Source organism: Accipiter gentilis, chromosome 23 (assembly GCF_929443795.1).
Source record: "Accipiter gentilis chromosome 23, bAccGen1.1, whole genome shotgun sequence".
Classification (NCBI taxonomy): domain Eukaryota; kingdom Metazoa; phylum Chordata; class Aves; order Accipitriformes; family Accipitridae; genus Astur; species Astur gentilis.
In genome coordinates this window covers 20,213,543-20,284,769 of record NC_064902.1, presented here as the reverse complement: position 1 = coordinate 20,284,769, position 71,227 = coordinate 20,213,543, and positions in this window count along the sequence as shown.

Sequence of the window (71,227 nt, the reverse complement as noted above, 5' to 3'; positions counted from 1 at the left end):
AAATTTCACCAGCCAGCGCCAGAGATCTGGAAACCTTTGTGCCATCCCCTCTGCCCGAGCTCTCCCATCCCCTCCGTGCAGCAGCTCCGGGTCTGATCCTGCGCGTGTGGAAACCCTGGCACTGACTTGTTCTCTGGAGCTTTGCAAGGGAGGATTTTTCTCGCACAGTGCTGTGCACCGGGGCAGTTTATTCTCTTGGCACCTGGGTTTTACCCTGCCCTGGCTGCTCACAGAGGGTTTCAGAGAACAACGGGCTAGTTTCAGATCTCACCATTACAACCTCGCGTTCAAGAATTACTACTACTATTATTTCCAAGGAAACAGGGACTCACGCTCGTATCTTTTATGTGATTTCTCACATCCGGAGGTTTTCACGTGACTTTGCTGCCTATTTTTAGCTCCTCAAACATCTCTGCCAGGATGAAGGCTTTAAAGAAACCCACCCTCGAAACAGATGAAATGGGCATTTGCTTTAATGGTAAATTTGTGACTGCGACCCCCGAATCTGTACGTTTCAGCAGCCTGGGGAAAGCAAGCACAAACCCAAGGCTGCAGTTAACCGTTTCCTTGTTTGCTGTTACACCCGCCTTCTTCAAACAGCAAAGACTTGTTGTAAAACAGAACTGTTTCTAGAACCAGATCCACCTACAAGTCATTTAAAAGCCTCCTACCTCAATTTTGCAGGTAAAATGTTAGTCTAGCAGGAATTGAGAGAAGGGATTTTCCCCTCCATCTGCTCCTTGGCTGGTTTGTGGGAGGAAAAAACCCACCCCGGCTGTTTTCCCTCCCACCACGCACCTCGGGGTGCGATGGGTTGGGGATGGGACCCATCCCGTCCTCGTGGTGGCTGTGGGCACTGGCTTGGTCCTGCCCTGCCTGGTCCGTGCCAGCACGTGGGATGCAAAACGTGGGACCTCCGCTGGCTGCCTCGCAGAAAGAGGGCTCAGCCTCAGCTTCACACCCCTCGCAACCCGCCCAGCCACGGGCTTTTGGCAAAACAGAGACAGTTCCTCCCCGGCACTGCCAAGCCAAGGCCGTGGCAGCCGGTGGGCTCTCATGGTGTGTCGAGCTGCCCAACTTCCACCTTTCCAAACCACCTGCACCAAACACTGTGCATCAAAAGCTTAACTGTTACACAATTCCCCAAAACCCTACGGGCAATGCCCACGCCACGTGCGCGCTTCCACGGTGAATCGCGCGGAGTGGGAAGGACGCGTCTCCTTTTTGCGGGGCAGGGAGGCAGGGGCGAGGGGTGGGGAAGGGCAGCACATTGCCCTCTCTTTGCCTTCACTTGTGTCCTCTGCATTTGGCTTTTAGAGTGAACCACAAAGGCCGTGAGACGGGACTAACCCAAACGACTTACCGATGCTGGAATAAACTGGACTCGCAGGGTTTGTGCAGCTCCAGTTGTGAATTGGTAGAGGCAACCGCTGCCGGGCGGGAATGGCCGCGCTCAGAGATCTCGTATTAAACCATCGCAAAACAAACGCTGCTCACAGCAGGCAAGGGGAGATGGGGAAGGAAAACTCGGCTGCGAGAACAAAGGTACAAAGCCAGCCCGGAGCCTGGGAAGCCGCAAGGTGCGAGAGCCCCAGCACAGTTGGGAAAAGCCGGACCTGCCCGCTCAGGACTAACTCTGCACCTCCCCGGTGAGCGGGGCTGGTCAGAGGTGGACGAGACGAGGCTCAGCTCCGGGAAGGACCCTGCTGTCATACCGGCAGCTCCAGAGCTGACCCTTGCTGGGATGATGGGGAGACGCCGCCGCCGAAACCCCCGCGGGACCTGGGGGTGGGCAGGGACGTGTCCCGCGGAGGGTCACCCCATGGGAGCTTTGTGCCGGGGCTGCGGGTCTGGCAAGTTTTGTGCAGTGTTCCCCTACCCTGGATTTGCTTAAATAAGACAAGTAGCAAACCAGCGATGGTGCTGACAGAGCTCACTCCTAACCCGGGCTCCTTCCCACCTTCGATGCCCGAGGACTGAAGGGTGCGTGTGTGCGGAGCGAGCATCCTCCTCCCTCTGCCAGCCCTGCTGCCAAGGGGATGGCTGAGCCAAAACTGCCCGGAGGGAAAGGCCACGGAGGAAGAAAAGAGCTTTTACCTGTTACCAGCTAGCAGAGAGTATGAGGGTTTCGCGCTTGTGTGCCTATTGGTTTGTCCGTCTGTAAAAGCAACGGGCTGTCACCCAGAAAACTGAATTCTCCCCAAATTAGTGATGGGGTGGTGGTGTCCTGGTTGAAGGTGGCATCCAATCTGGGGTTATATAAAAATCGTCCTCCTCTTGTGTAAGAGGGGAAATCGAGGCAAAGAAGTGAAACGGGAAAAGGTTACATCTGTACTTCAGGAATTTTGCTATACAGCTCAGATGAAGTTTCCCTGAATGGCTCTTTTTACCTATCTCCTTCCAGTATTTTTGGGTGTTATCATAACAAGAAGCAAGCAGATAAGGAGTACACCACAGAGCAACCATCGAGGGCCCAGTGAGGAGACCCAGCGGTGCGTTTTGTTGCAGCCCTGCTGCTGTGGCAGAGGGGAAAGCCAAGCTGGAGTATTCCTGTTTGTTCCTCTCTCTGCAGAGCACATAAGTCCGAGTGGAAATTCATTTCTTCCTCAGCATCTGTATTTGAAAAAACAGCCACAAATAGCACATAGTTGTGTCCAACTATTAGAGCGAGAGGAAAAACTATTTGCATTTTCACAAACCTTCATTTCCATTTTTGTCTAAATTGCAGCTTTGTTAACACCTGCTGACCTGTCTTATCAATTATAGCTATTTCTAGCACGGGCATTTCAGTAATTGGCATCAAAATGTCAGGACAGCTAGTGGGAACTTTGTGGGTGCAGAAACCTTAGCAATTTTTCTCACTGATTACGAGCTATAGTAATTAGCGATCAGCCTAGTCCCACCCTCACAGCCACACTTGCAAACCCCCGTGGGTATGAATTTGGAAGCAGGCGATGGGTGAAGCCCCAGCTCGGGTGCTCCCTCCCGGGAGACGATGGGCTCCTGAGCGCAGATTGGCACAGCGCTCAAACCCTCCCCGTTAACGCCGAGCTAGAGAGAGCTGCCCCCCCCCCCCGCCCCCGACAAACCCCGCTCTGAAGATGGCAAATTTATCTCGGATGACTCAGGGCTAATTTTATTCTTTTTCCCCGAGCTCGCATTGCAGCGTGCAGCCCGTGGCTTTCCTCTGGCTCTGCTTGCCCATTTTCGGTCCCTGGCTTTAGGGTCAGAGCCGTGGGGCTGTCTGAGCTGTCGGGGTGATGGTAGGAGCCCGTTCCCGGTGATGGAGAGGGAGGTACGGAGGGGTTCAGCAGTATGAGAGGCGGGTAGGTTGGGGTTGCTGGGCTGCAGGAGGGATGAGAGCTGGAAGAGGCGGCTGCTGCTGGACGAGCAATTGGGGCTGCTCCAGCAGTGGGAGGTGGAGAATTTATAGGTCCTCTTGGTATTTGCTTTTCTTTTAAATGCTGGTCTCCAGGGCAGAGGCTCTTTTGTGAGGCGGCTCTGCAGAAAGCACTAAAATCTGTGGCGGAGCGAGGTTTAGACCCGCCTGCCTTCAGCATCTCATTAACAGGGCTGCAGTTAAGGGCTGTCGTTAGACATGGTTCAGGCAGGTCTCTGCCAAGTGTCGCCTCTGTCGGATCGCCTTTCTATTCGGGTAGTTGGGATGAGGAGAGGCCTCTGCCTTCATTTTAGGGTCCTTGTGGCACCCACCGCTCCATGTCCCTGGTCTAGGGCCAGTCTCTTGCAGGGAAGGGGCAGCTCTAAACACCGTTGGGTGCTGCAGGTGTATTTGCCTTTCCGTGCTAAAGCTACAAAGCTGTGGAGATGCTGTGGCCCCTTGTCACACGTTCTCCCGCCAAAGGTACAGAACTAATTGAGACGTGACAGCCCACGAAAGCAAACTGCTCCTCAGCACCCGTCGGAGAAAGCGAAGCTGATAAACAGATGCAAAACCTGTGGCTTTGAGAAGCTCCTGGAGGAGCGTCACGACGAGGGAGCGAAGGTTCATCCCAGCCGTGGCTGCGCTGGGCTGGGTGCTCTTGTGTGCAAAGAGGGAATTGGGGCAAATGCCTGACAAAGCCCCGGACTTTTTGGTGGCTGGGTGCTGGGAGAAGCCTCTGTTGGGCACCGAAGGGCTGCAGTGGCACGGGCTGAAGCGGGCAGACAATCTGGGACAACTGTCAGGCAGTTTGGGGCGGGAAAGATGAGTGGGTGATGGGAGAGCAATCCTGAGCGCCAAGAGAAATGGTGAACTCCTCGTGCCTGGGGTAAATTAAAACTGAACAAGAAGAGGTGCCTGGCTGAGCTGGATGAAGTGCGTACCCCTTAACAGGGCTGACCAGAGCCTGTTTCTCCCTTCAGGAGCATAAAAGCATAACAAAAATAAACTAACAGACAACTCCCAACATTTTGAAATGAGGTAAGGTTATAATTCTCCAAAAGCCATCCGATCCACAGGGAACTGTGCAGAAGGACCCAGTGCCAGCTACCCTTTCCCATCGGGTACCAGCAGTCAGCGAGCGCAGCAGCTACCCAGCGCCTGCCGATGCCACGCCAGCAGCACGCTACCGGGGTGACATCCCGAAGATAAACGAGTCCTATTATTGCCTTCGTTCTCAGACAGTCCCGCGAGGCCCCCCCGAAGCTCCGGCAGCTGCTGCGGGCCCGGCAGCGCGGTGGCCGAGGTGCACGGGGCTTCTCGCAGCGCTCCTGCGTGGCTCTGCCGGTGCATGCAGGTGGTGCTTGCAAGGGCTCTTAACCTGATCTTGGCTCTTAAAATCCCTACCTATGCTTCGGGGGAGAGTGCTGAGACTAGTGCACAGCATCCCTACAAGAACAAGCCTGATGCCCTCATCTCCCGGGTTGGGAGATGGCATCTTCTGTGGCTGGACCTTCTGGAGGTGTTTTGTGTGGCATCTGCTTTGTGCTTGATGGGCTAATCCTCTACTTAAATTTTACAGCTGGGAGAGCAGAGATAGGCAGCGAAATGCCATAGCATGCTGCGGTGCTGTGTACTGCGGCCGTGAGAAACATATCTGATGCTCTGTTTTAATCTTTCCCCCTATTATTTGCCTCCAGCCTCCACCTCATCTTTCCTTTTGCAGGGGAGGGGAGAGCTGTGCCCCACAAGCACCTTTCTCACCCGCTGGAATAAAAGAGCAGGTAAAACTGGCTCCTGGCACTGTGCTCTCTGCAAGGGGCAGATGAACAGAAGATCTGCTGTGGCCTGCCTTGCCTCAGGTGGGCCCAGGGGAGTGCTGCCCGCTTGCCCGCTGCCTGCCGGGGGCTTGCCCCTCTGTGCTGTGCATCAGGGTCAGGCTCCCGGCTGCACCCTCCCCGCGGCAGCCAGCTCTCCTTTACACTGTCCGGCACTGGCTGCTGCGTTTTCCTCATCGCTGGGCACCCAAAGACGGGTCACCGAATGTGAAAACCTGTGCACAGCCCCCAAACTGCCTCATCTGCAAGGCAAAAGGCACGGCAGAGTTTGGGCTCGTTACCATCAGCGTGGGTGCAACGCTGCTTTGGGGTTAGATCATCCTCGCAAGGATCGGGTTCTGTAAATATCTAGTTATGCCTAGAACTAATGTGAATTAATTTGTGCAAGATAAATCCTTTATGGAGGTAGGTGCCGCCTTGGCTTCCTAGAAAGAGAGACGCTTTCTGCACAAACGTAGGTGTGGAAATCCCGACCTTCAGATCCCACCCCAGCCCCGAGAGACCTTGCGACAGGTTTGTACGCCTTCCTGCTATTTAATTTAAACGGATGGGAACGTATAGGCGAGCTGGGGTTGGTCTCTCTGCCAGACAACACTGTCCCTGAGCTGCCACTCGCGCGTGGCTGCGATGCCAACCCCTGCCAGTCTCAGTGGGCAGCAAAAGCTGCTCCCACGGGAGTTCGGGGGGTGACACGAGCAGCCGGGGCTCAGAGCCAGCACCCGATTCAGTTGCCAGCCGGGGGCGCGGAGCTCGGCTCCCCACCCGGGGGGGCCAGCCCCCACATCTGGGGGGATGCTGAGAGCTCAGAGATGTACCAAGTGATCTGAGCCGTTTAATTGTATTGCTCACAGGCTCTGAATACTGCTTTAGACACCCTTGACCTTCTGCTGCAGAACAGATCAAAGCAAATCTCTCTGTAGCGATACACTTTATCTGATTCAAAGGGGAAGCATCCAATGAAGTGCTTGTTTTGAAAACATTATTTTACGTTGTGCCCTATTAAATTGTTGACATGTTGCCCTTTGGCTATTTGGCATTAGTTATTCTCAAACGCTATCTACGGCGTTAATCTAATTTCGCCTTTCCTCATCTTTATTCCTTGATCTTCATATTACGCTGTTTAACAAATCTGTTCAAGGCCGAAATTGTTTCAAGATGGAGTTTGATAAGCTGGTGGAGAGGACCGCAGAGCTGCGCAAGAGCAGTGTCTCGGGTCCCAAGTGCTGGAATTCAGAGTGTCCTGGAGTGACCTGGTTTATCTGAACTTTGCTCCTTCCCTAAAGATTCAGGATTCTCCTGGTCATGAGCTGTGTCAGGAGGGGCTTGGGGGTTTGTACCGTTGATGGATATTTGAATTTTGGGCTTGGTTTTCATGCCCCCTCCCTTTGAGGAGCTGCAGAAGGGGTGCAGCGAGGGTGGGTGCTTGGCAGCCGGGGCACGGAGCCCTGCAGGTGCGGTGGGACAGGCAGGGACAGCCCCGTCCCCATGGGCGGCATTGCTCCGTGGATGGTTGTTTTGTTTGCTCTTCTCCACAGGACCACAGTCCTGGCTGGATGACCTGCACGTTTCAACAACTCCCCTGATGCTTCAGGGTTCAGGGGTGTTGGTGGTGCTCCTCCCCCCCGCCGAGTCCTATGCTTTGATGATATTTTGCTGGGCTGCTTCTGAAGGAGTCATTTCTTCAGCAGGACTGGACCCCAACTGCTATCTTGTTCGGTGTAAATCCTTTAAGCCATCAACAGGGAGAAAGAGGTTTTGGTGCCTTCCAGCCACCAAACCACCAGTCTGGAGGGAAGGCTTTTTGCTACCACTCCTCCAAGCTGCTCTGTGCCTTGGAGGGTTTATGTCGTGGATCGAGTCATATTTATTCTGTGCTCCTTTGTGATAAGCCACAGGATTTGGTAGGGAATTGGGAAAAAGCGAGCCTTGCTGTGCTGGAAGCGCGCTCTCGCCTGCTCCCTCGCTGGATGCTCTCCCTCTTTGTTTGCGTTGCAACAGTGTCTAGATTGGAACCAGGTGAAAAAATGTGCTCACAAAGCTCCCAGTGAAAAAAGAAGTTTGATTTAAAAAGTGTTTCATTTTGAAAAGGGGAAGAAAGCCTAAACAATCGGTGTTGTTAAAATTTTCCATCACTATCTTTTTTATGCAATATCAATTTTTTCCCGTGCTTACCAAAGCCCCAGCTTTCAGCAGCAATACGTGGCTCCTGGGAAACAGTTTTCATTAGAAGAGTGTGGAAAAGCTCCACAGAAGTGGACCAGAGGTTTACAAAATGGAAACACGACTTTTCATGAAATCTTTTTCCAAATTTGTAGTCCTTTCTGGTGGGATTATAGTGGATCCCCTTTGTGCTGGTCCCTACATGAGCAGAACTTGCAGCAACCAAATCATCATCCCCGAAGAGCCGCAACCGATAGCATCTGCACATAGAATTCTCCAAATGACAACCTGCCAACCCTGTCAGTCCCTTTGAGAGCTTTAGACAGGGATCCTAGCAATTTTCCTAAGAGTGAAATATATACTTTCTGTTGCTAGTAAACTGTCTGGTGAATAAAAAAAACAATAGCCCCTGACAAGATAAGAAGACTCAAGCTCTTGAAAAATCTTTCAGTGATATGAAGAGCTGAATGAAACCCCAACAAGCTGGACATGTTTAGCACCAGCTCGTTTCTTTCTGACATGCAAGCAGTTGAAAATATAGATACAATTAAAAGGATTTGCAAAGCAGCCTTACGCTACAGAGACTATTTTACATGATTTTTATAATGAACTTCAGTATTTATACTATTGCACCAAGAATCCAAATAAATGTTTGTGGTTTATCTTTTTTCTGCCTCCAATACATTGACTTTGGCTAAACAGCTATATTTATCAATGCAATGCTAGCTATAAAAATGAAAGAAACAAACTATAAAGTGTACAATGAAGCCGAATATTCCTTTAGGTAAGCGGGTACATACACAGTTAGTAATTCTGGGGGTGGTATCCACCTTTATTGCACATAAACAATATCATCTACAGTCACGGTCCAGATTTACAAAGGTTTATAAGACTCGAAAGCAATAGATTAGCATTTATTAAGATTTACACAAAAGCCTAAGTGAGATTCTCAGCTCCTCTTGACTTTCAATAGTAGTTAGGTACCTTTTCTAAGTCTCATTAAATTTATACCTGCACTTCTAGAAGTCTAAACATCTTTTGAAAACCTAACAAACCCTCCCTGCCCTGTTATCATGTAAGCCAAGACTTGATAGCCTGAAGGATGGGAGAGATGTTTTCTAAGTGGGTAATTAGATCCCTGCCATTAAGGTCACAATTCTGCAAATATTTTTAATGTAAGCATATAAGAAAATTCATTTTCTTGTATACCAAAAGCAAAGTGTATCCTGTAAGTGGGTGAAGCTGCAGGACATCTGCAGTTGAGCAGGTGTTTGAATCTCTGTCGACAGACTCCTACGTCTATCCTCTAACCAAAAAAACCAGCCTGCAAATCAACATACAAGCCCAGCACCGAAGCTGCTTGGGAAGCTTTGGGAAGCCTGCTCCTCCCTGTCTGGAGAGGACAAACATCAGGAGGTAAGTTTAAACAGATTCCTGGGTGACCCTGATGGGAAAGAACAGCATTAGGCTGACTGTAACTCTGCTTTTTTAAAGAGAAAATTCTTCATCTGATGTAAAGGGCAAAATGATGCTGCAGAGACAAGAATGAAGATCAGATCCAAAACTAACAAACAAGCAAAAAGACCCCAGAAGAACGAGTAAGGAGATAGATCCCAAAAGGGCTATTAAACGTGATGGTTTAGACAGTCTCCAACTCCACAGGTCTATCTACACAGTAGAGTGCCAGAAAGCGAAAAAGGTAAGTGGTAAGGATCATTCTTCACTCCTTATACTCTGCCTAGTTCTGTAATGGTCCACGGTGAGAGGTCCAATGCTCTGCTCTTGAAGTGCTGGTACTGGTCGGGGTTGAACTTCGTTTGCTCTCGTCCGGCAGTTCCTATACCTGCAAACTTGGAGGGTCCCTGTTACGGGCTTTGCTGGAGCCCATCCACATACCAGGGAGCAGAGCAGAGTTCAGGCTCTTATAGGGCTGTGCAAGCAGCCAAATATGTGCTTTTTCTGAAAGAAAAAAAAAAAATAAAATTGTGGTAGAGTGCCTGGTTGATTTAAAAGTAGATCTTAGGAAGCAAGAGCAGAGTGCAGCTCCTTACATCTAGGTTTAAAACTAATTGATCATTTTCCCCGAGCACACAGACCTGTCTTTATATTGAGCCCGTAAAGAAAAGTTCCCTGAAAGTCACTGGAGACAAATAATCCTTCAGGAGTCACTGCTGACATGGAATTATATTTTCAGTCATTTTTCAGTTGTGTGCGTCTCCATCCTGTCACATTAGTTTGCTAACACTTCCAATGCAACAATGAGACAAACAGAGCATTGTGCTGGTCCAAGCCAAACATTCATCTCTGCTTGGCACCGGTTCAACAGGCCTGTCAAAACTCCTTGCGAGCTGGCCAAAGCTCATTAACAGTGGTTGGATGCATATTTAGCATGGAAAAGAGCTTTACCGAGGGCTTTGAGTAATGCGGGGACCAAGCAGGCAGGAAAGAGGAGGGATGGTAGGAAGCAGAGAGGGGGACGGATTCCTTGCAAAGTGTTCGCACCTAACATCGGAATAAAAGGAAAATGTGAGTATCTGTTGAGGGAACGTATTTCAAGGCAGTACTTTGTACAGAATAGAAGTGAATTGCAAAATCCCCTGGGCCCCGCGCCAACCTTAAATCTGTCTCAGAAGAGGCATCGATGTTATCGCTCCTCGATGTGCACGAACTTATGAGGTTGGTCTCCCTGGAATGGGAGCAGATCTGCTGACTCGAGCTTTCCTTCCCAGCCAGTGCTCGGTGGGTTTGGAAAGGTTTGGCCGGAGGCTTCTCTCACTCGCACGTTGACTTCACTGAAGTCAGTGGAAGGAGCTGATTTTGGGGAGTCTAGCACAAGCCCGTGTAAAGCACCCTGAGGTGCTGGCACGAGGCTAGCTCAGCCCTCGGCAATCCGACATACCTGTTATAGCTGGTAAGCCATTTCATCAAGAGGAGGGAGAGCGATTTAATTGCAGAGCCTGAATGTTTGTGTTGCCTCCTGATGCCGAGCTGATGTCAAGGAAAGAATGATCAGGGTACGAGTGACATTTGCCGACTTCTCCATGGTATTCCCATGCCCTTGCTTCCTGGACTGCCCAGTTTCAGTACATCTTTGCAGCAGTCTCCTCCACCTGCAGGAATGCTGTTGATTTGCAAAGGCAAATGGTCAAATATTAATGAAATTTACCTCCAAACAGGTATAGGTGAGATAGAAGAAATCTTTTCCTATGTCATGTATCCACGCTTACATACCAGTGTCCCAGTAAGCCTGAGAGGATCTACTCCTAAATTCATATCTAAAACCCCAGCACTGTTCCAGCAATTATTCACTCTTGGACAAGGAACATTGAAAGACAAAAAAACCCTACATGCTGCAGAAGAAAAGGAGAAAAAGAAAAAAACCTATTGCTACTTAAGAAAGCTTTTAGTCTGTCTACACTGAGATGATTCAATATGAAGGCAAATAATTAAGATGCTGGAATTGAGAAAACCTTTTAAAAAGACGATGAAAGAAGTCATTCATGGACTAATTAACAGATTGCTTGAAGCAAATGTTAACAATTAACTGATTGAGTATTTCAAGGTGTGGTTCATTTTAAACCTAGCACCTCTGATTGCTTGCTTACTTTAACACTTGCATGCTTGCAAACAATAGCTCTCTTCATTCAGCTTGTCTTCCCCCCCCACCCCCCCCGACCTCTATTTGCTTTAACCATGAGCTCCTAGAGGACCTTAGAGACAGTTCTTAAACTCATGGTGTTGCCCATCCTGATCTGCGCAAGCAATTCAGGATCATCCAGCAACGTGGTCTCTGTGGCAGGATCTGCCTTTGCCGAGGTGAGTATTCACCGAGATCTCTTTGGAAGATGCTGAGGGGTTATTGCTGCTGGGTTGATTGTCATGACTGTCAATCAATTATCAACTGTTGAGCTTCGGTGTCTGTGATTTTAAAATGGAAATTACTTATGCTTAAAAGTGTACAGAACTATCAGAACTGATTTGAAGTCTGTGAAAACTGGAGGAGTTCAATCTTCTTATCTATCTATGTAAAGAGCTTTATGAGCACATCTGGGGGCTTCGTGAGCTTTTGGATAAATGTGATGACTTCTGATGGGTGGGAGGTGAAGCTGGGCTTGGTTGAAAGAGAAGACAAGGCGATCGTTTCACCCTGGATGCTAGCAATCGTTCCTGTGGCTGATCCACCCAGGGACATGGTGGGTAGTCTGTCGGTCGAGCTCATTGCTTCAAGTCTGGCTGGGAATGGGTATATGGCTGCAGGCGAGCACAGTCAGGTGAAGATGTGATTTATTTTTTTTTTATTATTATTATTTTTCTCCCATGGAATTGCACCAGAACGGAGTGTGGAGGAGATCTCCTGGAGGTCATCTAGTCCAGGGCAAAACTACAAACTTGGATCAGGTAGCTCTAGTCTTGTAATCTGCCTCTTGTAAAGTCCCTTTTCTGCTGAGGGATAAGATCCCGTCTTGTTCCAGGCATTGGGGAGTTAACAGGCTGTAATGTTTTATTTCCACAAACTGGACACATGAGAGTTGAGAAGCTATCCAGAGCAGGATTTGCCTTATCTCTCTGGCCTTTGGGTGACTTATTTTCTCACTATGAGTGAGCATTGTTTTCTTTGCATGTAGTTACCTGACACACTTACCTGACACTTAATCACTGCTGGCCCGTGGTTGCTGTTTTGCTGGGTGTGCTCAACAAAAAGTGCCTTGGGGGTAGCAGTACTTGGCAAGGGTAAAAACCCTGCTGAGCTCGGGTTTATGAAATGCTTTCTTGCCCCCGCTTCTCAAGGGCTTATTATCGAAGGACTCCGGGCTCAATTAGACTGTAAAAGCTGCCTGACACTGTGATTTATGAGATCTTAAAAGCGAGTACTGCTTATCGGCGGCCGAGCGTAGGAAGGGCCCCGCGTCTCAGCGCCGTGCCCGCAGGATGGAGCGCGGTTCTGCAGCCAGGGCAGCTTGGGAATTTGGCTGTGGGGATGGTGCGGGCACCCGAGGGGCTGCACCGCGCAGACAGAGCGAGGATGCGGCCACCGATGGATGGCACGTGGCGCTACTGCTGCCCGCGCGTCCGTAAGGGAAGGATTTGCAGAGGTGCCCAGCTCCCGCGCGCTGTGTTTCAGAGCTAAGGACTTGCTCCTCAGGAGTATTTCCCTTTGATGCATTTGGGACTTTCTTCGTTTCTAAAGTCTCTGTGTTGTCTGGAGTGACTCGGAAAGCACGGCCCCAACACAATATCATAATTCTGGTTTGTTTTCCTTTTTCTCCAGCTGACAGAATGGCTCAAACAGGTTCCTTCTCAAACCTGGCTGTTGAGATTAAAATCTGCTTGGAAACTGGTTTGATTAAATTTTTTTATTTTTTTTTCCTCAGCATCCTCAGACCAATTATTTCTCTGAAATCACAGTCATCTCGATTGCTCCTTTCCAGCATTTGCAGAAGCTGCAACCGGTGCTCGGTTGCAACCGGCATACTGGGATACGCAAGTCGCAGCTGGTTGAGAGCTGTGCCTGTATTCCTGCCTGTCCCTGCTCTGGGGCTCGCTCCTCCGGACAACCCTCTGGCTGCATGGTCAGAGGTGATGTTATTGCCGTGACTTACAGCATTTCCACTCCAGCTTCCCCAGTCGGGACTGGGTTTCTCAGCCTGTGGGGAGGCAGGGAGGTGTTTGACAGCTCTGTTAGTTAGATGCTTTTGTGACAAGCATGTTCTTAACAGCTCCAGGTTCAAGGTTGCTTTTAAATGTATTATAAATGAAATTCTTTTTTTTTTTTTTTTTTTTTCCTTGGGGTTCAAGCATCTTGGTGTGCTATGAAAGAAATGTCTGGCGATTAAATACTGTTCTTCCACAGTCAGATGCCATAGCGTGGAGCTGCTGGCTCCAGGACAACATCTGTTAAGAATCTAGTGATTATAGCTAACAGGATTTTTCACCTTAAATGAGGTTTCTGTAAACTAATCTACATCTGCATAGTTTTGTTTGTGGTCCTCCAGGTGATGAGGGAAAAAGTAACTGCAAGGCTTTGATCTCCAATGCACCCTTATCCCAAAACGCTGTTGAGAAGCCTAATTGTAAAAGATGCAAAATAAAACCTCTGTTGAAGTAGCACTTAGATTTTTAAGTAGACTTAGATTTGCAGTTAAAATAACAAAATAGAAAGGATGTCAAAAAGTAAGGTTCCAACACTGTTCGCTTGATTGTGTTGCATATCCTGTGTATTTTTTTTATGATGTGACCCTTAATACCCACATTTTACCCCAAACCCCTGCATTTAATATTGGGTTGCTTGTAAAAATGCATTCCATAAAATGGGAGCAACACGCAACCTGGCTAGCAGGGCAGCGGGGGGGGCACCGGGCTGGCGGCTGCGGCCCCGAGCTGAGCCGAGCATCCCTGGCCCCGCACAGCCACGTGTGGTGGACCCGACCCTTTCCCACCCCCTGTGAGATGGGGCTCCAGCACCTCGTTTTAGGAAGCCCCTGGCACCCACCGAGCTGAGATTCTCCCTCCTTCCAGCATGCAGATTCACTTCTGCAGGTATCTGTGGGTAGATGCTATCTTGCTCCGACGCCTTCTTTCCATCCCTCCGCCCGCCTACAAAAATGCATCAGAATTGGCTTGGTTTGGTATTCCAACCTCTTGGCTTCACCATTTTGCAGTTCTAAAGCACTAAAACCGTATCATGTAACACCGTGGTATGGGACATAAAGCCCTTGCCCCAAAGAATTTTAAATGTCTCCAAACCAGAGCGTTTAATCCAGTAGTTTATAATCAAAGCACAGAGTTATTTTTCTATATATGTACATTTGGGGTTTTTTTTTGATGGAAAGTAGGATAAAGGGAACCCCAGGTGGTAACTGAAGTTAGAGGATACTTGAGGAGCAGAAAGATGTGGCTGGAGACAGATGCAAGGGGAAGGGAGAGCTGGCAGGCGACAAAGGGAGAAAAAGTAGGTGATACTGGGGACAGTCTGATCGCAGGGACCGTAGTGGACAGTTACAGAATAAAACAATGAGATGTAAAATGGCACAAGAGTAAAACTTTGTCTCTGGCAGTAAGATTTGTACTGGGGAAAGGGAACAGCAATAAAGATTTTTTTTTAAGAGTTACTATGAAACTTAAGAGTTTCTTAAAATATATTACCTCGTCCTTCAAAGAGACTGACATAATTTTATTTTTATTTTTTTAATAATGCAATAATCAATAATAGATTAAATCTCCATTCCATTACAAATCCTTTTGCACAGTAACAACAGAGCAAAAATCTCTGGTGGTACATTAGAAAATGTAATTTGAACTCAAACCTGGATGAAGTGTGCTTTATTCCAGAGCTAGCAAGACTATCCGCCCAGACCTTTCCCTTTTACAGGCTGTGCATTTGATGACGCCCTGTCTGAAAAGCTATAGCCTGTGAATGTTATCCAGCCCCCTCGTTTGATTTAGCCCTACAATAAGCGCTAAGAAACTTCAGTGCCCATAAATTAATTTTCAAAGCCTCCCCAGCCTCTGAAGCCATCTGAAATGGGCTTTGCTGCCAGCGGCCACAGCTTGCCCAGTTCCTTACTGGGTGCCAAGGGGTTGCAGGTGCCTTGCAGGAGAGGGGGGGGGTCAGACTGTTAATTTGGCATGGCCAGAAAGCACCGCTGCAAGGTCCAGCTCAAAGGGGCCAGGGAGCCCTGCACGTCTTTAAAATCCAACGTATTACTTTTTCACTGCCTTCTTGCCTCTCCCTGCCCTCCTCCCTGCCAGCGGGGAACTGGACCTGCTTCCCGGGGGGAACTGGACCCGCTTCCATGCACTGGAGCTGCTCTGGCCGCTGCCCCGGGCGTCCTGTAAAACCTGAACTTGAGATTTCTGCCCATGCAGGGATTGCTCAGAGAGAGCGGGGATGGTGAAAGAGAGTTACCTCCTCCCTCAGCATGGGCTTAGTGGGACAGGGAGGGAAAAAAGTGCTCGCTGCTCTGCAGGCTGTCTGCAGGAGGCTTTTCTGCGGCAATTATCACAGGGGCATCGAGCGAGCATGCCTGCTGGGGTGGAACGCGCCATCTCCTCTGGAAGTAGAAAATTTCACTCTCCCGTGCTGTCTGACTTGCATCTCTCTGGAGTATTAAGATTAGCTTAAAAAGAAGCGTTTGTGAAGGAAAATTTAAGTGCAAAACTGCTTACTTGGTTAAATTGCATAAAAAGCGCGGGGGAAGGAGGAAGCGTATTTGTGGACCTTGAGCTTCTGACATAGGATGATGCTAAAGCACATGTGTGTGATGTTTCTTCCACTGACATATTAAAAATGCCAAGTCAGCACGGGCCAGGATGCAGATAAGCGTGGGGCTGATGAATGCTCGCACAGGGGAAGCGTAGCTGGAAACCATATGGTCAATAAAAAAGCGCAGGCAGATAGCTTTGCAAGCAGGTACTTCCCCAGCAAAGTCCCCGTTAACTTGGGGTTTTGCTGCTCAGCCCTGGGCACGGAGGTGGTCCCAGGGCTGGTGACGGGCACCGTCCAGCCGTGCCAGCCCGGACCGAGCCGTCTCTCTTCTGTAACCAGGCTGATTCTGGTACCACGGCACCTCGCTTAAACCGCGCCTGGCTTACTTTCACATCGGCGTCTGGTGCTCCTGATGTCTCGTGTCAATGACCAACCCCACGACTGAGAATATTGCCGCTGTTTTCTAGGAGGTGTGCACTCTCCTAGGTGCAGAGATTGACAAGTCCCATTAAGTACCAAATGTTTTATTAATCACCGGAGTAAACTAACACATAAAACCTACCGAGCTCGTTGGCAGGAAGGCAAGTCGCTGCTGCCCCAAGGCTGGGATAATTTATGCTCCTTTCTTTTCATGTACTGCATTTTCCTGCAACTCTGCAAGATTTAAAATCCTTTGGAAAAGGGCGTGCGTGTTTGCACGTGCGCACATGTGTGTGTGTGGACTCCGAGCCCAGATTATTTGAAGCGCCTTGTTTAGTGGGTCACCGTGGTACATGTGTTGAAGGAGAAACCGAAGTTAACATCTGTCTTGCTACGACACAAAGTTTGCATGTGAAAGTGTATCCGGTGAAGCACAGAGCAAGGTTGAATTCCTGCCCCCATTGAAGTCAATGAGAGTTTTGCCACTGACCTTGATGGATCCAGGCTTTCACCCCCCGGCTATACAGTAGCTGAGCCAGCCCTTTTGTCCATCAATCTCATGGAAGCGAGCTCCGCTATAAATCGCTCCTTGAAAGAGAAGAATGGACACAACTTCAAAGTCTCCCCTCGCGGCATTGCCCCGCGGAGGCTGGTCCCCGCCGGGAGCTCTCTTTTGTGGGCGTTGCGGCTTCCGATAGCACCAAAGCGCTCGGTTTGAGTCGCAGTGATTTTTCAGCCCGCCAGCGAGAAACAGAATTTATAGGTCAGCTTCTACTGCTCATTTTGAATGGCTGGTAAATTGAAGCACTGCTCAACAAAGTGACAAGTTATTTTTTTTAACGCGTTTGTAGAGTAAAGTAATAGATCTGTTAGAGCAATAGCTGCGTGCTGTCTGCAAGCACAGAGGACGCGGCAGGTTACGGAGCGAGCTTTGAAGCAACCTGCTGGTTTGCAGTGAGTGAGGAGCAACCTGTGGGATTTTGTGAGTGATGGTGACTTTGCCTTTCAAGAAGCTCTTGCTCGTCGGCTCAGTCAAAGTCTTACTTATAAAATGGATGCAGCGTTCAGACAAGATGCTGTCTCTGCCCCAAGGATTTGTTGGGTATCACCTGGTCCAAAGGGAAAACCGCAGAGGGCAACTGAGAGTGCAGCTGCCCCGGAATTATTTCGGAGCAGAAGGGGATGCAGATCCCGTACAATGCCGGCTGCTGGGGACAGCAGCAGCCCGACCCACTGAGCGAGGGCCACGTTTGCAAAATACTGTCTAGAAAGTGATTTGCAGAGCTGAGAACATGAAGAAAGGACCCCAGTGGTAGGGCAGGCTGTTCACTCTTTGCAAATGTCTTTCTCCAGCTCTCACAACATCCTCAGGGCTGCTGGAACTTTTTTCCCCCATCGTGAGCCCCTGTCGACTTCTGGGCCTCTCACTGGCAATTTGGGTAGAATCTGCTTTGTTAGACAGCCTCCTGCTGCTCTTTTCTTTCCTTCTCCCCCCACCCCTTTCTCTTTTCTTTAAAAGCTTTATTGCAAAGCAATAAGTCGTTTCCCACCTCTGTGCCTCTCCCTTCTCAGACCTGTCTCCTAAGTCACTGCAGTGTTTTTCACCTATATATTTAAGTCGACTCAAATAATATTCACCCTACTGCCTGTTCTCAGCTTATAAAATAAACAGATTGTTATGAAAGTCAAAAGTTAAAAATGTTACTGTTTCGGGTTCCTTTACTGTCTGTTTTTTGCTAGGGGTCTCATGTTGCTGTGTGTGATTACCGAGAGAGAAGATGGATGCTCAGGTCCTGGCCACCCCTCTCAGGACCCAGGCAGTGCTTGGGCAGACCTACTTAAAAAAAAAAAAAAAGAAAAAAATCCAACCTTTCACAGTAGCTGAAATGTTTGTACGGTCACCGTACACCTCCAGAGGCTCAGGCACTTCCCCGGGGTGAACCCGGGAGCATTGGCTGCCTCCCAGTGCATGAGCAATGGGCGCTCTCCTGCTCCCAGCTGCTCCTGTCCCCAGCTGCTTCCATTTTAGAAGCTGATAATGGACTAAATGAGTCATTTTGGACAGCCTGGGGTCCAGAGCTGCAAAGGCACTCGCACCGCTATCACCTGCATTGGGTGCCTGGGCTGTAGGATGGAGCAGGACCGTGCTTGGCACCCAGCAGGAGAAGTGCCCCATCTCAGGGAATGAGGCAGCACTACAGCAGGGCCTCATGACAATAAGGTGGCAAAGACCCGACGGAATTGGGGCCCATGGGTGCCTGCTTTCAAGGGCCACCCTTGGCTTGGTCACAGACTGAATGTTTGGAGACCACCTGGAGCTGTGTGAGACCCTCCCGTGTGCCTCCTGCTCACCAAGGTGACCCACCGGTCTCCATGCTGTGGGCAGGGAAGAGCCTTGCTATAATAAGGTTTTGCATTAATCTGGGTGGAATAAATGGGCCACTGGAGGGAAAAATGTGAGCGTGTCTCTGCTGCAGTGCAAAACAGGGACATGAGGTCCAGGGCAAAAGTCCTAAGAGCTGCGCTTGCCTCTTCCCAGAGTAACAACTGCCATTATAAATAATTTGTTCCTTTCATTAAAGCTCCAGTGAAAAGAAAATTGGCTTCAAAATTTCAGATGTAAAGTACTAAATTGGAGGAGAGGTTAGCGGCAGAAAGAGCTTTTCCAGAAGCACCCTTTCTGGGCAGCCCTTCAAATGGCATTAACTGTCATCTTTGGGGAAAAGCTCACCTAAGACCTGACTTATCAAAGTTCCGTATTGCATCATTTAGGACAAAACAGTACGAGACTCCAGAACTGGGAAGGAAGAATTAAAATAGGCAATGAAGTTTCTACCTCTCCCTCTTTCCAGCTCGGAAAGGCCATGAGCAGAGTGGAGGCATGGTCATTATTCCATCCCATTGCAGACACAGGAACGATGCTCCAGTTTCTCTCTCTGTTGCAGGCATGGCTTTGGTATAGGCTTTGGGTCCTGTTATATAGATACTGATCTTTTTTCTCGGGCTAATTCAGTCTGATTCCCATTTTTTATCCTTTTAAAGCCATTTTCTATAACAGTCTAAGGGGCACTCTTGCTGCTGCGGTGGACGGCACAGAGAACCTGCGCAGCGGGAGACGTGCCCCTCTTGGGAAATCTCTGCTGGCTTAATTTATTTGATAAAGGCAAAACTGTAAACAACCTAATCTCCCCCTCAGGCCTCAAAAGTCCTTCTAATTATTAGCACCAGAAGGAAACTGAGTTAGATTCCCTCTTCACCGAGCTGGAAGGGTTATAGCCACTTCCAGGTCTCTCTCTCTTTAATTTTTTAATAGTAGCAAGTGTGGGTCTATTCTGGTAATCAATAATAAGTTCCAGGTCTTTGCTGGATGCTCCTAATTTGCTGGGTCCATGAGCACCACAGACTTTTTTCATGCTTAGTGGAAGTATGGTCTGGAACAGGGTTTTTTGGTTTATTACTTTCATTGCATCTTGGGGAAAATAAAGGATGCAAAGACAGTATGAGGAGAAATTCTGGGGTTTTTGTGCCCTCTTATTCGTCTTGTTCGTTCCTCCCAGGTAAAGATTTCTCTTTCTTCCCAGCTCTTTTTATCTCAGAAGCTGTAATATTCACAACTGAAAAAAAGGAAAAAGTAAATGCGAGAGGTAAATCTCCAAAGTCTGGAGACTACAGAGCTGCTGAATAAGACAGAGCCGCGTGAAGGTAATTGAGGGGGATAAAGGATGTCTGTGTCCTCGTTGTAGGACATAGTTATTGGGTACATGCTTTCTATATTTTATGATGCTTCATGATATTCACAGTGTGTTTTGGCAGTCAGCTGGAGCTGCAGGGTGTATATAAACCAGCTGTGTGTATTTAGAGAATTCAGTTATCTGGATCCCCAGGCCTGCATTTTTTCCCTGATGCAAAAGGTGCATTTCCCCTTGTACCTGCAGCCAGGCTCTTTTCTTTGCTCTTCTGTCTCCAAAGCTGCCAGGTACTTTTAAAATCAACATTGGGTTTGCATTCCAGACAGTAAATACATTTTTTAAAATGTGACTCTGGCAAATCAGAGGGTCTTGAGCAACCATATCACTCGGGTATGGACAATATTACCCCGTTCCTGTGCAAAATATTCCTTCCTCATTCAGTATTTGGACAGACTTTCCCCCTCACCCATTCTCTCCTTCTCAGCTGCCTAAGTGAGTTCCCCTTTTATTTCCTTTTTCTCACTTGTGCCTTCATGCCTTCCCTCAAGTCCACTTTGGATTTCTTCCTAAATAACTTTCTTTTTGCGGGGGGGGGGTGGGTGGGTGGTATTTTCCCAGTGGATTTCACATCATTGCATTGCTTTGATCTCAAGCGGATTTCCTCACGTGTGCTCGGCCACCCACCGGTCCCATTCAGCATAAACGAAAAGAAATGTTTTTACATCCCAGCCAGCCCTGCTCGCCCCTTGCGCTGCTGCAGGCAGGGGCCAAATCCAGCTCCGCCGGCGCCGGTGCCAGCCTTGGCTCTGCCTGCTCCAGCCGGCAGCGATCCGTGCCGCCGGCTGCAGCTCTGGGCGGCTTCCAAGCTGCTGGAGGCGAAAACGTCACCATATTTTGGAGGTCAGAGGCTCGAGTGCTCAGGGGATGAAGGGAGCAGCCTGTGCCCTGGCAGAGCCAGAGCTGTCCTTGTCCCCGAGCTGGTGACTTTTAGCCGAGCCCTTTTCTGATGGGGAACAGGAGGGAGAAAAGCAAAGCGTTTAGGCGTTAATGAAACTTTTCCTTTTTTAAGTGTCCATTTTCAGCTGAAAGACCCACTCTAGGTCTCCTTTATATAAAACACAAGTAGATTTCCTCTCCCTACCTCTTTGCAATGCAGAGTTCAGCCTCCAAAGAGGCCTGCTGACAGAAGTCCATGCGTTTTCTGGAAAGGACTAAGGAAGCTGTGCCTCTTCCATGGCTTTTCCTTTCGTGTACACGACGGACATACAAGAGACATACCATCCACCCATCCAGCCCCAGAGACGGGTGTGAGGAGGGACAATTTTTGCCCCTGTTGCCTCTTCCCCAGCGCTGGTGGCTGGAGATGCTGTTAAGCTGAGCTTTAAACCCACGCCTAAACCTCTCTCCTACCTGGACATGGGTTTGGCGTAAATGCAACACCAGTGTGGGAGCGTAATTTTGGAGGACAGGAGATGGGGTGTCCCCTTACCTCCCTCCCAAGGAAGACCTCACGCTTTCTCGCGTGGGTTACTGCCACCGGTGAGCAAAGCCCACCCGAGGCTGTGCTGTTGGCAGCAGCGCTGGATGGGGCTGTGCTCCCCCCGGGTCCCCCCCTGCGTGGAGGAAGGCTGAGGATGATGATGCCTGACACCGACCCCGGCAGTGGCACGAGGAGTCCTCGGGCAGCGGGTGCTCTGACGCATTTTTGGGGGGACTTGAAAAGTGATGGGGGCTGATGGTTTGCACTGCAACTGCGTTCTGGGATTTGCATCCTTTGCTGCTTACCTGAAGAAAGCATAGGTGTATTTTTTCCTCCCTTAGCTCTTAGTTTAGAAAGATTTGGCTCCGCTTTTCCCTAAGGCATTGGAGACTGACAGCAGCTAAGGACCGGTGCTGGGCAGCGTGTTTGCTCCTGATCTATTACAGATCTCTCCTGTGCCTCCTTGGTGTCCTGCTCAGAGGCTTATAGGCAGATTTGGAAGCTGGTGGTACTTTTATTTCCCAAAACTGAGCTGTCTTGGCAGCGTTTGCCTTCCTCATGAGGGTTTGCTGTGGTCTGGGCTATTTCTTGGCACCAGGTGAGAGGGTCAGGGCACTGCCAGCAGTCTCCAGCTCTTCTCTTTTTGCTGGTCTTTTAGTATATAACTACTTTCTTTATGGTCTTTCCTAGATGAACTGTTTGCTGGAGGTTGTCAGAACTACTGGAGGCAGTGGATGCTTCGTAGTTCCCGAACCAAATACCTATTAGCTGGCTGCTTGCCCCCGGCTAGAAATGGGGTCTAGTAACAGGGTGGTCCCTGCTAGTCCTGGGTACCCAGCATTTAAGAAAGGGCTGTCTCCCCTGCAGACATAGCTGCCTCTTAGGAGTCAGGAAGGCAACTGCAAGAGACCATAAATCCTGCTTCTCACTGCAAGCTCAGAACCTGGAGGTTTAATATCCTGCATTAAAGTAATAGAGAGATATATATATTTTAATATATTCTGCCAGCCCCAGTTTGTAAAGGCAGAGGATGATGAGGCAGTGGAGGCTGAAGTGTTTCAGGAAAGCTGGCAGATAGCAGTGATAGGTACCAGTACCAAGCCTGGTTTAGGTTCAGTGAAACAGCTTGGCTGGCACCAAAAGGCCCCGTAAAACCCTGAAGAAAGAGTCCCATCAGCTTCAATGGGGTTTTGGCTTTGGCCTGATGTGGAAAGGCTCTGTCTGACTCCAGCGGGGTCTGGATGTGGCCCAGCAGAGATTTCTTCTTCCAAGTGCCCCGCTTTTTCCAGTGTCCTCCTCTCTGCCTGCCTGGCAGAGCCGTGCCTCCCCGAGATCTCCTGCCCTGGGACAGGGGCTGAGGTTTGTGTCTGGAAAAGCTGCTCACACCGGAGAAGTGACTTGCCCAGCCCGTGGAAGAGGGGGAAAAGGCATCCGTGTATGTGGAGCATTTCACACATACTCAAAGTTAAATCTTTAAAAAAAAAATAATTAAAGAATTTATCTCTAAACACCCTGGTCCCAGCACCCTCATGGTTAGACTCGAGGCCAGCTTGAGGCTGACCCCTGTCTCTGTAAGAAGGGAGGAGGGGCTGGAGAATATGGAGATTTCACAGATGGGGTTAAGCACAGATAACTTATTCCTGTGCCCATCCTTTCTGATCCCTTGAGGAGACGTGTTTGTCCAGAGCTGCTGGAAATCGAGCATTTCCCAGTATGTAACTTATTTCAGTGCTGTTCCAAAGGCTGCTGGAATGCGAGAGACTTCCAGAGTATTTTAATAAATATAAAAATTTAAAACAAGTGCAGACATGCTGGTTCCTGCCAGCTCTCCTTCCTTCCCCATTCAGGGTGTGTTGTATTACTTTTTTTTCTTGAAGTACCAGCTGAAGAAAGAGCGAGGCGGGCTGTAACAATGCGGGGAGAAAAAACATCACTGCCTTGCTCCTAATTTCTCCCCAACCTCTCTGAATAGCTTGTTCCATGCCGCTCCCTCCTGCTCTGAGCAACCAGCCAACTTTTCCCACAGGAAGCACCTTCGGGATTAGAAAGCCGAGATTTTTATACGGAGTGTGTTTGTTTCTCTGATCACCCCGGAATATAATGGCCGAGTCAATCACTTGTCAGAGAGGGCTCATTACAGCCGGCGGAGACAAGGAGCCGGGCGGCGGAGGGCAGGCTGCGCACAGCGGAATGCGTGGCACTGGCAGCTCGTTTGGGTTGTTGTTTTTTTTTTTTAATTCGCCCCTGCGCTGCTCCCTTCTCTCGCCTAATGCCGATGGAGGATGCGCCACGGTGGCTGGCGGGGTGCCCCCGGCCGAGCCCCCCGCAGCGGCCGCGGGGATGGAGGATGCTCGGCCACGCACCCGTGGCTTCTGTTGCCGGCGCTGCGGTGGCCGGGTCCCGGTGGCTGCTCCGAGGACACGTGCCAACCCGGGGGGGACCACGGGCAAGGCCGGGGAGCCCATCTCGCATCCCGCCTGCTGCGCATCTGCTTCTCCCTGCTCCCTCCTCGCTTCCCCACCTGCCAAGAGGCTCAGCGCTCTGCCTAGCCCCTGCAACCGCCGCCAAACGAGGGCGACGCTAATTAGCGCAATTAGCCCTTTGCTCTTTCCCTGATGGAAAATGAAGGCAGCGGTCATCCCGCTGAAGCCAAGCGTAGCTCTGCCCGCGGCTGCCAGGGTGTGCGCAGCGGAGACGTGCTGGCACCTCCCCGCGCCTGTCGAGCTGACCCGAGGTTAATCGAGAGCAGATCGCTTAACCCATTTTGCAAAGATAAATTTGTTGCCCGTGTCCCTCCCGGCTGTGGGATTATGGGTTTCTCGCCTTGCTGGTGTCCCACCGGCTCCAGGACGATCTGTGGGGTCTCTCGCCTGGAAAGGGAACGAGGCAGCGGGAACGTCCCTGAGCCAGAAGCTAATCCAGCTCCACGCGACCAGAAACTTACGCTCCGTAGCCGCAGAAATTAGCTCTCCCCCGCCCCATTTCGACGTTAATCCTGCCCAGAGCCGGTTCAGCACAGTCTCGCCTCCCTGGTATCTATAGGCACGGAAGCTCAGCCATTTTGACATTTCTGGCTGCGAATCCTGCCCTTAGCAAACACACTTGATGCCGATACAAGGTCTCTTGGCTGCCTGTGCTCGTACCCATCTGTCGCGGTGGCACCGTGCCCGTGAGCAAGATGCTCTGCTATATTTGCCGTAGCGATAAGTGCCAAGCAGACCAGATGTTTTCAGCAGGAAAGTGAAATGGGGAGGCAGGGTCCTTTTTAAAAACTCCCGGCTCTCTTGGCAGCGCCGCGGGGCAGAAGCGTGCGGAGGTGCCTCGCCTGCCCCCGGCCAGCGCGCCCCAACTCCCCCAGCGTGTTTGCTAAGCCAGCCCCACGCCTGCTGCCTGCGGAGACAGTCACCCGCTGCTCGAAGCAAACTGCCTTGTCTGCCAGCTGTGGCCAGAGGTGGGAGATCCCCATCCTCTGCCGGCACACCCTCGGGGAGAGCCAGGAGGGACAGCTGATGCCGATGCTGGTGTGGGTACCAGTACCGGTGTGGGTACCGGTGCCGGTACGGGTACCGGTGTGGGACTCTGGCAAAGCTAAGGTGAGGAGCGCGTGAAGATGCTCGCAGCTGGATTTTGTATTTCAGCACCTCTCCGCAGCCAGCACTTGCTCAGACCTCAGACAAGTCCCAGGAGAGACAGTAAATAAGATGTTATTTTCCTTTCTGGCTGAGTGGTAATTTTCTGCCAGCCCACACGAGCGGGGAATTGCAGCGCCTAATCGCATCTCCCTTTTTCCCTTGGTGGTGCCGCTCAGCCCCAGGAGGGCAAGGCAGCGCAGGCAGGAGCAGGCAGGGCAGAGCCTGGGTTAAGGCCAGGAGTGCATGAGCCAGAGAGATGGGTACAAACCGCCGAATGGGGAAAAGAGGATGCTCTGCATCTGAAGGCTCCTCTAGCAGATGGGCTGCACCGAGCTGGGCTTTTTGGGGCAAAACGCTGCCCGTCGCCGGCTGGGTGGGTCTTGGCCCCCCCAGGACCCGGGGGGAGCATCGCTCCGTTGCCTCCAGTGTGGGCAGTGGTGTCCCCAAAGTTGGGGGAGAAATGAGTGGGAGCGCCTGGTGCCTGATTATTCTGAGGAACTTGAGGTTTTTCAAGCAAGGGGGGAAAAAAAGAAAAAAAAGCATCAGTAGCAGTTGTGAGTGTTTCAGGAAACAACTCGTTGGTATCTGTTCTCGCCAGCGAGAGAAAAATCAACCCTATAGGATTACAGCCTGCTTAAATCCAGGGGAAAAAAAAAGGACGTTTGAAGTTCCTCTCTATTAACAAAACCCCTGGAGTTTTTTTCTTGATATCATTTTCAGGGAAATGTTGAGGTTGGAGACATCCACCCTGTACGTATGCTGGCTCCCCTGTCAGATGGGGGAGCGGAAAGAAATGTGTATGCTGGAGTTTTTTCCTAGCACTGAGACAACTGAATAAGGCAAACCCCAGGTAAGTCGAAGAGAGGCCATCTATAGCAGTGCCACTCTGCCTAAGAAGAAATGTGATTCTTCAGGGTTCCTGACTAACAAAATAGAAAAGTTATATTTAAAACACAAAGCAAGCAAAAAGTTTGAGTAATTCTTGCAAAAATCTGGTGGTTCTACATTTATTGTTCTGACTGACTTAAAAACTAACCTGCATCTGTGTTATTCTAATTAAGCAGCTCAGTGCTTCTGCAGTGTTGTAGTGAGCATCTTGTCATGAAGTCGAACTCTGGAAAATAGTTTGAAGGCTCCTGAGACCAAAACCTGTATTTTTATTGCTGTTGGCTGATGATGTTTGTGGAAGTTGGAGCAATGACCTGATAATTTGCCAATCACCATGAAACATGCGCTGTTAAACTTCTCTTCTGGGCGTCCCCTGTGAAATCTCGGCTGCTTTAGATGCTTTGTGAAATACAACTGAGCTTTTTAAATTTATGGGGAGTTGTGATAGACCGGGGAAGCTGATGCTGCTGGCTTTCAAACAGATGAAACTGTCTTTTTTCAGTGCAGAAAATTGAACTCCTTGCTTTTTGTATTAGCTAGTGCCTATGAGGACTAAGCCAATTTGCTGAGCCAACTTCAGAGCTTGCGGCATTTGTTTGTTTTTAAGTAGAGCTGGCCAGAAAACAAAGATTCTGTAATACCACTGTAGTGAGACCTTGGGTTTCCTTACCTTTAATTGCGAAACTTTTATTTGAAATTAAAAACTGTTGAGAGACAGAAATCCATCCACTCTGGGCAACAAATGCCTACGGAAGACCCACCGCCTGCTGCTGCCGCTGGAGATCCTCATCAGAAAGCCTGTTCATCGGAGCTGATGTGGGTCCCGCAAAATAAGTTGGTTTCACTAGACCAGTGCTCACGATATCTTTTTTTGTCCCTTTCAAATCCAGCACGTTAGGAGGGATCAGGGAGGTTTCTGACCTGCCCGAAGCAGAGAAGGACAAGCCCCCGCAAAGCCTGTTCCTGGTGCAGGGAGGCTGAAGCAGGGCGAAAGGTGAGAAAAAGACTCCTCTTGGCAAAATTACTAATAAGCAGGTACAGCTCTTTAAGCCTCGAGGTGTATTTAATGAGATTAAAGTTCCCCAGTCGCCCTCTCTTGCTCTCTTCCCATCCTAATTAACTTCCACTTGAATTCCCCTCCCAAGCCGCCGACCTCGCCGGAGGCACCGGGGACATCCACGGGAGCCCTGCCAGGCTGCGGAGGCGGCCGTGCCCCTGCGGCACCCACGGGTGACAGCGTGGGACGGCGGGGTGTCCGCAGGCAGGTCACCCGTGGGGTCCCTTTCTCCCAGCGGGACCCCGTGGTGTCCCAGGGATTCGGAGCACCCAGCCAGGGACGGGAGAAGGGATTCGGGCACAGCCGCAGCCCCGGGGTGAGGCACGGAGGCACTTCAGCACTGAAGTACCTGCCCTTTTGCCTGTGGCTAGTTTTGTCAGAAGTCAGTATTTTGGAGCAGAGGGAATAATTTGGTTTTATTTCTTCTCTCCACCGTTTGGTCTCCAGTTCCTCCTCTCCTCACTCCTCCATTAAGATGCTGTGATGAAGGTGCTGAGCTGTTTCGGGGACCTTTCCCATGTCTTCCAGCAGAGCTAGGGGAAGATGTCTGTCAGCAGAGATGCTCTTCACGCTTCCACCCCGCGTGGTGTGGGTGCCCGGGGAGCCCCAGCGGCGTGGGGCGATTCACCCTGCCGAGCCGTGGCAGGGCTGGGGGAGCAGCCGTCGACCCGCCTGATGCCAGCACGGGCAGCGCCGGCAGTCCTGGAGCAGAGGAGGATGGAGCGGGGTCGTCTTGTTGGAAGGGATTTGCTTCACGTGGCAAATGAAAGAGAGGGGGCAACGACAGAGAAATCAGCTGAACACCCGTCCCTCCTGCAGAGGAGCCCACAGGGCGCTCCTGGGCTTGTCCCACCTCCCTTCTGCCAGGGGCTGCTCTCGGATGAGATTTTCCAACCCTCTTTTCCCTGCTTCCATCCCTGCCGCCGTCCCCTGCCAAGCCGCCTGCCCTCTCCCCGACAGACCCATCGCTGCAGCGCTGGGCTGGGGGTCCCTCTCCCCAGCACCCACGGGCTCTCCCCGGCTGGTGGGTCCCTAAACCCTTTACGAAAGCCGGGATCTGTGCAGCGCCCGGCACCGTGAGACCGTGGCTCAGGATTGAGCCCCCCCTCACCCCCCCCCCCGGCACATTAAATCATGGGGAGCGGTTGGAAAAACCCTAACGCAACCGCTGCAGCTCCCTGCCAGGTACCCTGCCCGACGCCCTGGCTGCCCGCCCGGCAGCGCAGGATCGGACCGCGGGGTTTACTTGCCGGCAGACGGGCTGTGCCGGCACGACGAGGGCCTGCCATCCCTCGCTCCCGACCTGAAGGTACCCGGGTGTCGCAGACCTTCGCCATGAGCCGTCGCTCTCCTTGGGCATCCCCGTGCCCAGAGATGCTCTCCCCGCGGCCAGGCTGGCCCCGGCGCCGCTGGGGGAGAAGCCATCATTGAAGGGTATTTTTAACATCACCTTGGTAAAACGTAAAAGGCTGAAAAATCTCTTGGCAGACAGAGAGCTATTCTTCTCTTTCTGATGAAGAAACTATTTCCTCATACATCTGGTTCATATTTTTCTTTAGGTTTCTGCCAGAAACAATTCTGAAAACAAAACGCAGAGCTGAGCGGGGCGAATGTATACATTCCTGAAGGATTCCTTCACCGCTCCTCTCCGACCCAAACCTACCAGTGCTCCTTACAAACCTTCTTTTTTTTTTCTTTTTCATTTTTCATTTCTTTTTAATTAGTTTTCTTTTCGAAATGTGAAAACATATGGCCTGATTAGCTCCGGAACGCTGCTGCCTGCATCGTATAAAATGATCTACATTTAGAAAATAATTACAGCGAATAGGACGAGAAAAATACTCCATCACAGAAAATGTTGGGGTGTTTTGTTTTTTTTCCTAATTGTTTAAGCCTATTATCTCTCCAGTCAGATTTGTCTGGAAAGCCTTATTAATGACTGTGTGACACAAGCCTCACACTGGGGCCTTGCAGCTCAGAGATGTTGTGTTTTTCTTTGAAATCCAGGTTTCGGACTAGAAAAGGGGAAGTGGCAGCGAGTGGCGTTTGAGGCTGCGTTCGGCTGCACGCATCCTGCTTTTGTCCGCTGCGGCTGAACATATGTGGGCAAATGGCCAGGGTGGCTTTTCTTTTGTAAAAAAAAAAAAAAAAAAAAAAGAAGCAAAAAAAGAAAAAAAAAAAAGTCAAGGGAGAGTGATATCCCAGTCCAGGTCTACCTAAGCCCCAGTAATCGGGAGGGAGGGGATGGGCAGGTCACGGGTGGGTGCACCCGAAGGCTGCCTGTACCACCTGCGAGATGGATGGCACCCACAGTGTTGTCATAGCACCAAACTCCTGCTCCTGTATCTGCTGCTGAGGAAGCGTGGCAGCTGAAAGCCGTTGGCTTTACCTAATTGGGAACAGAGATGATACGTTAAGAAAGAAATGTGTAGCCCCAAATTATTTATGTTCCCAGTGGTAGCGGTGCAGTTGCTATTCGACAGCGAGCCTCTACTCCCTTGCCAAGGTATCCAAGTGATGCCTGAGCTGGAAGACCACGCGTTTTGCAGGCAATGCTACGGAAATGTTTGCAAACATTTTATTGAGAGGGGTTTGTGTTGTTCCTGTTTTATCCTTCGTGCAGAGAAAAAAAAAAATCAGGGTTGGGAGCAGGACCCCCTTTACCTCCTGCACAAATATCTCTAGGCTTTTAACTTCTAGCTTAGCGAGGCTGCGGTTTGAGGAGAGGATAGAAGAGGGTGAGCGGTGGTAGCTGGGAGATGACCTGCAAACCACTCGGTATGTCTTGACTTGTTTTTTAATCAGGTAGAGAAGTTTATTCAAATGCCTCTGCAAGTGCGGGGAGACCTGTTTGCGGCAGAAACGGGGTGGCTCTGGCTCTGAAGAGGAGAAACCTCTGCTCGGCTGCTGCGTAATCCGCCGTGCCGGGCGGCGAGAGGAGGGATGCGGTTCCTGGCAGGGTTCTGAACCAGAGCCTGCTGCCTTCCCTGCAGCGAGTTGCTTGCTTTCAGTCCAATAATTGCTGCTTGCTTGGAAATGCTCCTGCTAAAAGACCAAAATGACTGATTACAAAAATTGGAAAGGATTAAAATCTCTAAAACAATGCAAAGGGAAGAAAAATAGATGAGCTAGCGAGGGAATGGGCTTATCGCTTCTTGAGCAAACAAACAAGTGAAAGCTAATTTTCTGAGCCAGCAAATGAATGATTAATGAACCAATCCAAGATTAACTCTTCATCACAAGCTCACCTACTCCGGGTAACTGCTTTGCATGGCTGTTGCTCTATTTCACATTGGAATAAAGACACGGTTTGATGGTCATAAATCTGCTGCTCAGGTTGTATTTCAAAGGGCTTTGACGTAGCAGGTATATCTGGGGAAGGAAGAAAACATGCTCTAAAGATGTTCCAGATGTACAGTATTTGGGATGTGGTGTTGTTTCAAAAGCCACCCGTTTGTGTATCTCTCCCAGCATGGCAATAAACTAACCTCCTTGACACAGGCACAACATATTTTAAAATATGAACTTGTCTTTTTACTGCATTTTGTTAAATGATTAATTTGCCTTATATTAACTTAAAATGAGCTCATTAAAAGATTTCTTTTTTCTTTGAAAGCACTGCTCATTATACTATCATTTTAAGTAATTAAATCAGAATAAATGGCTCTGTGAAGCTATTTTAATGTAACATCTAATTATATCTGACCTAGACACTGAACTATAATCATTAACTACATGAACTGTGTAATGTTCTGCAGACTCTTCAATAATTTATACAGGCTGAATTCAGCTGCGTGGAGTTGTAAGCTGAAGCCGTTAGATGCCATGCACCTGTAGTGGGTGTGGGACAGCTGATGGGAGTTTGCTTATCAGGCGGTTTCCAGTCTTGCCTCAGCTCCGGGGGGTTTCTCTGCGGAGCTGTGCTGGTCACAGGCTGGGTTTGACCTGGCTGGGGTTGCTTCTCCTTGCGTGGGGATCGAGCGTGTGTGTGTCCTGGGCACGTGTGTGGTTTGGGGTTTTCTTCTGTAGGATGCTCTAGTCAAGGTAATGTATTTATCCCATGTGTACTTATACTGTGTTAGACTGTGACTTAGACGTTTTCACACCAGTGGCCAGGTGCAGTTACAAGAAACTTTGCTTTTGCCGTGTTAAATTGTACGCTTGCTGTTTGCCTTCAATGGAGGCTCAGTCTGTGTTTCCATTTTAAACAAATCTTTTCTGATCTATTTGCATCTAGCTTCCAGACTCGTTTTCCTTGGAAGACTTGCTCAAGTTAGACTTACTCCTGAAAATAAGTTTGTCTGGGGAAGGACAAATAGGCTCGCAGAAATTTTAACCTTTCCCTAACCCCAACAAAAAAAAAGAGAGGGGCTGGATGCTGCTATTGCAGTCGATGGTCCATCCATCTTCTGTGCAACACTGATGGGCTGGATGCCTTGAGGCAAGGGAACCGAAGCACCATGTTGTAGCATATCCAAAAATTGCTGGTGCCACCTATTGGTGGAAAAATGCAGATTATAACGTGATTAATGTCTATTATTATGCCCTCTGCTCATCGTTCCCCAGCCGACAAGTGGGTTGAACCAGTTTTACTGTTAGTTTTAATATCGGTTACTGTTGGCAAACATGGTTTGCATTCCTCATGTATCTTGGGCGTGATTTGCAAACAAGCGGGTTTGCTGTGGGCAGGCAGCTGCCGGCGGACACGTGTAACCCTGGGAACGTGCGTGCGGAGAGGGCAGGTAGGCAGACCCGCTCCCCGAGAGCAAGCCAGGCTTGCATAAATGGTGCTTCTGGATGTGTCAATAAACCCACTTGGCTTAGGATAAATGTTGGGTATTGCTATAGCCGCTGTCCACGGTCGTGGTCGGGACAAGAAGGGAGAGGTGGTGTGGTCTATAACTTATGGGGAGTGATGCCGTGCTGCTTTGGGGGCCTCCTTGCTCCAGCTGGAGCCCCACATGCTGGGCACAGAGGTGGATAATTTCACCAAGCAAAGGAGACGTGGGTACAGATGCAAAAGCTTTGCTGGGCAGCCTTCGCTATGTGGATTTTTCCAGCCTTGGGGGATTTCCCAGCCTTGTGAGGGAGAGCTGAATCCCTGCCTAGCGCCCTGCTTCCTGCTGCCTTGTTGCAGGAGACCTTTAGCCAAGGCCTGATAGGCAACAAAAAGCCCCACTGGCCTCCTGCCTGGCATGCTTAAGCAGTTTTTATAGCTGTCATATAGAACAGTCCTATATTAGCATCAGGTTTAATACTCCCGGGAAACATCCAGCCACAGTACTGACATCATGGACTAAAGGCTCCAAAGGTTCACTCGCTTAAGTGGCTATTTGTAATAGAGTCTTTTAATAAAATCTCATTAAAGGAGAGCTCCTGCCCAAGCCCAGTTCCTGAGATTGCTGGAACGGAGCACCAAAGGCCAGCCTCGGGAGCCGCTTCAAGAGGAGGGGAGGGAGCAGATGGGCCCCTGCAAGGACCCAGTTCGGGCTGGAGAGAAGTGCCTGGTGCTTGTCCATGCTGCTTTGGTCCACACCCAGAGGAGTAAAAGGGCTTTGTAGAAAGCAGAGCAGAGGATGAGCAGTGTAGAGGGAAAGGGTGAGAGATGCTCCCGGCTATTGCACGGGGACCACCCCGGCCGGGAAGGACTGGTGGGAGACAAGAAGGGCTCAGACTCCTCTCCAGTTTTGCCTCCCTACCACGAGCTCCTAAATGCTGATTACTTCAGCCCCCAAGCAAGGGGCAGAGGATGCAGGTTTCTCCTGAGTTAAGATGCCGGGAGGTTGGTGCTCTCAGGGCTTTCTTTACGTTTTCTGTCACAGTTTGGCTGAACCTTTTTTTACCGTATGCTTGAAGCATAATCTGAATTCCAGGGAAGAGTTTTCTAAACGCTTGTCTCCTCTGTAATTTTTCTGTCATGCCATAGAGAGGAGCTGCTTGAAAGACTTCAGCAAAGAAATTATTCTCTTCTTCAATCCTAGGGTTTTTTTGTTGTTTTTTTTTTTTTAAATACCTAAAAAATTACTCTTTGATGTGAAAATTATATGCACTTAGAGATATGCTAATATGAAAATGATTGGAGAAACATTGAACATGGAGAACAGCTCGTTTCCAGGCACTCTCCTTCACCACCTGCATCTCTGGCAACCTCAGTCCCATCCTTCCATACACGGCTCACCATCTAAAGCCCTGTTATTTACCTTGTAAAAGCTACTCCTCTTCCAAACGGGTTCAAAAGCAGATCCTTTATGTTTGTATTGTGAGATTTTTATTTTTTTCCTTCTTTTTCAAGTGAAGGATTTTATGCCCGTTCTGGGATTTTGTCAGAAAGATGGTGGTGAGGTTCCTGCTCAGGAGATGCTTAAGGACCAGCGGTGCTTTTGCGGATTGGACTTGGGCTGTGCACCCATCCCAAAGCCGTCGGCGATCGTGGCAGAGCTGAAGCTTCTCAGCAGATCCTCTTGATCCTTAGTGCTAGAAGTACTCCCCAGCCCCCCTGCTTTAGGTTTTGCGCAGATTAAAAACTTGCTGCTGACTGAACGAAAACTGCCTGCTCCGGCCACTGCTTTTGAGGGGATACAGCACGTTCTCATGTCTGTGTGCTTTCAGAGATGTTTCGCCTGTAGTTCTTTACATATGCGAAATGAGATAAGCTGGGGAAAAAAAGGGTGGTTGTAGAGTAGCAGCCAGGATTGTATCTTCATGTTTTCTTTCCTTGCTGGCTTCAAAAGCAGAATTTGAGTCGACAAAGGCAGAGCTGGTATCATCACAGCTAAGGATGATTTTGTTTATAGCGGATGCCCTGCTGCGTGCCCGGTGTGCCGGTGGAGATAGGAAGAGCTCTTAGAGAAAGCCTGAAAAGCAGGAGATGGGTTTTGTCTGTGAAACGCGATGACGGCTACCAAGTGCTAAGATTTAATATGCCTCTGCTGTAATACTCCGCTCCTTTAGCGTCCCGATTGCTCGTAGTTCGTTCCCTGTGACTGCAGTCCTGGTGGCATTGACGGCTGATGTCAGGGTGGCAGCTCCTCATGCAGTGGGGTGATGCTCGGTGCTATTACACAGAAATTAGAGCAAGTGCACTTTCTGTTCAGAGACTAACACGGTGGTAAAATTAAAACTTCCAGTGAGCAGCTTCTGTCTGTGCTCACAATCTGAAACGGGCAGGGAAGGCATCCTTTCAGTGATTAGCTCTAATTCCCCCACTGGGGAACAGCCTGACTTTCTTCATTAGTGGTTTTCCAGGTGGCATTCTTGGTGGCTTCGAGCTGTTCACGTAAGGCAGAGGCTGCTGTCGCAGCCTTAGCTCGTGTTGCCATCCCTAGGTGTCCTTTCCTGGTGTGCCCCTTGCCTGGTTCATCCCGTGGGGAGCCCTCCTGCACCCCGGTGTCTTCCCAAGGTGCCCTTCCCACGTGGGGCCTTCAGCACATGCCAGTGTCCTAGAAATCCTCGTCCTTGCATTGTCTTTCCCCTGCTGTCGGGGTCTGGGGGAAGGGGGAAATGCTCTTCTTGTGTCTTCCTTTTCCTGCTTGTTTCTCCAACTGGCCATCTGTTGAACCACAGGTAGTCGTGCTGGGGAAAAAAAAGCCCTCAAAACCAGCCTGATATATTGAGTTTCCAACTGTTTTACAGGGCCACTCCAAATCCATTGGTTGCGTTAATCAGTTAAAACAACCTTGATTTCAAGGGTCCCCGGAGTTTACACCCAAATTCCACCAAAACTTGCAAATCCCACGTCATATCTGTTGCCTTTACTTGTGTGTGATTTGGTTCCAGATTTCTTCTAATTGAGAGAGGCATTAAAAATAACCATAAAATTTAAAATATACATTACAAGAGGTGTAGTACATATGGCACCTAAGAAAGTCCGAACGTAAGACACAGGCAGGTACATGCGCCCATCCCACCCGTTCAAAGGAAAGCTGCTACCCAGCGCTGTAGGATTAGTGACTGATGCTCAGCGTCGCTTTACACATTCATCCGAGTCCAGCTAAAGCTGATATCCAGTATTTTGGGGTGGAGACACTCTTCATGCCTAGTTTCCATTGGACACTTCATATTCTTTTTTTTTTTTTTTTTTTTCTGGCAGGAGCACAATGGGCTCTCTGCTCAGGCCCTGGTTCTGCAGTATGGTTCAGATCATTTAATCTAAAACTTGCATGCAAATTTGAGAGCTTGGGTATAGGCAAAAATTTTCTGCTCTTGGTCCTAAATTCAAATTACTCAGAGGCACATGGGCAACATTTTAACCTTGCCTATGGGCAGAAGCAGAGAGCAGGTGAAATTTCCCTGCTAGGAAGGCCAGCTTTGAATGGGCTGGGCTTATCTGGGAGGTAAATAACATCCTAGTATAAGGCACTGGAGAAACAAACAAACCCTGTCTATGAAGCCTTATATTAAATAAATCAGTTGTAACAAGCTCTGGCTTTCCCATAAATGTGCCAAACTATGAAGCATGCTTACATAGGGTTGTATGAGCAGTTTTGTTAGCTGTCATGTGTAAGCAGTTTTGATACTAGGGTGCTTGGGTTTCACCTGGGAACGGAGATATTCTGGCTCTAGGGAGGCTGTTAGAGGAAAGATATTTAAAATGTCAGAGATGTGTGTGTTGTGTATTTAAAACTGTAGGTACTTGGAGCCTGGTACCTATGCAGCAATGAATCAAAGTAAATAAATGCAAATGTCCAGAAGAACAAAAGGAACATTAAACAGATAATACTCTCTTTGCTGGGAAACAGCAAAGTTTCAGAGTCCATAAATAAAACCACCTAATCTAATAAATGTTCTGGAGATAACTGGAAAAAATACTGAAATGGTCACTTGGTTGCAAGGGAGCATATTTCACTTTTGCCTAGCAAAAGGACTTGAAGCCTCTGCAGTTGAGTTGATTCATAGCCCTTTGTAATGTCCCGGTTATCCCCAATTGCAGCAGGTTTCATGCAGCAAGTACTACAGTATGTCAATGTCTCGTTAATATTTTAAGGAGAACAGAGAAAAACCAGATTGTAGTTTGCTGATGTATGGGTTTTTTCTTTTTTTTTTTCTTTTTTTTCTCCCCCCCCCTTGGTTTTTAGGAAACAAGCTACTGATAAGAGTAGAAGCCTGGACAAAAATGACTGCTTGATGTGCTAATCGCCTGAGAAGATGCAACTTCCTTTGAACTCACCAGGAAGAGAACCAGGGAGGTGAGTCACAGTCCAGCAGCTCGACAGTGAATGGATGCTCTGAACACACGCCAATACGAGCTCCCATGGGGATCCAACTAAAATGGTGGGCCAAACCGGTGTAAACTGCTTGTGTTTTTGCTGCTTGGTAAGATTCTGATCTGTGCAGAAAAATCAGAAAGGTTTGGTTTGAGCATCCGTTTTCTCTTGGGAATTCCTTCTCGTCTTTCTGCTTGTAACCAACACGACCTGCATTCCTGTATTTCACAAAACCCCAAGAACCCTTGCAGTGTGCCAGGACAGAGGATAACAGCCTGTTTCCACCCGGATTGTGCTGAAAGGGTCGGGTGTACTCTTCTCCCTTCGCGGTTCCCTCCTTGCTCAGCATCCTTTCTGCTCGCAGGCAGCCACGTCCGATGCCGGCATCAGCCTGGACACGGTGCGCAGCTCTGGTGGTGAGAAACACGGATGCTGCTCGTGTGCTTTTTTCATACAAAATCTACCAGAAGCCCCACAGGCTGGATGCTGGTGGGGAGGAAGGATGTGTGTGGTGTTTTGTTTTGTTTGGGTTGTTTTTATGCTGAGCTGATGGAAAGAAGGCTAAATTTGGTGTATGGTCTGTGCCGTCATCCGTGAGGATATCCTCTCAGTAATCTATATCTATTCTGGCCCTCGTGTTTACCCAGGGCAGGATGGTTCCCGGTGCCTCTTTAGGAGGATGTGTTTCGGTTTTATGATGAGCAGTACACATCTAGTGCTTTCACCCGTCACTGAATTTGCCATCGGTGTGCCGTACGGGCTGTACCTCCTGCTGCTGCCTCTCTGCTCCCTGTTGGATGCAACTCACCTAAGAATACGCTTGGCTGAGTGATGGGAGGGGGGAAAAAAAATCAACAGAAAGGGACGTATGGTGTGTAGCAGGAACAAGGACACGTTGTGGACCTACAGGTGTTTTCGAGCCCCTGGCAGGGGCGAGGAGCCCTTTGGGGCTGGAGGAGGTGGCTGACAAGGGACTTGTTTGGCAGAGCTCTTCAGCTTGACGGGGACCTGCGCTGGGCTGGGCTCTGCCGCTTCGCTGTGCGTTACCGCTGTGCTTCAAAGCTGCCTGTGTTTAACGTTCATGCTGTGCTCTCAAGTTAGCCATGTCTGACTGAAGATACTCCTTAGAAGTCCAGATTAAGCAACACTAAAAGCTGAAATGGGCTGCTCAGGCATGTAGTTTGATAGATTTTTCTGACCATGCGTAGCATAACGTACAGCAGAAAAAAAAAAGTCACAGCACTCTGAGCGTGTTTTGTGCCGTGAGCGATAGGGACGGGATGGCTGAGACGAGCTTGTGCAGACACCGACCTGCAGCTGCTCTATGTGAACGTGAAAACTTCCATTAACCCCTCCTGATTGCCTTGTATCAGTGGAAGATGCAAGGCTCATGCCATCCCTTATACCTGGCGAATCTAAATGAGGAACTGGAAGAAATGGTATGGTTAGATACTAAATTATGGGTTAGAGAGGTTAATTTACAGATCCTTTTATTCCTTGTAGCTAGATAATTGCTGATTATCTTATTTGTAGTTATTTTGAACTTATTTTGGTCAAAGTGACACAAGCTCTTCCTGCAGATTCTGCCTTTCTCTAGGTAATGGTCAAGCGCATGACAGCGCATACTTGCGTAAATGCAATTTAAGTTTAGAATATCGTTGGTGACGTAGGTGGTGGATTTTTTTAAAAATATACAGTGGAGGAAAGCCTTTTTTTTTTTTTTTTTTTTTTGAAGAACTCAAGCACACAAACAAAACGATGTCATTTCAGAGCAGCAATGCTTTTTCAGGGCTGCTTGTTACAGTCAAATCTTGCTCAAGCATCGGCGGGGGGAGTTTGGGAGCTGGGCACCTGGAAAAGGCATTGGCGCAGAGACCAGCTGAGATAAGTGAGAAATTGTGAGGTGTTGGTTTTGGCAGGGCTAGCCTGTGCTTTGCAGGGCTCTTCAGAGCCTGTATTTCCATTTTATTTTGGGGGGCCTGTCACCGGGTGAATACCTTAAACCCGGAGATACCCTTTCACGTGCAGCCCGTTGTCAGGGCTACAAAGAGTTGCAGATGTGCCTGCGTGAGAAATTCTCAGTAAACAACCAGAGGTTTTAGGCGGAGGGTTTTAGGAGTGTCACATCCCGTTATTGTCACCTTCTGCCGGTGCGGTTGTGCGGGTATCGCCCTGTCAGCTATTGCTGGCTGGAGCAGGGGTGATTTATAGTAAGTGGGTGACCAAGCCAGCTTCACGTGCGCTGCCTTTCGGCACAGCACCCGTCTCTGCGGCGCTGGGATCGGCAGCCAATGCAGATTTCGTACCCGGTTGCAGCCCCTCGTGTGCCACAACGGTGTCCGGAGGGCTCCGGCGAGGAGAGGCACCGGCCGGCGTCGCGGCTCCCTGCCCACGCTGCACCGGCCACCCTTCCACGTGCGCGGCCGGCGGCGGGCTCGGCAATACGGGGTGTCCGACCTGATGTGATCTTCTGCCTCCTGCCAAAGGGCCCCTTCCCCCTTCGCATGCCGTGCTGAATCCCACGTTTAGCTCTTTGCTTCCTCAGCCTTTCAGCGTAGAAGTGGTAACATCTGGTGAAGCACCAAAAGGGGAATAGCACTTGTAGGAGATCATCAGGAAAAAGATGAAACTCCGGGTCTACCGAGTAGGAGCCTGCAGCTAATTCCCTTATTTCAAATGGTGTTTTCTGAGTAGGTGATAATCAGTGGGCCTTTACCGTTTAATTAAAGGGCTTTGTAAAGCAAATGATGTGGAGAATATGCAGCCTGGGAGAGCAGTGGGTAGGAGATGCTCGTTGGTGTCCATGTGGTTTTAATCCAGGCTGACAGTCTGCCTTGGTGGGAGTAAATGGGGGAGGAAAGTCCACTCCTGGGAAACAACCTGGGCCCTTTCTCCAGCTGGTTTGGGGAGGGGGAAGGTAGGGTTTGGAAGGTGAAAAGTGCCTAAGACAATGCCGTCATCACTTAACTGGGAAAGATTCAGCTTGTACTGGAGAAGCTAACTGTGGTTGTGCTGCTACTACCAGTACAGTGGGAAGCAAGGTTCTGTCATCTTCAAATATTAATGTGTGACCTCCAGATGACGCTTCAGAAACGTACTGATGCTCTTCATGCTTCTTTAAAATCCATGGGAGCTCTGCCACTACCTTCTATAAGATTGCTGATTTAAGAACTTTTCAGCAGTAACACTGCAAAATGAAAAAAAAAAAAAATAAAAATTTCTTTTTAATGCTGTAACTATTGCGAGAATTGAACTTGGTTTTGTGGAGGCTTCTTTAGTGACTCTTATCCTTCTGCATTTGAAAAACTTAACACTGATTAATTCTGAGCTTGCTTTCCATAGTGCCCGTTACCATTTCTGCAGTGTCTCTCCAAAGAGACTTGGCCCCTTGGGTTAAGGGTCTTCCTTGGTATAATTTTTATTCTTTAGACTTCCAACATCCCTACTAACCTTTTATCTGGTAAATGGTCTAGGTCCAGAGATGAAATTGAGAAAAGGAGACCCTACATAGAGGAAGACAGACCTTTGTAAGAGGAAAGCTTTATCTTCCAGGGCAGAACCACATTATCTAGCTTCAATCTTCAGTCCATGTTTGGGACCTAGGTGAATATAGCAGCTCTAGTAATTAGTGTGTACTAGACAAGGAGGATCATTTGACACTAAGCTTTTACATTAAGATTGCAGGAAGCATGCCTGGACTCTCAGCATGAATGTGATCAGATCCATACGAGGACGGGGATATCAAATTCCTCAGCTCCCCGCAAAAATGTTGTGATTAATCACGCTGAGTTGCAATTAGACCAAATAAAAGCAGCATGTTAAAGAAGCTAAGAAGGAGGTGATGTGAATGTTATTAACGAGCAGGAGTTTTTAGCTTTGTAGTGTTTTTCAGCAGAGCTTGCTTGAAATGTGTCAAACAAATAGAACCGAGATAAATGCAAAATCAGCTGGCTGCACATTACCCATGAGGATTTGAAATGAGTGTTGGGGAGAGGAAGAAAGATCATAATTACCCAGAGGAATAAGGCTAAATCTGTGGAGTGAAATAGTTATTAATGTTAATTGTGGCCATCATTGCACAGACGTGGAAGGTGATGCCATGTGAGGTTTTGCATGCGTACTGTACTGGAGGATGATTGATGGAACGGGGATGGGCGTTTACGTCCTCCTTAAAGGAGATGGGTCTGCCAGACCCCTTCCAAATGTGCATCCCTGGTAGCAGGGAGGTGTACAGGGATGCGGGAAATGAGGAGAGGGGGAACCCTCAGCCATTAGTACAGCACCGTATTTGCAAAAAACATGCCAAACTTATCTTTTCCTGTATTCGTCTGCTCTTCTGAAGCTTTTCCATCAGCAGAATGATACATCGCTGATTATGATCTCCTGTAGCTTAATTAAGCCATTGTACAACACCTTTTCTGAGACTTACTTAAACTTTGACAGCAATGCTTAATCTGACTTTCTCTGCCTCTTCTTCCATTGGTTATGATCCTTGCATTGCATGGGTTTTATATTGGTTCTTTCCAGCATGTTTTATGGCTATACAGCTTTCCTTATCTGTTTTTGTGCTGTGTGCTCACAGAGATTTATGGGCTGAAGTATTAGATGCAGAGCAGGAAAGGGGGAAACAGAGCTAAAGCCATTCAAATCCTGGAAACCAAGCATTGAAGGAATTAAGTCTCTTAAAAAAAAAATAATAATATGAGAGGAAAACCTGAACTAGAACATGTATGTGAAATCCCTGGGCTCTGGCTTCTGAGAAAGAGCAGGTTGGTACTGCCATCCATGTCCTGTGGTTCAGGCTGAAGAAATTAAAAGACTGACAGTAGGGGACTATGCAGGAGCTGCTCACTGCCTGCTGGCAGTTACTGGCTCTACATGCGCTTGCAGAGTTGGGTTTTGAAGGGTGCAATTAAGAATTTAAAATCTGAACTCCTGCACAGCACAGGCTGCAGGACCCGATGCACCTGATGATACCCACACCACGGTGGTTGGCTGAAGAGCCTGTCGTGGCCCTCGACACTGTGCAGCAGCGAGCTGTCAGCAAGCCCTACCTTGCCTCTTGGCCTTAGGGTGGGGGAAGCAAAGAAGCCGCAAAGATTTGTCATTCCACGAGCACCATGCACCACGGCTGTGCTGTCCCCTCTGTGCTGTCCAGTGTCTCCGTGCCGTAGAGCCAAGGTGGGCTACTGGTCCCCGGAGTCGTCCTCCCTTGTTAAGGCACCTCCAGCTGCTGGGACAGCCAGTTGTTGCAGATGGATAAGTTGGATTTTGGAGGGGTTGTTACTGCTGTGGGTGAGTTGGTGCGGAAAACTTGAAGGGGCTGTTTCCGTGGGCCCAGCCTCATCCCCTCGCGTTGGGTTTCACCAGGCTAGAAGTTGGGTTGAAAGTCCCGTCCTAGACAAAAGGTTTAGGCTTAACCTGTCTCATGCACTGGTGTGGCGTACTGCTGGCTGACAAAAGTAATCGCCTCTGACCGGGCACTTGCAGAGGAGCAAACCCACTCCGGTCTTTGAGGACGAGCTGTGCCGCTGCCCTGCCCCGACTGCCTCGGTTGTTGTTCAGCGCTGGCCCTCAGGAAACTCCTTGCCTGCTTTTACATCCCCTTTGCTTCAGCCACGTGAGTGGCTTCCTCCTGCTTCCTCGGCCTCAAGGTCAGGTCGGCTTTTCTTGGTCTAATGGGGGTTTTGTCATATTTATTAGGTGTTTGTGTATATCTTACCACTCAGCCTTTGAAGCTGTTCTGTCCTGTACCTGAGTCTAGTTCATTCGTCTGCATGGTTATTGGTTGATTTGAGTATTATGTGAGTCTGAATGGTGTAGTTATTAATTTAGGCTTTGGGCTTTTTTTATAGGGCTTTAAAAATAAACTCGGATATTGCAGAACATTGAGGTAAGCAAGAGCTGAATATGCCAGCTCATGATGCCTTCCCAGCCAGGCTGAGTTGGTGAAAGTATTTTAACTACAAAGAACAAGTCACCTGCACTGGTCTCTTGCCTCCAAGCTATAAAGCCCGGGTTTCAGTTTCTAGCTGAAGCAGACCAACACTTCCCATCCTCTTTATCCCAGTTATTCAAAACTCTTGCAAGTCCTCACTACTCGGCATTTTGTTGCAGTGATGGTATCCTGCTGATCCGAGCCACTGCTGCTCTTCGTGTCCCCTGACACAGTCCATGATGTGCTCTGGCTTTTATCTCTGTGATGGGACTGACCTTTACCCAACCTGTCAAGTGTCCTGATGTCTGCTTACCAATGTCTCCTCCTTATGCTTGGGTGCAGGCACTTACCTGCTTAAATACCTCCAAAATGCTCATTTTAGGTAAAACAATGCTAATCTAGAGCAGATGCCTCGGTGCATCTCAGAGAAAATTGCTCGTGACTGTAGACCTGTCATCGCTCCGCTCGCAGGCGCGTTTTCGCTTGCTCATGTGGTGACCACCTGTAGCTGGTGGTAACACGCCGAGGACTTCCACCTCCAAAGTCCAACCTCTGTCTTTGTTCTCCACCTTGTGAGATTTCTTCCTGTGCTGTGGATGCCAACACAGACCCATCTCCCCACGTTTCTTTGTCTGAATGCCAGTGTAAACCTGACTCCTTTCTGTCTCAGAAACGTGTTATGACAAGGTTTTGTCAGCCATGTCTGCAGTAACATTTGTTGGCTCCCTTACTGACTTTCATCTAAAAAGACTTGATCTACAGCATGTTGGCTGGCCTGTCTCTCAACCCTCCCCAGTCCGAAAAAGCGTGTAATTTCTTGTGTGGTCCTTAGCTTTAACCCTCTTCCTTGAAGTTCAGCTTCTGAAATGGTCCTTCCTTGCCAGTGCAGCTCTGAGGATTGCTGGCATATGTGAGATTTCACCCAGTGTCAAGGAACAGCCTTCAAGGAAGGTGGGAAGCAACACGGTACCCAACGTAATAGCACAGGTATTGCTTTTCAAAAGATGCAGGTAGGAGTTTAGGTCCTCCAGGGCCAGAAGGAAATGAGAGACGTTGAGAGCTGCTTTTTGCAAGATGAGTTGGCTTTTATTTATTCTTGTAGTTGCTATAAGTCAAGGGAAAGGCTTTGCTTGGAGTTTCTAATCAATATATTGGTTTTCTGTGCTGCCCTGTGCAGACCCGTAAGGAGAGAGGTAAGCTCTCTCCCTGCTACACTGCTCAGCTCTCTGTACTGAAGGCTCTGCTGCCTCAGCAATGATTAGAGTCTTTCATGAAGAAATCAAAGTAGGCTTTATATGGAAACACCTCTTCCCACTGTCATGTCAACATATGTCAAATTTAGGGGGAAAATTGGACGTAAAAAAGATGTCTGAGGACTGTAAGGGACTGTTCTGGTGGATCTTCCACGTCAGGGTTAGGGTTTTGTCTTGTAGGAACGCCTGCGATGCGTTTGAGTGTGGTGTGTGTCTCCTGGAAATCACCTGCAGATAAAACTCTTGGCCACCCGTGGCTTTTGTCCTGAAGGGGCTCTGTCCATCTGCAACAAGCTGCATCCAACACCAAGAAGAGAGAGAGCAGGTTTGCAGCTGAGCCCCGTCTGGAGGCTGTGCGGGCACTGCCTGGCGAGGAGGGGGGACTGAGCAGTCTGGCTGCATTGAACAGAAAATGCAAGATGGAGACACCACCACCGGCACCTTCACACGTTCAAATCTGGTTATCTGCCTTACGGCTGAGCTTGGGATTTAGCTGGGTGCAGCTGGTTTAATTCACCTCTGTTAAACCAGCCTGTACTCTGAGTTATGCTTTTGCCAGCTCGGTGCTTTATGTGGATGATGTGGTTTGCAATTCAGGGTATTTATTTCATATGCTAAGAATAAATACCAGAGCGTCCCGACATGTCGGGCAAAGGCTAATATGAAGAGATGTGGGTAGATGCTGTTTTCTTAGATGTTTCTTTCTTTCTCCTAGCTGGCCTGGGAGTTAGAGCGGAAAGTCGAACAAAAGCTGAGCTTTTGCTGTGGAAGCAGAATTGTGAGGCTGTCCCAGCTCCATGTCCAGCAGGACCTGGGGGAACTTTAAAGCAGCCCATGAAAGGCAGCTAACTGAAGCAAGCCTGTTGTTGGGAATCCAGTATCCCATGGCCTGTGCCTCTACTGGGAAAACTGTAAGTGCCCACAAAATCAAGAGAAGGTCAAACCCCACCTGTAAGCTGCATAACTTTGTTCTTCTAAATTCACAAGGGATACATTTGGCTCCCTCGGCCAAGCCAGTGTGGATTGGAGATGTGTTCAGAGTCACCTTTACCCAAAGAAACACTGGTACTCTCGTTTTGGGCAGAACCTTGTATCATACCCTCCTCTGCAGCCCTCTGATGTGCTGCCCATCCACACCTGCGATCCCTTAGTCACAGGTACCATCTGCACAATGAACGCAGCTCCTCTGCTAGGAAGTGTCAAATGAGATTTCAATGCATTGAAGAAAAAAGTGCAACTGGAAATGAAGTTAGAAGGACTTTCTACCCAGGAAGGAGGCTCTGCCGGAGCTCTCTGCGGCTGGGTTACCTCCCCAGCTCTGAGCTGCTGCACTTCGTTAGCACTGCTCTCCAACCCTCTCCTCTGCACTAATTTGCAGCCCTGTTGGCTACATCTTTGCACAAACGATCTCATGTGGTCAGAGATCCCACAGCAGCCTTGATTTTCCTCTGACCCATCATATGGGAGGAATTTAGGATAGTTCAAGTGGAGTTTGTTTATTTATTCTGCGCCTTGGCCATCAGAGACTGCTAGTGCTGTGGTGTGAATTGCAGTAAAATAAATAACTGTACTAATTACTGCTGCTTTACATTGGAAAAGATTCTTTCTTATGAAAACATCTCAATAGGTGTGGAAAGGAGATGCATAAGGGCCGGACCAGGCAAATCAACTGTCTGTCTTAATGAACCATTAACACAGGCCTGTTAAAAAAAAAAAAAAAAAAACCCAAACAAAAACCACACACCGACCCAGACGAAGTTCTCATGTTGGCTTCAGTGTGCTTTGGGTAAGGCTCATGATGTTGTTCTTATTACAAGCACAGGAGTGTTGGTGAAACAGTGTGTATAGAAATGGAGGAAAAGCAAAGCGAGGCAGAGGTAAATCAAGTTTATGCTGTGAAGGAATTCACACCCGCTAGAATTGTATGCACGGCTGTAACCACGTTCTGCTGCAGCGTGTGAGCCAAAAAATTGACACAAAAAGAAATGATGAGGGGGAAATGCTAATCACCATCTTTCCTTTCATATAAATGTGTTAATGGTTTAGTAAGTGTTTCCAAAAATGTGTGTGTGGGATTAAAATAGAAACCACGGCCAAGTTTAAAATGAGCTCTTGGATGGGGAACAGACAGTAGTGTATGTCCTGGTGATACCATTCTCTCCCATGCACTGGGAAATGTGCAGATGCACGGCCAGGACAGCAAGATGGAGATGGCAAAGTGTTTGTGTCGGGAGCTTTCTGTTAGCTGTTTGGGGAGCTCGGTCATCCCGGTATGTGGGAACGGTGTTCCACATAAGCAAAAAGTACCACGTACCAAAGCATGCAAGGGTTGCCATGGAAATCGGGAGTTGTTACCGAGAGAGCAGGAAAAACATGAATGATCTGAAAAACCATGGATTGTTATAGCTTCCTACCCTCTGCTATGCAAAAAAACCCACCCCAGCTTGTTTAATTCCTTGCTGGCAGATGTTTCTGCTGCAGCTGCACAGAAAAGCAGGTATACAGTTGTACGTGCATTTATGGGGTGCATGTAACCCCCTCTCTTTGTTGCAGATACTGGCTTTGGCCCACTGGCTGGTTCAGAGGAGCTGTGAACTGGAACTGGGACATGGAAATTAGCTGGGAAGCCCCTGATACAAGTCAGAGCAGGGTGTAACAAACCCTAGGCAGCAAAATTCCCAAATTATTCATGAGTAGCCCATCTCGAATGCTTTTTTTAGTTCTATTTTGAGGGAACAGAGTGAACCAGGAGGCAGGGGCAGAAAGCTGGGGATGGTCTCTATAAGCTACCAGCAGCTGGTGGAGAATGTCCCCGATGCAAAGCCTGGGGGCTGGGAGGGGGGCTGCAGCGTGCCACAGCATCTGGGGGGAGCCGCTCCTCTTCCCACCACCCGCAGCATTTGGGGCCCCACACCCATGGCAAGCGGGAAAGACTGAGGAATTGGCTCCAGAACAGATCAGATGGAAGCTGTGCTTAAATGGGTGTAATGATGTATGGAAGTAAAATGTTATTTTGGAACCGTAAGTTTAAATATATATAACAGTAACGAAGGCAGGAGGTCTGCATTGGAAATGCCAGCACGCTTGCTGCTTCCAAGGTTTTATTTTAAAGTCAGGATACTGGAAATGCTGTTCAGCATGTTTCCGATGAGCTGAAATGCCTCCTGGAAGTGCTAAGGCCATGTTTACTAAGAAACTGCACGGTAGGTCTTGCTGGAGGCTGTTTGGGAGCTACTGACAGCTACAGGGGTTTTATCTTCAGTATAGCTCGGTGGCCTAACTCTGTGCAATGCCACCCAAAGGACAAAGCCCCTGGCTTGTACCAAGCCTGCGATTCAGCAGAGACATACTGCGCTATAGGGAAGGAAAAGCAAATTTACATCTAATGTTGCTTCTCAAGTCTGTGCTCCTGTTGTGCATTTTATTTTGTTCTTTTTTTAAAAACAACCAACCCTGCAGCCGCCAAGGCATTATTCCTCCTGGTAGAAGAAATAGGCTAGTGTGCGATCAGAGGATTTGACGTAACCTCGCAAAGCGAGGGCAGCAGGGAAAGCCGGAGCAGAGATGCCCGAGGAGCCTGGCAGCAGGCTGTGCCCAGCCGCGGGGGTCCTGGGCATGGGGGCAGAGGGTGGCAATGCTGCAAGCTTGGTCCTTGCAGTTAGCTTTGCATCCCCGAGGGACGAGCAGGCTGCTCGCTCCTGGGCGATAACGAGAGCAAAAGTTCTGGGAGAACCGACCAGACCTGCAGTTTTCCCGCTGCTGGTTGCACGGGGCCAGCCCCATCTCTGGCTGTGCCCCTGGGATGGGAGCGTGTCCGGGTTTTGGTCTGTCCTGGGGGCTGTTTTGCCATCCCTTTTGGTGGACGAATCATCCCTGGTTCTGTGGGGCAGCGTGCCGGGCCCCGCTCGGCACCTCGCCGCTAGTGCCGCGGCAAGAGCGCGGTGACGGCAGGTGACCTCGTGCATTGGCACAGAGGTTTTGCGGGGTAGGACGCAGCTACGGGGATGGATTCAGTACTCCCACTATGGTGCTGGGATAATTTTGGTATCGGTGTGATTAACTTTCTACTGTTGGCTTCCACCTGTGAGCTTATAAACCTGAGCCGTCCATTTGCTACACATCTCAAAGCATCATCTTACAAGGAGAGAAAGAATTTTCATTTATAATCCATGAGACCTATTCAGCAATGGGCTGTTCTCCCCCTCCCGCTGCCAATAGACCTCTAAGCGAACAAACAAATGTCTGGAAATACAGGCAATTTAGCTCTGAAGAGATATCATCAGTGAGGTTCAGAGGTTAATGGGCATGGAGGATTTATAACAAACCAGGCCTATAAAAAAAGAAGGAAAAAGAAAAAAGAAGAAAAAAAAAAAAGGAAAAAAAAGGAGAGGGTAGTAATCTAGTTGACATCTATTGTTCTTTGTATAACAGCTCATCTGTATTCTATCTGGTTGAGGGTATTACAAAGAGAATTTAAAAACACATGTGTGTGAGCACACACACATCTATCTATATACATACATATATGTGCACATATAAACTGAAATATAATGAGGGAAAAAGCCCCTGTAAGTTTGAACCAACAACAGCAATCCATATATCTTTATTTGCTGCCAACATCCAAGCGCTGAACTCTCAAGGAGCCTGGATCTCTGCCATCATCTGTCCGTGTCTGATCTCTTTGGTAAATACGACGGCTGCCAAGAATGAGGCAAACGAAAAGCGCTCGCAGATTAGAAAGAAACACATGGCAGCCACTGACCTGCTGAAATCATAAAATACATCATGAAGTAAGAAAAGAGGGGAAACAAATCATCCTCTCAGGGACTGCCCATCTGCTCGCATAAAGCCGCAATCATTATTGCAAATAAATACATTCAGACTGGAGAAGTCTGGGAATAATTTGGGGGGGGTGGGTACCTTTTTTTTCTTTGGTCTTTGGAACCCTCTGGAAATTTTCCTACATAAACAAAGTGAGATCATCGACCAGAAATAGATATCTATCAATTGTCCCCTTTTTAATTATGTAAGGAGCAAGTCTTTATTTTATAGGTACAATTAAGAAAAGAAATGACTTCTAAGACAGGATGGGGCTGTAGTGTTGGAAACGAACCCCTGTGAAAATTGCAGGTCCATGTTTTTCCAATGAAGGATGGATGTAGCAGTATTTACTTCATCTGAAAAACTCTGCAGTGTGAATAGTGGCTGTGTTTTTGCTATGAAACGAAAGGATAAAGGGGGAATGGCTTATATTAGATAACTTTATACGCATCTCGCTTTGCGTGTTTTTTTTTCCCTTGATGTTCTATAGGGATTTATCCAGGTATTGGATTCAATGCAAAGACTCAACTTGGGTTGTTTTGGGGTTTTTTTTGTTTATTTTAGACTTACCAGATTAAATTTGACTCTTTGGAGCCTGGTGTAGTACATGGATCTTCCTAAAGCCCAGGATTCAGAAGTGAATAAGGGCTGGTTCAAATGTGAGGGAGGAGAAGGCTGAAAACAGGAGCTACTTTAAGAAGTTTGTCATCTTTTCTTCATTGTTTTCTTTCTCCTTGCTCTTTTCCACCAAACTGTGCTGAAAACCTTTACTTCGAGGGTTATCCTGTATTTGATGGTACTCCATTTCTCCCTGAAACAAAGCGGTGGCTGTAAGGTATTTTGTAACTTGGGCATATTTTCCTTAATATGCAGAAGGGAAAGTTTGGTGCAGCGTGCCCAGGATGGAGCTGCAGGTTGGACCGAGCCTGCCGATGGGTCTGTGAGCTGTTCCCATCAGAGGGGTCAAACCGTGTGTTCTGTGCAAGGGGGGGAAAACATTCAAGGGTGGGATTTCCTATAAAGTCCCATTAGGGGAATGTGTTCTGTGCATCCCCATCTCCCATGGGAGTTACGACCGCTGCGCCCGCAGTGCCTGGGGAAATAAAAAAAAAATGGGTTTCACAGTTACTTAGCCATGCATGTTGTTTCTAAAATGCGTGGGTCAGGCAAAGCAAGGTTTGAAAAACAGCAGAATGGGGAGAAAAAGGTGATAATGTGGGTTTATTCCTTCCCCTTTGGGCAAGCAGCTGAGCTTGCTCTCTGCGGTGCCGGTATGTCTGAGCAACCCTGGACCCAGCTGCGTGTCTGTAGACACACACGTGCACAAAACCGAGAGGCGTTCAATGGCAGGGTGGTGGCAGAAGCACTTGCGTTCTGGTCGCTCTGTCCCGGGTGGTTTGGTTAACTGATTGGTGCTTGCGTGTAGGTTGTGCATCGTGTCCGTATTCGTGCTGTCAGAGGAGATCTATTAAAGTCTGGGCCAGCTGCAGCCCTGCACAGTGTGCAGCTACCTTTGAGCTGCAAATCAAACTACTCGTATCACACCTGGCAGCGTGCTGGTTTCAGTAGGGGATCATTTGCTCAGAGCTGTTTAAACTAGGAAAAAACCCCAAACCGACCCGAACAGGCATTTTCATGATGCGCTACAAATCCTCACATTCACCAAACCTGCGTGCTTTTAACCTCTGCTTGATACGGCCTTTTGCCGACATAACCAAAACTCCCGAGCGTGTTTTACCATTCAGTGATGCTGAAAACTTGGGGTTTAAGAGGTTACGTTTTCCTGGCTGATCAGCAGATCTCTCAAAAGCCCATGTGAAACCTGTGCTGCCTGGCTCTGGGGCAGGACGAGGCAGGGGACCGGCCGTCTGCCCCCGAGCATCCTACCAGCTCTACCCCAACCCCCCCACTTCCCCCTGGAGCGGGGATGGGAAGGAGCAGGAATGAGTTTTAAGCCTTGAGGACCAAAAAACTCCACAAATTCATAACCTTCCCAGTCCCATTTCGGGGCTTCAGGAGTTAAAAGAACAGCAGTTATACCAAGAGAGGCTTTGCTACAAGATGACTTAGCAGAGTCAGGAAGAAAATGAGGAAAAATTCCCCAGCTCCGAGCACAGGCTGGCTCCGTGACCCCTATTTTCTGGGAAAGCCAGCAGGGTAGTTGAATCTTGTCACAACGCGCTAATGTATAGGTTCCTCCCCAATATCTGAAATTGAAGATTTCACGCCTGGTGCCAAGCAACTCTAAAAGAGGGTTTTCCCATCCCTGTCGGCTGCCGTTCTTGTTACGCTGTCGTGCCTTTAAAACTGCATGAAGGATCCCGGCTTTCTGCCTTCTCTGAATTTATTTTTAATATGACTCGTCTTTCCACTCTTCTGCTTTATCCCCAGATTCCTCAGGGAGTCTTTTCTGTGGGTAAATCACAACGCAGGCCACGGTGTCCCACGCTGGAGGAGGTAACCCGCTGCTGTGGGGTACCTGGCTACTCTTACTGCTTGATTATAAAACCAGAAGGTGTTTTAGCATAATCTCCTGAGTGTTTATTAGCACGTATTATTTGCCTCGGATTTATGGTTATCTTTACACACTTTGCAGTTATTTTTCTCATCTTGTAATTCTCTTAGCTCCTCCTAATGTTTAAGCTAACATGATGAATTACACCTTTGCTTAACCCTTTGCCTGCTGCTGGCAAGGAAAGCTGGTGCTCTCCTTCTCCTCTCCTGTCCTGCGGGACTGGAATTTCTGGCTTGTGTTTTTAGTAGATGGCTCTTTACCAGTATTTATTAGTTTGTGGTATGGCAGAAATTTAGTTTTTCTCCTTTACTTACTTCCTGCCAAAGATTTTATCCTTAGTGACAATAGGAATCTAGATATATAACATGAGCTGCAATATGTCATCTTCAGAAAATAATGATCCAGCCTATTTATCATATTTTTAGTTTCCTCTTTATGGATCCCAGGGGATGCTCTGTTTTGTTTTCTTTTGCTTTTTTGTCTTCGTTCCAAGAACAGTGATGAAATGACATAACTTATCTTTCTTATTCCCTCAAGATCCTGCATTTGCATGCTTGCTGTGTTGCAGAAGTTAAAGCTCCTCGTTCCCTCAGGGAATGTTGTCTCCCAGTTGTTCAAGCCTTCATGGGGCTGCATGCCAAACTGTGCTGCATAACACGCTTTAGCCCTTGTAAAGCCAAGGACGGGGGGGTTAGAAGGTCGGGGCTCTGTTCCAGCCCCCCTTAGCCTTGCTCCTGAAGATGTTTCCCCTGGGGAGTTTATACCTCCTGGTGCCGGCTCCCACCTCGCCCTCCCTCTCTGGTCCAAAATCTAGCTGAGCCAGGGACCTCAACTGGGTTAACAGTAATCCTGCGCCATGGTAAGGAGCAAGGGTTTAATTCTAGGAAGTCCCGCAGCTGGTTTCCCTCTCCTGCCTCCCAAAAAACTTGGTCCCGGTGCAAAAGCAGAAGTGGTGGAGGAGCGTGGGTGCACGCAGGGGCTGCGGCTGCCGGGGGCTCCCCCAGACACAGCCCGGGGCACGGCTCCAGGTAGAGCTGCAGGAGGGTTTGCTTGGGGGACACAACCTGCTCCCCGCTCTCTCACCCGGATTTCACGCCTTACCACCCCATCCGTTAACGTCACAGCAATCCTTTGCAGGTTGCTCTGTTAATCACATCACTGAAACGAGCTGAATTAAAAAAAAAAAAAAAAGGGGGGTGGTGGTGGAATTCTTTCTTTATTTGGTGCATAGGAACATCCTAATGGGCTTTAGCCCAGGAGAAGATGTTGCTGTGACGGTACCTCTGTGCTGCTCCTGAGCAGCTCTGGCAGCACACCTAGAGAGGGGTTCACCGAGGGGACCTGCAGCCGCCCGGTTACCCGCACACGCGGGGGGGCCTTGTGTGCTGGGGGCCTGGCGTTGCAGCCCTTCTTTTCCTTCTTAAGCCATGAAATTATTTAAGGCAGCTAGCCTGAATTTTCAGGTGATGCTAGGTAGTTATTCAACCACGGTCGTAAATGGAGATAAGCGCCTGGGGACAAGCTTCTTGCTGAAAATGAAACAAATCCCATCGATGTGGGGGTCCCAGGCTTGCTGAGGAGGTGCCCCGCAGGCGGTGTGCTGAGGTGAGGTGAAATCCCCCAGTTCTGGCCCGAGGCAGGAATGGGATGCTGCAGCCGAATTTCATTCCGAGCAAGGCGTGTGTCGGTGCGGGCTGAGATGCGCTGAGGCTGCTGCAAGGATTGCTTGAAAACCCAACCAGATCCTGTGTTTGTTCTCTCCCCCACCTCTCGCAGCCCGTTTGGATGGTTTAAGGGAAAGCTGATCCCATGCCAGATCACATGCTGATGAACCATGTTGGGCTGTTATGAAAATCATTGCATTATAAAGCATAACATTGGCAAAGGTTTTCTTCTTTAATAGTGCATCCTAGGGAAATGATATGTCTCACTTCAGCTGAAAGCGAACGCTTGTTTCGAGCCCCCAGCTATTTAAGCACGTTTCCTTTCCCATATGGTTGTAATGGGAGATGGAAGCAGGCCAGAAACATGGATCTGCGTTGTCCTCCTGTCCTGATGTGGGGCGTGAGTCGGACCCTCGCTTCGTTCTGTGTTAAAGGAGGTGACCTTGTTTTGCTCGCGAGTCTAAGGCTGCAGGATTGATGCATGTCTGTACACAGAAGCACTGTGCTTTCTGTGGAAACAGAATGATTCCTTCTTAAAAAAAAATAAAAAAAGTCTGTACCAGCTGATAGACCCCAAGATGGGTCCGTGGACCACTTTAGTCTTCCAGCCATGGAGGAAAAGGCATAGCGTGCTCTTCGGAAACATCTGAAGAAGGCATAGTAAAAAAAGCACTACATCAAAGTCAGTTCAGGGAGCTTTTTGCTGATGTGGAAGTGAAGCAACGGCTGTCTCTGCTGACTAACAGGGACAAATTCAAGGCACTGCGGGGTGGGGATGGTGAGGAGCAGAGCAGAAGACTAAGAGGGCTTGGATTAAGGGAGACAAAAGCCCTGAGCTCCCCTGTGCCAAAGTCAGGAGAGAATGTTCTTCTGTGCACCCTAATGTGCCTCAATAACCTCATTAAGCGTGGAGGCACTCGATAGACAAAGCGCCCTTCATTCTTTAGGAGAATTTCAAGATTTGAGGGCAAATCGAGGATTAGCAGGCCTTTCAAAGGCTTAGGGAAGTGTTTTGTGTCGTTGGGATTAAATTACATTTTTATGAGGCTATAGAAGTGGGCTCTGTTTCTGCCTCCCGGCGTATGACAGCCCTGGCTGGCGTGGGGCCGAGTCCTGCCGGCGGCATCGGTCCTTAGTCGGACACCGAGCTCCGGAGATCCCGCTCCCATGTTAGCTGGTGGTGAGCTACAGAAACCCTTTGGAGCTGGGGTGGAAAGCGCTTAACCATCCTCTGACTCCATCCCAGCCCAAACACAGCCTTTAGCTGCTGCATCCTGCCCTTGGTGCAGTGCCCAGCCCGGGGGGTTATCCAAAACGAAGGACTTTTGCACCAAAGAGCACCAGGGATTCAGGAAACACCACCTGTGTGCTTGCACTCCAGCAAATCCTTAGGAATCTCTTAAGAAAAAGGGCATTGATCTGTGCCAAATAATTACAGGAACCAAGCATTCTGCAACCTCACTAACCCTTTTTTTATTGCCTCTGAACTTGCTTTGCTCAGTTTGGCAGAGGATGTCCCATTTTGCTCTGGTAAGCTCAGCAGAGAGACTAGCTCACTCCAGGAACACCTCTTAGGAGAAGTTCATCACTCTAAAAAGCAAATTAGGCTCATGCTGGCCAGTACTGTGTCTGTAGAGGATGCTGCTAGCACGATGCAGTCCTGATGGGAAAACACTGTAATAAAAGCAATAACAATGATGCAAGAAGACAGATTAGCTCCCTTGGGTGTGTACGAAATACCCTGTCTGGGGACAGGGCATAGCTGTCATCGTGGCAATTGTTCTCTTTATTTTAAGCTGTATGGTTTAATGTTGTATTTATAATTCTGTTTTGCTATAGTTAAAAGCAGGTTAGAGGTGCACCCAGGGATGGGTTGGTAGAGCTCTTCCTGCCCTGAGGGCGGGTGATAGATTAGCTGATCTAACAGTGTCTCTGTGTGCGTATTTATATACATATATGTGTGTATTTATATATATGTATATTTAAGAAAGCAGATAGACACACACACACGTATATATAAAAGTGCTCTGTTTGCTGCTCTCCGACCACTTTCCACGTGCTTTGACCAGGTGCCATGCTATTTCTAGCAAAGTGGAGCATGAGACCAATAGAACAAACTGCAATTTCCTTTCGCAAACGTTTACAGAAGCAGGAACCAGGCTGAGCTTCTCGATGCAAGAGAATAGAAGCCCCATGTAAGGAGGGGAGGGGAAGGGACCTGCCTTACAGCTGTACGGAGCCCCCGCGGTGGGGAGGAGACCACGGGGCAGAGGTTGACGCTGGCCCTTTGGGCTGTGTGGGCTTTGCAGTGGTATAAAAGACCATTCTTGAAAAATCACAGCTCATTCACATTAGGGCTTTGGTCAGGTGTTAAAATCCTTAACATAGACCATCTTGCGCATCTGCGTAGCCGCTCTGGGTTTGCCTGCGTGGACCACCTGTCTCTTTAGATCTAACTTTATTCTTTGCTTACGTTTTCCTAAATGCCTTGGGCAAACAAATGTAATTCTCTTAATGAAAAATGCATATATTTTTGTTAAATGGATCTTGCCGTCACTGCGTTGCTCCTTTTCCCTCAGTCAGGGCTTGCTAACAGGCTGGGCTCCACACATGTGCCGAATCTATCATCTGTCACGAGTGTGCACCGAGGCATGTAAGGATCCGAGCACTAACTCTATTTCCTAGCAACCGGAGGAAACCATCACACACACCACTATTTTTCCTCTGTCAGCAGGATTGCTCCAATTTATGTAACCTACAAAATGTGTGTTATCACCACAATAAACCATATATTCTGAGGCGTTATTTACAGCCAGATAATCACAGAGATGCAGCCCCGCAGCCCTGGTGTCTGTTACGTCCTTGCTTGGGACCTCAGTTGGTTGGAAACCCCATAGAAATGTCATTAAGTGCTTCTTTACAGTGGCACTAACTGCTTAATTATTGAGGAAGATAGCAAATGGTGTGTTGCATGCCAGAGTATTAAAAAATAGCTAAAAGCAAGTGCTGCTGAAGCTATAGGTTTTCATTTACAGGCTGTGAAGAAGCAGTTGTACCTGTGAATAGCCAGGTGGGATGTGTCTGAAGGGGCTGCTGGTAACGATTAGCTCTCAAAAATGAGAGAGGTGGAAGTACGGAGGGGTACATTCATCTTGGGGAATGTCTGACAGAAGCAAGGTTTGTTGGTGGCCAGCCCCGCCGCCGGGTACCCGCGCTGCGATGAGGCTGAGGGACAGGGGCATCGCTCCACTCGAGGCCTCTGCAAGAAATCGGTGTGTTTGGCTCCTGCAGAAAATGGTCGCTTGGGGAATCTGTCCCTCACGGTGTCCTTGGTGCCAGTGTCCCCTCCCGCTGGGTGGCCCCTCTGCGTTGCTGGAGTTAGCGGAGGTCTGGGTAGGAGCAGGGTACCACCTGCCAGTTGCAGGATGCTGATCCAATTAACTTTTCTGGAAGAAAAAGGGCTTCTGGCTCTCTGGCGCATTTGCAAATCACAAGAAGCAAATGATTCAATCAACAGATGAATATCAAGCAACCTTAGTGAGCGGCTTCTGCATCATGAGCCCGTTTAACAGCAGATTGAGCTGCAGATTAGTGAGACATTAGAGCACAGTGTGATGCATCACAGCGTAAATGGGAAGGCTGAAATCAGCACAAGTTTCCTGGAGAGCTGCTTTATTTTCCTGTAATGCCAAGCCCATTATAGTCCAAAGGTTCTTAAATAACTCTTCTTGCAATAGATAATAATACTGACTGTGGAAGAAAATTAAGGAATACAAAAGGAGGTAAAGCTGTGATGAAGGAAACACTGTTTGCAGAGAGTTCAACGGAGTGGGAAAGCTGTGCAGCAGGAGAGTGCTCAGAAATTCATATGGGCTCATTATGTGAACGCTGCAATGGTCTAATCCGGAGCTGGGGTGTCCCACGGGACCCCTGCTCAGATTAAACACCCTCGCGACGCCTTACCCTTCCTGCCCAGTGTGAGGACATGCACCTGGCACAGCTGAATCCCTCTCCGGCCTCCGCAGCATCTGTGATAATGATGATGTACCGGGAGTGAGTATCACATCAATTTTAGGTCTGAGACTAGCAGACGAGCCGGCAGTGCCAGCCTGACCCTCAGCGATGCGTGTGCCGGCTGCAGCCGGCGCGAGTGCATTTGAATTTTGACAGTGATGCAAAAGCTACTCGAGCTGCGAGTGTGATGGATGTATCACCTTCGGGATGCATAAAGGCATCCATTGCGTCAGTTAAACAAGAGCGTGGTGGGCTGTGGAGTTTTTGTTTGCTCATTTGTTAGCTATTCAACTCGAAATAGTGGAGCCTATTTACACATGTAGCTTATTATTTGAAAGTAGGCAGCATGATGCATAATGCAGCCTCCCAGTTAGAGCAGAGCATCATGATAATGATAAACAAGCCTGGGAATGTAAGGTAATGCTTATTTTTCTTGGCTGAAGCTGCTCCCTATTGAGATAGCGCTTTTGCCAGCTGAAAGAGAAGCAAAGTGCAGAAACAAACAAGAATAGGTGTTGACACACTTCCCTGGCACACCGCTAAGGTTTGAGGCGACTGCTTACCCGGCTGTCCCTGCTGCCGCTGGTTTCACCATGCTGGCTGTGACCGCCCCGTAAGCGAGGTGTGCACCAAAGTCTGTACCAAATTCAAACAGCTAGTGCTCCAAGTTGAAGTTCTGGCAGGTCTCTGAAGCCTGAACTTCACTTTCAGTGGTGGTGAGCAGCCCTTGCCCTCCTCTTACGGCTGCCCTAAAGGTGGTCCCTTGCCCAGTGCCGGCGTGAGTGTGCGAGGGGCTGCGTGGCGACCCGGGCGGGGGAAGTGAGCAGCTTAAAAATAACCACCCGAGAACAAAAAAAACCAACACCCACGGGGTTATTTTTAGCTTGCAGCAGTTCCCGGTGTGATTCACCATGTGGCCTGCGTACGGCTGAATCAGCCCCATCGAGGACGTGACGCAGGGAGAGGGGAGAGGGATGGATGATGGGGACAGTGCGGGGGCTGCCAAAGTCCCCCCTGGCCCCTTCAAGAAGTCCTAGTCCAATGAACCCTTTTAGCTGGAGCTGCAATACATCAGGATCTCAGCAGCAAGGCTGGTGTAAGAAATCCCCATTTTTTTCCTCTTCTTCTTGCCCATTAGCCCTGGGCGCTTGCGCTGGTGCCAGGGCTAGGAGCGAGGAGGGTTGAGTGGCCACAGCAGCCCCGGGGTTGAGCTCCGTGCCATGACACAGGATCCCAGTGTTTCTGCTGGATATCTGGCATACCGAGCCAGGGTGGATTAATCAGTCTCTGCTAACTGAGGTCTCCGAGAGATGGAGAACAAGAGCAGGAGCGATTCGGCAGCACAACCTGGGCAGGGCTGGGTACGACAGCTCGGTGCTGGCACCCCTGCGAGAGCCAGAGCCTGTGTACATCACCTGGGGTGTTTAACATTAATCCTGTGCCTGTGCGAATGGGGGAATCGCCGCCTGTCCAGCCAAATTGCAGTCGTGTCTTGCCATAGTTAGAGCCGAAATGTGGTTGGGGCATAGCTGAGCCTTGGTGGTCTTGTGCTGTGGTGTTTGGGTTTTGCTCGGCTGCTGACGGTGGGGGGGGGGGGAAGTAAATCGCTCTCATCATCGTCAGGAAGCTGGGGCCACCCTCCCCTTTCACCAGGCTGTGCAAGCTGGGTGTTAAACCAATGTAAAGCTAGCAGGATTCTGGGGTCAACCGCCCCTTTCTACTTCTATCGCCACCTCAAAGTCTTCTGCCCTTCCCGTGCTGTCAGTTCTTACCCTTTCCCGGGTGGGAGCCCCATGCCTGTCTTCCTCCAGCTCCGATCACAGCCTTCGGTTCTCCCTGCGATTCCTGGCCAGCCTGACCGCTGCCTGCCAGCTCCCCGGAGCACAGAGCTGATGCAGTCCAAGCCTTCCCCAGCAGCGCGAGCCCAGTCCTGTTTGCCTGCCCAAGGATTTGCATTAATTTCCCTCCCATGAGTTTTGGTCCCTGCAGGAATCTCCTGCGCTTGCTGCTGGAGCTAGAATTGGTCCAAGCTCCAGCCAGGGACATATCAAGCTCACAGCTTTAGCAAAGCCCTCTCCATCACGCTGCCAATGTTAGGATCCCCCATATATTCGTGATTAGGATCTGGCCTTGAAACTTCAGATAGTGTTAAATTTTGTGACACTGATTCTCATGGATTCTGAGCATCCTTTATTTCTGAGGATCACCCTTACCCTTTCCAGCCCTAACTCCCCAGCACCTGATCCCTGTGCTGTCCTCACACCTTTCACCCCTGCACAAACACCTTCCCCTAGTCAGACTAAGGCAGAAAGCGCGATTTAAATTGGTCCAGACGACTGCAGCCGTGTCCAGAACGGGCAGCAGAGAAACCTGGCGAGAATCAACCCTGTGTCCAGGCAGGGCCTGGTGCGGGAGGGACGAGAGTCGTTATCTGAGCAGATACAAATTGGGCAGCTTCATGGGTCGGGCAGGAACCAGATGGAAACCATCAGCAGGAGAAGCCTTGGCTCGGGTGGTTTGGCTGGCTCTAACGGCCCCGTGGCTGGAGGAGAAGGGCAGAGAGCAGCTCTTGGGGTCCTGCCAGCCAAAACTCATTTCCCCGTGGACGGTGTGGATGCCTCTGCTCATAGTATGGGTGACGGCGGTGAGGAGGGGGTGTAAAGAAACTTTGGGCAGGGTGCTCAGACCCTGGTGTCGGAGAGGGTGGCTGTGAACAGAAAGTACCTCTTTGTCCTCGTGCAAACCTTGTTCTTTGGACTAAAAATACGTTCAGTGTCAGGTCTTCACTAACCCCTTTCCTTTAAACACACTCCAGGGCGTTTTGTGGAGTTTCTGCATCTCCTCTTACTCCTTCAGCCCCCTGCTACTAAATTAAGAGACTGCTTTGGCAAAACATATTTTGTAAGCGCTCTGGGGTGGTTTGGTGTGTTTTGGAGGCTTGCTTTACTTCTCCTTACAAAGCCCAGGTGCCTGACGAAAGCTGAGGGGCTCCTCCGCACCCGCAGCATTTTCTGCTCCATGCTGTTTCACGCTAAGCGATTTCAGTGTGTAACAGCATTACCGGAGCTTTGGGGTTGTTGAAACAGTTGCAGCAAATTAAACTTTCTCTGGGGCCGTAAGAGCATGTGTGCGCTTGGAGCGAGCGCGGGATCTGCCACCCTCTCGGGCTGCTTTCCAGCCCCTTGGAGCTCGCGGTTGTTGGACTGATTCCCTGAAGGATTCATTTACCTTTACTTACAGCTCAGCCGCTTGCTTCCCCCCAAGCTTTTGTAGACGAGGCTGGGTTGCTCTTAGTGCACAGGCTGCTGCGGGCAGGGGGGGTCCCTCTCCCACCTGTTTTTGTTTGCACCTCTTTTATTTTGGCTGAATTCCCCTTTCAGCTGGCTGCCATACAAGCGGGGCAGACCCGGCCCTCGGCGAGTGATTTACACACAGTGATTCTGGGGACAATCATATTTTAAACGCAGCTGAGAAAGCTGGCTTTTGCAGAGAGCCAAGAAATAACACGGAGCAGCTCCGGAGCATGCTGCAACCCCACCTGTGGCAGGCTGCACTTGTGCTTTTGGGACAAAGTTTTGCAAACAGCCCGTTTCTTATAGAAGATATGACTTTATGCTTTAATTGCATCCCCTCCCACGAGCACGGTATAATCCGGATTCCCCAAGGACTTTTGCAAGCTCTTCCAAGGAGGAAAGGCTCAGCGAGGCAGAGTTTGCTGCGAGCACCACATATATTTTGAAGTGTTTCCATCTTGCGCTGATACCCATCTGTGTATTTCTGTATAAGCATCTTCAGTTCTAAGCTCCCATGTGCTAAAATATGTCCTAGACAGTTTTGTGATGAGACATGGCCCTCCTAGATATGCATGTTAATGATCGGCTGACTGCCCAAAATGCTGCAATATGTGTAACCTGGGTGTAGAATAAAGTCACCCCCAAGTACTGTCGGTACGGGGCAGCTAAGCTGCTCTTCCCATCTGGGCAGGACACGCTAATGCAAAAAATACTCTTTTTTTGCATTTTTTTCCCCAATACGATCTTTTCAAAGAAAGCTTGCGTTCATTATCTTTTATTCAGGACTCTATTTTACTAATTCCAGGTGACCAATGTACATGAGAGTTGTTACCTTAGAAAAAGAATCCCTGCAGTCCTAATGCGTCGTAGGTAGGTGGCTGGGATTTACTCACCCCCCCTGCCAGGGCTGCTCCAGGCTGCTGCCCTTTCCCTCCCAGCCTTACATGAGAGCAGCAGGCAGGGGGTAGGAAATAAGGATCAGACCAGCACCTTTGATATTTACTTCCTCAGGAAAGGCTTTGCCCAATATCTCAAATGATCCAGCAATGTGAGTAAAAGCGTTCAGGTTCAATCCATTTCCAATCAGGTATCATGGACCAGAGCCCAGATCTCTGAGGATATTTAGGGGCCTGAGCGCTCTGGACTGGATCTGGGTCCAGGTTTCCAACCCATGGTGCTTAAATTTAATCAGGAAAAACCACTAGTTCTTAAAAGTGAAATTAATTTCTGTGCAATACGTGGTCTCTACAATACCTGCGTCCCTCACACTGCTCCTACCCGGATTACCAATGCTACACAGGTGCCATGCAGACTTTCTGGATCTGAGCATCTGTCAAAAGCTCTTTGTCATTAGTTGCGTGTTCCTGATGCTGTCTGCCCTCTGCTAAGCCTAAAGGGTTTCAGCGGTGTTTTAACATGACACTTGTTCCTAGCCGCGTAAGAGAGACATGGAGCACGGTGCAGGATGAGGCTGGGTGCTCCGTTTGTGAAGGGTTGGGGCTGATGCTGTGCTACGAGCTTGGGGCAGCCTCAGCGCATCCAGGATTCTCTTACAAGTGCCTCTTGGGAAAAATCAGCCTCCACCATCTTCCTAGTTATGGGTATTTTCCCTTGTTCCCCACTAATTTCAGAAATGGGTTGTTTATAAACAAGTTCTGTATCCCTGCCTAGCTCAGGAGATGTAATTTAAATAGCTGATATGGTCCTCATCGTGCTGTAAGCTGGAGAGCTTTTCTTCACACTCTGCCCCAGATGGGAGGGTGCTGGTGGCTGGTACCCGAGATGGAGATGGATGTGAATTTAAGAATAAAAGCAGAGACCATCCCAGGCAGTAGCTGTATGTAGCAACTCCATTTTACCTTGATCTGCTCTGGACCCTCAAAGAACAGGGGCAAACTGCAGCCTGCTCGGGGGTGTAATCTGGGATTTCACCGAACAAATCTGCTCAAGGCTTTGAATGGTGAAACACGTCTTTGTACCTGCGTGTCTGTGCGCGAGACACGAGCTGAAATCCTCGGGCGATTCACGGGCTCATCCTGCGCATCGGTAAGTTCTCCGGCAGAGGCACGATGATTCCCGGTGGTTCTTTCCAAACCCGACTTCTTAGTCTTGCCCCAGCGTCTCTCCGGTTTTGCTGCTGTTGTTGCCGTTATTAACAAGTGGCCTGTGAAACGCTGGGAGGCAAATCAATATTTTGGTGGAGTTGGGTTGAGAAACCCTTCTTTATTTCCATGGTAACTACTCCCACTGTTTCAGGAGGCTCATTTCCCAGACAGCGGATCTGTCGACCTTGCTGTGCCAGGAGGGATGACAGGGCAGGTGGAGATAAGCGTCGGTGCCCTGCGGATGTCCTCCCTGTATTTGGAGGTGACGGTCCCGTCTGTCCCGGCCGGCTCGTGGTCCGATGTGACCCCCCCGGAGATGGAGCCGTGCCGGGAGGTGGTGGTGGCTGGCACCGGTCGCCCTCCCTGTGAGCACCTCTGGCTGCTCAGCATCAGACCTGGCAGCTGGAAAATCTCTGCCGCTGAAGGTTTTTGCTAACAGTTTAAGCAGAAATGATGCAGCGCAGGCGGTCGTGCCCTGCAGCGGCGGGGTACGGGGCTGCCGGCACACACGGCTCTCCAACCCCTTCCTACGGCTCTTCCTATGGGTTTGGGGAAAGGCTGTTGCTGGTCGGCCCCATCCTCTTCTGCTGAAGCCTCTTAGCCAGGAGACTCCGGCTGATGGTGGATACGCTCAGGAAGGATACACGTAATCGTGTTTTATGCCCTTCCCTCTGAAGGCTCACCAAAGCGTATTAGTTTACATGGGCTTCATAGGCAATTTGCTGGCAAATGAAGTGCGGCCACCTCTTGGGTGGACCTGAACATCTCTGAGCCGGGAGTGAAAAATAATAAAGCTGGCGGGTGAGAGTGCAAGTGAAGCTGGATGTGGAGGGAGCCGAGACACGGGGCAAGAGCATCTTTCTGCCGGGAGCAGCACCGCTCCTCCGGCTGCTGCGCTGTACGTTGGGCCACGGTCGAATTTGAGGGGAAAATAATGAACTTGCTTTTTTAACCGCCATGATGTTCCCCTTGATTGCTTAACCTCTCTATTTACCTCCCTGCCTCCAGGGTAATTACCTGGTAACTGGGAGGACCTTACCACCCATCCAGACCTTCTCTGACCCCGGCCCGCAAACCAGGGGAAGTTGGGCATGTGGGGAGGGTACGGAACCTGGCGCTGGGGCACCCATCTTGCTGGGTGGGTCCGTGCTGCTTCTGGCCTCTACGTGGGAAAGCTGAACAAATATGAGGGCTTTAAGTTTGGAGGTTCTTGATAAATGTAGGAAAAAAGAGGATTAGCTTGATGAAATCCAAACAGATAATTTTTCAGCTGAGAAGAACAAAAAAATTAGTCTGGTATCAAATCAAAGATTTCATTTGACCCAAAACAAGGTTTTTCCTTACTTTCAATCTTAATTTACCTTTGCATTAAAGGTTTTTTAAATTCAGCTTCATCATAAACCACAATTTAATTTAGAAATAAGCAATTTAATTTTTAAAGAGACTCTCAGAAATTTCAGATCTGATTGTCAGAAACCTTGTCACAAGGGAGGGTTTTCTGTTCTCAGGCCAGCAGACCGCTGTGCTCATCCATTAACTTCCTCTGTAACAGAGTCCATCGTTTTTTCACTTGCTGCGTTCATAGCTCTGCCCAAAATAACGATACTAACAGCAAAAAGGTTTGGTTCTGGATCTGAGCATGATCCCGCGACCAGGCAGTGTGCAAGTTCAAGGCTCTCGTCCCTGCTCCTTGGGGACCATTCCTTGCCTACAACGGACCTGAGCCTGGGCGTAATGCACATACCAACAGCTGCGTGATGCTTTAAATGCGTGATGCTTTTAATAATGCGTAGATGGAAATTTTCTGCTTTTAATAAACAACAAAAAAGGTGGGAGTCACAAGGCCATGACAGAGACTGGTGATTTGCAAAATTGCACGCAACCTTTTGAAGCAAGTGACCCCATAAAAGTATCCCAGGCCAAAGTCAGTTTGATTTTATTCAAGATTTGCTGGAACATAAATAAATTCACAAAAGACACCTTTGGGCTGCAGTCTGCTTTTAACTGGGCTTGGTGTTTGTTGCTACTCCAGTCCTTTTCTAGAAAGAGTGCCCTAAACTTTAATGGTCAGGTGGTCTGTTTTCATAAAGAAAATAGTGTCAATGAAGGATGTGAGGAATAAGCTCATCAAGTGCTTCTGTGCATACACCTGTGCAACATCACCTTTTTGCAGCAACTTAAAATTTCCTGCTATCTACCTGCCAGGGGAGCAGTACCTTGTCCTGGGATGCTTCGCTCAGGATCTCCAGCTCTTTCCCAGGAAGCTTTAAATAAATAGCTTTAAATAAGTAAGATTTAAATCAGTGGGGTTGAGATAGGAGTGTTAGCTTCCCTTCACCCCTGCAAGTCTGCTCGTGCCCCAAGGCATCAGCCTGCCGGGAGCTCTGTGCCTGTCCGCAGCGCTCCACCAAGCCACCACCAAAAGACACAGGACGGGCTTTGACGCTGCATTTGATCTGCACGTGAGGCTTTCTGTTTTCATGGGGAAAATCTGTCTATTCTAATTTCCTGTCAGTGGGTAAACCGTGCTTGTCAAACCTCGTTAGGAAAAAAGACCATTCCTGGGAGCTGGATTTGCTGTAGCTGTGTATCGGTCACCCGAAAGGAAGCCTGCAGCCCTTGCTGAGCGTTGGCACTTGTACTTCAATTTCCAGGTCATACCCAACAAATCGCTCCTCATTCATAAAAGGTGAAGAAGATGATCCTACAGGCAGTAAGCCTGGCTGTATGATGGTGTTATTTCGCTACACTCGCATTGCTCTCAGTCAAGGTCAGGTCTGCAGCTAGTTTATAGCTCAGCAGAAGCTGCGGAAGATCAAGGCTTTTCAGAAATGACAGCGAGGACTCTGCTGCGGCACCCGCGTGCTGTGCGAGTACCTGGGCAGCGATGGGCTGGTTAAGCTGGCGATGGCACGAGAACCTGGTCCTCGAGGTCAGTAGCAATAGGCTTAGTGGAACGTTGCAATTAGAAAACGCACAATTCCCTTAAAAAGTGACTACGAATGTTCTCCAGGTGCACTTGCGTGCAGGTTCTCTGCAGCGCAATCTGCACCGAGGACCAGCAAAACGCTGCTAAAGCGAGCGCTGCTGCAGCACTCGCTGGTGTCGGTCTTGTTCGTAGGCGTTGACCCCTCTCCCTGCAGCAATCCTGGGCTTTTAGTCACTGTACGCGTGCCATTCGGTGGTCGTGGGTCATATTGTCCAGGTCCGCTGGGTCTTGGACAAAAATAGTGCAACAGTGGAAGGAAAGCTGTAACTAGAGCTTATGAGATACTTTTGCCTGCATCAGGGAAGGAAGACTAAGTGTTTCCAATTATTTGTGCTTTTACCTGTCTTCCCCCCATTCCTAAAACTTCCTGCTGGGAATCCAGAGCAGAGCTGTACCTGTTCACGTCAGCTATAGGGCATTAAGGGATCACTGAGAAAAAAAGCTATTTACAAATAAAGTTCCCTGTTAAATAAGTGACTTGTAGCAAATACAGCCAGAGTAACAACCCACTCCGATGGTATCTTCTCTGAGACTGCTTCTGTCTGGTTAGGCCAGGATAACGTGCTTTTGTCAGCCTGGTATCATCTTTCCAGGTTTGCTCCATTAATTGTTATAATTAATGCTTATTTTTACTCAAAGTGTCAAATTGCTTCACTATGAAGCAAAGGAGAAGCACTTCACTCTAGAAAACACGACAATATATTTAATTGGTATTGAGTTGCAGCTGCTGCTAATGGATTTTAAAAATACAATAATCAAAAGGCAATGGGCATAACATGACATGGAGATAAAATGTTCTGACATATTATTATCTGGTGACCTGCCCTGACATATCGTACTGCTGCGACTGTTTGTGTCATGCAATAATACAGAAACAAAATTAATAATTCTCAAGCAAAATAACCACAAAGTAATAATAATAATTTTGGAAAGAAATTCAGTAACTCTTCTGATTTCAGTTGTCAAAAGCCATTTAAGTTCTTGTCTCGACACCAGCAGCTCAGGTCAGCCCAGCAGAAGTTGTTCCTTGGCTGTTTCTCCTCTCCTACATCACATGAGATCCTCTCCCCGTCATGCTTGGCATTGCAATTGCTTGATGGATTGTGTAATCTCCGTTATCCACGGCCGAACCTGGCAGGGTGAGGTGCTGCATTGCCGAGGGGACCGTCCCCTCCTCTGAAGGCATGGGAAGGGGTGGCCGTTCCCGGGAGCACCGACCTCCAGCACGTCGGGCACATCCTGATGCAAAGCTTGGAGGAAGGCAAGGAAGCCAATTTTTCAGACCTGTTTTCCGCCATCAGTTAACTTGGCAAACGCCAGGCTGGGTTTGTTCTAGTGGTAGAAGCAGAAACGAATAAGAAAATCCTCTTGCTGTTCGCGTGCCAGTGTGTCCTGGAGTTCTTTCTTCCGAGCCTGGAATTATTATCCCAAGTTTAATGTTTTAATAGCTTATTTTCCTATCCTGCAGGAAAAAAAAAAAAAAAAGACTATTTTTACCCTGTTTTTAATTCTTTGTTTTATCTTACCCCACTGGCACAAACTCCCCGTGCGTGGGGTGCAAAAGCTAAGATGTCCTCAGTGCGACTGGTTTTATCAGAGTCCCCGCTGAGTCGGGGCATTATTCCCGTCGCAGGAAGGAGCCGGCAGTGCACCTCGTGCCATATGGATCTTGGCACCCATGTGCTTGCTCTGCTATAGGAGAAGTGGTGGCCGCAGCGATCAAGGTTCCTTTTGACGCTACAGAGCAAAACCCTTTTTACCGCCAGCGTGAGTCTGTGCGGGCACGTGGCCCAGCCAAATGCTTGCAGGCAGGAGCAGGCAGGGCGTTGGAGGGTGCTGAGCCCCAAAAGTGGCCGAGGTGGGTGCAGGCGAGCACCCAGCTCGTGGTGCAAAGCCAGGGTGCCCTGAAAATCCCATCGTGTGGAAACTAGCTCTGCCATTTAGCCAGCCAGCTAATTTCTTCTTGTTGCTTCGCCTCTTTCAGGCTTTTATTGCAATCCTCTCGGTGGGTTAACCATCACCTGACAGGGTTTTACGAACCCTTCCATCTTTCCTCCAAAACCATAAACCTATTGTATTTTCTGGCGGGGGAGAAACCTGGTAAATGGATCACCTTGTCACACACAAGCCACGTCCTTTCAACAGGCGCCGTCATTTTTCCACAATACCCGTTGCCGCGATTCGGCTCATGCTTGAATACTTTGCTGAATATGATGGACTTAAACATGTGCTAAGTGCTTTGCTGAACTGGGTCTTTCTCCTGATTTATGCCAGGGTAGATTAAAATAGAATCAGCCCCTTAAGTGGTCTGTGCCACGTGTTGTCAGCACGCCGAGACACTGCGTCTGCGCTTGCGTTTTAATTAAAGATTCCACCTATTTACATGGAGTCAATCAATCTCGGCACAAAAATGTCTTTGCAGTTGATTAGCACCGTGCTGCAGACAAATGGCGTTAAGCACAAATGGCTTTTTGGAGAAGTAATTCATCTGCGTGGAAATGAAAAATACAATTATTTTAACCAATGCCGTCGTGTAATCAATCATGACCGGCTCGGTGCCGGGCACTCCGCGTGCTCCCCATGCATGCAGGGATGTGCAGGCTTTTTTGGCTCCGAGTCGTGATGCCGGTGTTGGCAGTGATGTGGTGGGTACCCGAAGGGCCGTGACCACCTCCCCAAACCCACCACCCAGCTTTACCCAGGCCGGGCAGGCTTCCTGAGCCAGGGCTGGAGTTCGGAGCTGGGCTCGAGCCCCTGCACTGGCATGAATTAGATCATACAAAGAGCAGAAATGAGCAGAACATGGCTTCACTGATAGATTTTTAGTGGGCTCAAGGCTAATGGGTGTTTTAATGGGAAAACGCAGCATTCCAACGTGTTGGAACAGCAATAAGGGAGTCTATGGGCCATCATTAATATACTCCTGGTGATTAAAATCACTCTTCCCTCAGACCCACGTCTCTCAACATGCTCAAGGCATTTATTAGTGGTCCATTATATGCCCACTTCTATCTTACTGCTTAATTTGAACACTAATTAACATCATCACGCCTTCTAAAACACAAATGGCACTTGGTAGTATTTCATTATCTCTAGGCTCTGTCTGTATGCAGCGAGAGCCGAGCTTCACCCGAAAAACCACCTCCGTGGGCTCATGGGGCCGGCAATGGGAGAGTTTCACCTCCATGTCCCATCTCCCAGGTTTCATGGTTATGGGGGAAGTTGGTGGGAAGCAAAACGATGACTTCATTTCCCGAAATGCTGGGGCAGTAGCCAGCAGGACTGCTTAGACGTCTAAACACTCGCTTAATTATCTCACTGAACTGGGGCCCAGGGCTTGGGTTTGCTGCTGCTATGAACTCTGCTTGCTTTCGCCAGCTAGCCTGAAGCAGGGGGAAGGCAGAGCTAACCCAAAATGGAAAGGCTTACTGGTTCCAGCTTTCCCCTGTGCATTGCGCTGCCTTCGCAGGAAGGCTAGAGTTCAATCAGCATTTGAAAGTCAGTGAGGGTTTTTTGTTTGGTTGTTTGGTTTTTTTTTTTTTCCCCTAAATGTCTTAAAATATATCTCCTCTGCTACAGTTCAAGCCCTGCCTCCTTCCCAGCAGTAGGGAAAATGAACGCCATCCCTTTCTGAAGCAGCCTTTTATGGATCTGGGGACTTTTACCATCTCTTCCCCAAGGCTTTTCCTCTCTCTAAACTGAATTGTGCTCATTCTCTCTGCACGTCCCCGTGGGGTGAGCACTGTGCTCCGTCTCCTTGTTCCCCTGCATCTCAGCTCCTCCTGCTCCTTCCCTCCTTGGGTACTGCAAGGTCCTTACTGGTGTCACCCCTGACAAAAGCTCCTATTGGAATATTGGTGCTTTTTTTTCCCCGATTTTATCCCAAAAGCAGGGCATTCCTGCCTCGTGTTATAATTCCCAGGTCCTCTTCTGCAAGGCTGCTGCCTAAGCACTCATTTTGCACCTTGTATTTTTAAAGCTAATTATTCTTAGTTAAGGGCTATAGCTTCTCATGCTGCTGGACTGCTGCCTGCTTTTTTTCATACTGCTTCTCTACTTCTGCTACTGAAATCTTCTTGGGGATCATTTGAGCCTCTCTATAGTCTAATAACTTCTATTATTAGTCTTTCGAAACAGCAATATAGAAGACACCCATTTTGATAGAGTCCCCAATAGTTTGCATATTGAATATGAGCAAAAGCAGTAGAGGAAAAACCTCTCTAACGGGGAGGGAATAATCTGCTCCCTCATGCTTCCAGCCTTTGCACGAGTTAGTTTTCCTTCTCAGAAATGCATTTGTCGCCACCTCCTTGGCATTGCTCTAACTGAGAAGCGGGAGGGGGCTGCGTGAGCGGGGGTCCCACCATGCCCCAGCGGAGACGGAGGCTTTGCAGACAGCTAAAATGACAGCACAACAGGGACAAAGCCAGTCCTCGCAGCATTAATACTTAAAGAGAATCTGAGTCAAAATCAGCTTAGCGAGGAAGCGGGTAGGCAAAGGTTCGGGATGTTGTTTTCCCCTTTGGGATTGCTCTTCTTTGGCCTTTTGGCTCAGACTGAGTGTAGTATTAGTTTAATATCTGATACATCCTCTGTCAGGAGACTGTCGGCGCTTTTGCAAGGGATTTGACGCTGTATATATTTCTTCTGCTGCCAGCTTGTTATGATCCTGCCCTGTCATGGTCTGGGGTTTAGCCTTCACAGCTGATGTATAGACTGGCATGATGGAGCAGCAGCAATATTAAGTCCAATTTCTCAGCAAAGATAAGCAACAACGTGAGTGGCGAAGTGAGCTCAGGCTCGGCAGCGAGCACGGCGCTTCCCCTGGAACGGCGAAGACAGACAGGGTGTTGGTATGAATAAAAACCGGGTGCCAGGGAGAGGCTGTCAGTGACATTACTACCTGTCACACGTGTGTAAAGTCATCAAACAGCGGGTGGGCGGCCGTGACAGCTCTGGGAAAGACATCTCTATTAGGGCGTTCAGCGCCGCGCTGGTACGAGGCTGCAGCATGTTAAGGGCAGGCAGGCTGTTCCACTTAAGGTGGAAAATGATATATTCGGCAATTGGAGTAATTTGATTTGGCTGAGGTTCACAGCATTTTGGAATCTGATGTGAATCTTCCTACTATTGGATACTGCCCCAGATTCCCGGTGCTGCAGCATATTGCATCTCCCTTTCGGGCTGCAAGGAGCAAATGAGCTTCTGAGCCTGATGGTATGGATTTTGTACCCAGATGGGCAACTTCTCTCATCTTCTGTTATAAACTGGATTTCAGGATTGCAAGAAAATGTAGCAAGCACGGTATTCCTGCACTGACTCATAAAAGCAGTCAGTGACTGCATCTAGAGGCCCTTTTTCTGCCCCCAAAGTCTTCTGCCTATCTCAGATTAGACCTGCTTTCTAGAATTAGCCTTGCCCAACGCCGGTTTTGTACTGCAGAGGTTTCCAGGAGTGCGATTTTTTTTGTCCGGAGGGTTATTGAGGTGCAACTCCTAGTGCAGGGAGGTCTGGATGTGACAGAATACGCTGACTCCCTCGCAGCTTTCTCACTGGGGACTGAGTCCAAGACCTGAAAAAGCTCAGTCTAGAGAGGCAGAGGTTTAGCTGAGCCTGTCCCAGGTGGGTATGCCGAGTCCAGGGGGGAGCCGCCACGGGCACTTGGAGGAAGAGGAGGCTGCGTGTGCTGGAGGGGAGGAAGGAGTGCTGTGCGTAACGGCTTAAAATGCATTTTCCCATGTGCTGTGTGCGCCGGCAGCTGGATGCTGTCTAGCTGCAGCCACTTTCTTAAACTGCTTTCCTTCCCCTGTTAAAACCGAGATTGACGGTTTGCACAAGCTTAATGGTTCGTGTAAGCGTGGTGCTTCGTGCCGGGCGGTGGTGGGTGAAAGCTCGGAGGCGGCAGTGAGGTTGGCTGCAGACGGAGGCTGTCCTCTCCTGGAGCTGCTCAGGAACGGCTCGGCCTCGTCGGGGACCCCGGGGTGCAGTGGGGTGACAACCATCGTGCGGCAAAACCTGCCCCAGGCAGGGAGCCGAGAAGCCTGCCTGCACTGCCAGTAACACGCTCAGATTTTATGCCAACTTTTAATTGCATGAATTTAATTATAGGGATTTTCTGGATGTAGCGAGGGCTGTGAGCATCTCCCCTGCAGCTCGGGGTGTAAAGCCTCCCTTGCAGTGGCAGCACCCAGGGGTGCTCAGCGCAGGGAGAGTGGGTGGCTGTAACCCAGCGGTGCTGTCACCTGGCAGCGAGACTGGTTAGAAAATTCTTCTCTTCTGTTTGGGATCTTTTGTATTTTTCTACACTGCAGAACAGCTTCAGCGGGGGACCGGCAGTCCTCTTTTTCCCTGAGCAGTTTCCATCCGGATGGTTAGGAGCCTGCAGGGGAGCTGGGGTCCCTCAATGGACTAATGGTTCATCAGTGGACTCTATCCACCGATGGTGGTACCTGCCATCAGTGCCCTGGTCATGCTGCCGTAGCCATTTTCCCTATGAACTATGCCTTTCTCACATTTACAAGGGATTTTCAAATCAGGCCAACTGTCCCGGACCAAGGATGGTCGGAAGAAGAGATGAGAAGCCGGTGGGCGGCCATGGCAGCCCACTGGGAGAGCCCTGCTCTCTCCCTTCCCAGCCGCACGTACACCCAGGTGGAAGCGGTGTTGGTAAGGGGTCTGGAAAG